General features: G+C 40.7%; 2 protein-coding genes across 8 annotated transcripts; both read left to right on the top strand.

Annotated features, from left to right (window-relative positions):
- Nucleotides 1–35560: 35560 nt before the first annotated feature.
- RRS1 (ribosome biogenesis regulator 1 homolog) lies at nucleotides 35561–37230 on the top strand. The gene is given in 2 exon segments (XM_032469856.1): nucleotides 35561–36448; nucleotides 36450–37230. Coding segments are annotated over 2 exon segments (1098 nt in total). The 5' UTR covers nucleotides 35561–35683; the 3' UTR covers nucleotides 36783–37230.
- A 1497-nt stretch (nucleotides 37231–38727) lies between these two features.
- ADHFE1 (alcohol dehydrogenase iron containing 1) lies at nucleotides 38728–69159 on the top strand. 7 transcript variants are annotated; one of them, XR_004315932.1, is made up of 15 exons: nucleotides 39569–41837; nucleotides 43498–43535; nucleotides 45482–45528; nucleotides 46906–46959; nucleotides 47137–47291; nucleotides 47438–47634; nucleotides 49175–49252; nucleotides 50472–50577; nucleotides 52513–52665; nucleotides 54409–54507; nucleotides 57152–57230; nucleotides 57400–57496; nucleotides 60069–60226; nucleotides 66724–66905; nucleotides 67778–69159. XR_004315932.1 is itself a non-coding variant. In XM_032469887.1 (14 exons), exons 1-14 carry the CDS (start codon nucleotides 38762–38764, stop codon nucleotides 67859–67861), a joined length of 1404 nt encoding a protein of 467 aa, XP_032325778.1. In that variant the 5' UTR covers nucleotides 38728–38761; the 3' UTR covers nucleotides 67862–68305. The 7 variants fall into 7 exon arrangements, 6 of the variants coding, with proteins under 6 accessions (XP_032325778.1, XP_006193808.1, XP_032325779.1 ...); XM_032469887.1 differs by lacking the exons at nucleotides 39569–41837; nucleotides 66724–66905 and adding an exon at nucleotides 38728–38820 and having other exon boundaries at nucleotides 67778–68305; XM_006193746.3 differs by lacking the exons at nucleotides 39569–41837; nucleotides 66724–66905 and adding an exon at nucleotides 38857–39442 and having other exon boundaries at nucleotides 67778–67861.
- The last annotated feature ends 2930 nt before the right edge of the window (nucleotides 69160–72089 follow it).

The following is a 72089-nucleotide window of genomic DNA, read 5'->3' as shown; positions in this document are numbered from 1 at the left end:
AACTTCAAGAGCTGTTCATTCTCCAGGCCATTTTGCCTTAGGAAGCTTTGATTTGAAAAATGAGACAAGTAGTTTCAGTGCTGTCATCAATAGGAAATTAGGGGATAAAAAGAAATCTATTTAAATGGCTTTTAAATATTCACGAGGAGAGCCGTAGGGTCTCAGCCATGTTCCTCTTCTCTGTCCCTCGTGCCCAGACAACCTGTCACATCAGAAAAATGAACACAAACTGTGCCACTGTCAGCAGATGCTGAAGACAGACAGTAAAGACAGTGCGGCCAACGTGGCCTGAGCACTTGCCCCTCAGGAACTTGGGTCTTTAGGGACATGCTTCCCACAAGGGTCTTTTACATAGTTTCTCTCAAGCAGGATACAAGACAAGACGGCTGGAGAGTTACAGGGAGATAAAAATCTGATTCAAAAGAAGCCTTTTAAGATTAGTTCTATATAATTATTTCCCTGTCTTTCTAGCATCCAAGAAGATCAGAAGCAAATTTGAGGATCAAGCATAATGCTTGAGACCCCTTCGGTCAACAAATTTGTGGTCCATCGTTCCTTGGAGAGGCAGGACAGGACAGTGCTTAGGGGCACGAGTTCCAGTATCAACCTGGTCTCAATACTGGCTCTACTGCTTACTACCAATGTGACTCTAGGTATCATATTTAATCTGAGTCTCAGTTCTCCATCCCCCAAAGTGGAGATAATAACACCTGCCTTGAAGGACTCTTTTAAGGATTAAATGAGATAATGTACACAAATTCCTTTGCACACAGGAAGAACTCAATAAAAATCAGCTGTAATTACTGGGAAAGAAGAAACCTTTAAGGGGGTATAAGCTGGTACAATCTTTTTGGGTAAAATTTGTCAAATGCATCAAAATTTAAAATACAGATTCCCTTTGACTCAGTGAGTCCACTTCCAGCACACTTATCAGAACAAGTGTATAGACCCATGGAAGGATGTTTGCTAGCACACTCTAATTCGAAAAAACAGCAAAGTAAACACATATGGAGGAATGATTAAATGAATTATAATAATTCATAATTCACCCATATAAAGGTATATAGTATGCAGTGAGGTCCACAAGATATTGTTCTGTGCACAGAAGTAGGATGCAAGGCGGTATATTCAGTATGAACTCATTTATAGAAAATATACAGATACATACTTTTATCTGCATTTAAAAGACAGAACAATTCACACTAAACGCTAGCAGTCAGGAGCTCTGGGGAGCAGGTGGGCTGGGGCCTGGGGAGAGGAGCCTTTCTTTAACTCTTCACTGTATGTGGTTCTCCATTAGTTGAATTTTGACAAGCAAGAGATACTTTATATACTTTTAAAGGTATTTTAAAAAGATATTTTAAAAGATGTGTTTTTTAAAGATCTCATAATTTTGAGCTTAGTCACTCACAGAAAGAAAAAAATTAAGCAAATCAGGTACAGACACACTAACAAATGAAGCTTTAAGCATATAATTATGTGGTTCATTTCAGCCATTCCAATTGAATAAAATTTAACATAACAAATACAGTTATAAAATTTCACTTGGGGTACACAGTGTACATTAGACTTTTAAACTGTTTAATTGAATATATATTTTTTTCCATCTTTATCAATGTAACCTTAGTTTTATTTTTTCTGACCCATGAATTCCCTTATAGGCCTATAAACCTGCCTGATAGGTATTTCCCCCTGGATGTTTCAATGTACTTAAAACAAACATTTCTGAAAACAAATCTATCCTCTTCCCCAAATATCCTATTTTTTTCTAAGGATAGTCCCATTCTCCACACCACTGGGCTGGAAACTCTTAACTCTAGTTGACTAGTCCTCTGCCTTATTCCCTCAGCAGACTGATGGTCAAGTACTTCTTGTTCTTCATCTAGGGTATCTCTGACATCACTTCCTTCTTTGCCATTCCCAAGGCGAGTCCCTAAATGCCAGCCTCCCTCCTCCGTCACCTTGTATCTTTTCGGTATCTATAATATTGTGTCTATCTCCCTGCCACACCCGCACCACAAACACACCCCTAGTAGACCATAAACTCCTCAAAAGATGGATTCGTGTTCTATTCATCCTAGCACCCAGCTTCCTGCCTAGGGCCCAGTGAGTGCCAGATTAATGCTTTTTTTCAGTGAACAAATAGATAGAAGGAAGTAATTGGTCTTTATTTCCAGCAGATTCTTTCTTTCCCGACTCCTCATCCCTCACCCATTTTATTCAGTAGTTCTCCCTGGTTGATAATTCAATAGCACCATCATCACTGGTAATTTGCCACTTCTCAGATGAGAGCCCAACCCTTTCAAATTCAGTCATGAATGGGATTTAAAGGGCTTTATTTGGTATATTCAGTGGTTTTCAAAGAAAACTTGAAAAATTCAAAGCTATAGAAACTGAAAAACTCCCATAGGCCTTAAACTTCCATTGAGACTCTTACAAAACAGAAGAAAAGAACATTTCTGAATCATTAGAGGGTTAAAGACCAAGTTCCTTAATAATAGTAAGGCCAATCCTTAAATATTGTTTTATGAGGGGGTTGCACACTCCTAAGAACAGAATCATGTAATTTATAAATCACTTCTAAATAGCTCTCTGACTGCGATGTTCAGCTTATTAGGAGTTGTTAATATTCTATTACTCAGGGGTCATTAGCACATTCTGCTGGCAATATAGATCACATAATACCAAGTGACAAGGGGAGAACATGAAGTAGCCCAATTAGGATTTCTTTTAAGGTCTGTCATGACCTTCTCCCCAGGGTGTGAACTATATCTTGCAAAAGTTTGAAAATGCTACAACTTTTCTCCATTGAATGGGCTACTACGGGGGGGCGGAGGGAGGAGAGGAGATGACCTAAAGAGAAAAATAGCTAACATTTCTTATATGCCTTCTATACGCCATGCACAGTTCTAAATTCTCACAAAAACTTTGTGAGGTAAGTACTGTTATTATCCTCCTTTACAGATAAGGAGACTGAGTGCCCACTTAAGGTTAAGTCCAAGGTTACATAGCTTCGCCTTCCTCCCTCCTCTCCTGCCCATGGGGCTCCATCTCTATAACTACCCTGAATATCAAACTCCGTCGTGACACCAGTATTGGAACCAAGTAGTCTGACTCCAGAGTCCTCACTCTTTTAACTCTCTGCTGTCTTCCCAGCTAGAATTGCAGACAGAAAGAAACGTGCGAATCATTCTATAGCCTCATCTTTGCTGTTGATTTCTGCCCCCGATTACACCAAACGTTTGTTAGAATTGTTAAGTGTAAGCAACATTTGTCATACTTTGGCCCAAATTCTGGAAAGGGGAAAAAACTGAGATCTTGGCTAATATCTACACCATTATCAGGCCCAAAATACAGTATTCTGTACTTTGAATACCCTAATATATATGCATTCATTATTCTTAATTCCATAATCAGTTCATCAATCCATATGATTGTCTCTCCTTCTGCTCATCATATACTACTCACTGTTTAAAATGTGAACCAAGTGTAGGCACACTGACAAATTTTAAGGTTTCCATTAACTCTAAATGGTTGATTGCACACTCACTCAGTGTCCTTACTCAAGTAACTTTAAACTTTCAACTTTTCTGTGGGGAAATGCTAACACTCAAAGGAAAGAACAAAGAATTTCTCTCTCTCTCCTTCCCTCCCTCCCTCTCTCTTCTTTCTTGCAATATATCAGTGGGACAACTTAGAAACAAAAGCCAAAAGGACAAGTGCAGACCCAGAAGTTCCCAGAAAGTTTCCCCAATATCACAAGCTCCCAGGTGGAACGCCAGGGCCTCCCAAAATCTAATGGACTGCCAGCTGGGCACCGATTCACGTCTAAGGTGCAGCATATTGGTGAGAGCTTCAAAAACACTTATCCTTTAATACACATGAGTTTTTTGGCTTCCACGTTTCTAACATTTACACTAATAATTCAAATAGGGAAATAACTGCTTGTAGTATCTATTCTTGATGGTTCACCAGGAGAGTTTAAACAAGGCACTTATGATTCCTGTCTCATCACTGACACGGGGCCCAGAGCTGGCTTGGCTCACGAACAGAGAAGAAGGAGTCCATGTCCACAGAAATGCTTTGATGAAAGATGAACCAATGTTTCATGTCTTGACCTCAAGAGTCACGAATAAAATATTAGCACTACAGAAAATGCACCAAGACACATGCAAGGATAACACACAGTTTTTGACTTTGCTAGAATTTTATCATTGGTTTTAGGAGATATTCTGGAAAAGGAAAGAGGAACTAGAAATGCAACCTAAAGAGTGTACAGAATCATTCCTTTGTTGAGATGGTCAAATTCATGCCAAAACCATGAGGTAAGAAAACCAGCAAAAAAAAAAAAAAAAAAAAAAAAAAAAGTGAAAATAATAATTTCTTTAAGTAGTAAGTGACATGGAGACCATTCTCTTCTTCTTCTAAACTCATCGTGCATCTTGGGTTTTCTCCCACTTGATTTGGCCCTTTTTGTGTTTCCTTACCACAGAGGTGTTAAAGAACAAAGTTTAACTGATTTTAAAGATCTTATTTTAAAGATCTTACTGGCTTGATTCAGTGATTCATGAATCAGGCAGCATCCAATCTAGCAGATAGAAAGGAGCTCTGAAGAACTGCACAAGGCAAGAGATTTTACAGGAGGAAGGGAGCAGGAACAAGGTAGTTACACTGGGAGTTTGCTGACTGGTTATTGCAAGGTTACTTTCCTTGCATGGAATAAAGGGAAGTTAGAGCCAGGCCAGGTAACTTGCGCTGAGCTGGCAAGCACTGAATAGTTGACCTAGGCCTGCCTTTTCTGGGAGGGCTGAGCATAGAAACTTAAGTTTTGGTTTGCTGACATGGGGCTTAGTATGAGTGATTCTGTCTTGGGCCCAATCGGGTTCTTTAACAGGGAGCTGAATGAAGCCACAGCTATGGGAGCAAATGTAAACAGAACAAGAAGTGAAAAGCATCCCACTCACCTTGGCTTTTTCCCAACAGGACTCTGACTTCCTAATCCTGCCTGTCTTGCTCTGCCTCTCCAGGCGCTTCCATTCCCCAGCAGGCAGGAATTTTGAGTATTTAATTGAACCCCAGGGATTCCCTCCCAAGGAGAAACATCTTTGACCAACACTGGGTAAACCCTCCCAGGCAGATGCTCAGGATCTCCTCCAACCTCAGCCAGACCCCTGGAGTTCAAGGACTCAAAGCCACAACTGACTCCAGAGCCTGTGCCCTCCATCCACTGCAATGTGCACCTTTGAGGAAGTCCACCCACCTCCCAGAGTATCTCCTTCTCCCTCTGAAAAGTGAGGGAGTGGTAGACTTCCAAGCACAGAGGACTGCCATTTATCTCTGCTCCCTCCCAAACCTGTAAGTAAATTAAAAAAGTAAATAAAATAAAATGGTATCCAACCAGAAGGAAAGAGAGAATGGGAGAGAAGACAAGAACAGGTATCTTTAAAAGATGGAAACCAGGTGGAAAGTAACTGTCTTAAAAGAGTGGATGGTATTTCAACCGTAGAGCCTAGAGAAAGAGACCATGGCCAGAGAAGAGCCATGCAGCTTCACAGCCCCTGAGAAGCATAGCGCTCGAAAGCAAGAGTAGAGAGTGAGGCTAAAAACAGGTAAGTACCTTAAAAATCTATACCAACTGGTTGATCTCCAGCCTCCCTTACTGCACAGTCAATGAACAGCCAGATCATAGATTATCCTTTCCCTACAGGAAACTGGAGGATTATTCTCTAGAGAAATTGAGCCAGAGAACCTCTAATTTTAGGGTCACCAGACACACAGAAGAAAACAGGATAAAAGGGAAAGCAGACAATGAAAGTCTTCCCTCATCCCACTCCCGTAGTACCTACAGACAGGTACACACACACGCACCCTCCAGAGAGGAAGAGGTCGTGGTATTCTTCTAACATACTGGCATTTGGAGATTTGGACAAGTCTTCCACAAGTACCCGGAGCTTCTGACCAACATTTCATTGCCTCCCTTTATAGTAAAAATGAACAGCCAGAAATTAAAACACTTAAGAAAAGTGAAGGAAAATGTAAAACATGCAAAAGGGAAAAGGAGACTGGAGAAAAAATGGAATTATAGAAAATGAATCAGATGAGTATGATTATTTTAAAATCATAATCATCTTCAAAAGAATAAGAGAATCCATCACATTCATAACGCAAAACTGGGATGCTATGAAAAAGGAAGCATCAGAGAATAAGAAAGTCCTGGAAGTTAAAATTATAACCAAATGAAAAATTTAACTGAAGTGTTGAAAGAAAAAAATCTCCAAGAAAATTAAAAATGGGACCAAAAGAGAATGAGTTGGAAATGAAGAGCAAAAAATAAGAATTACAGGGTCAGTCCAGAAAGTCTATGATTTAAACATTTTTAAGTTCAGTGAAGGACCCAGGATAATAAATTTTCTTTGAATTCACTTCAGATAAAAACTATTAATAAAACTGGGAAGATTTAGCTGGGAGAAGAATCATCTTGAAAAGAACTTGGGGCTGTTAGGGGCAAATTAGTGAAGGTTGTCACACAGATGAAAGAACTAGGACCAATGAGCCCAAGTTACAGGGAAACAAATGGTGTTTAACCCAACACAAGAAGAACTATTCAATGAGCAGTTCAAAAGTTAAGCTGCTCACAGGAAGTGGTGAGTTTCACAGTAGTGGGAAGTTCCATAACTATCCTGAGAGTCCATGAATCTGTGAAATTCCTCTCTCTAATGCTCCTAAACTCTGTGGAGTCTCTCTCCAAATACCTCAACAACTTAGATTCACTTCAAGGTTGCAAAAGTCTAAAGACCAAAATCCTATATCTCCAAGTTCCGGAAACATCTCAGCTTTGAACCTCTGCCCTATGTTCCCTGAGCCAACTGCTCTTCTCTCCTGTAACAAAACTAAAATATGTGTATAATTTTGGGAAAGACTGAGAGGAAGGCATAAGTAAAAACAAGGTTATCACCTCCTTCGATGTCTAGCCCAAGCAAGGTCCAATTTCCCTCCAGATGAGTCTCACCCCATTCTGCACAAGCCTTTAACCTCTGGCCTAGTGGCACTTAAATAATCCATTGGAGAATCCATTGCTGGCATACTGTACTTTCATTTATCCAGAGAGAAAAGCAAAGATCAGTGGATGGATGTTTTCAGGTATCAAGTTTTAGTTTAATAAAAGAAAGAATTGTTTAACCATTATTGCTGTCCAGTCAATGATAGCATTAGAACTGAGGCTAGGTGGATTACTATTAAAGTACCTTCCAACCAGAAGACTGTATACTTCTAAGCATATAATGGTGTGGTAATTTCAAATAGAATCAAGGAAGAAAAATCACCTGGGTCTATAATTATATGAATTTGGGTTGAAATACTTTTGGGGGGGTGGTAATTAGGTTTGTTTGTTTGTTTATATTATTTTTTACTGGGGGTACTGGGGATTGAACCCAAGACCTCTCTACCACTGAGCTATACCCTCCTCCCGTGGGTTGAAATTTTAAAAATAAAACAAAAACTTCCATTTCAAATAGCTTTGTTGCTATTTTCTTCACCAAAGGTTAGTGTGTTTTGGTGATAAATGCTTGCAGTACATTTCAAAGAAACAAGGAGTTTTCTAAGAAGACATACATAGATGACAAACAAAAAACCTAGTCTATAAAACTTGAAGCGAAATCCCAGAGTGGCAATTATATAACATCCTCTGAAAATGTGTAACAAGGCTTGACCTTGGTTCCTGCTGGCACTTTCAAATCATGAAGAAAAAAAAAGAATCACCCAGGAGGGTATTAAATTCAGCACATAGGTGAACATAAAACACAAATGGTGAACATAAGTGAACACAAAACTGTATGTGGAAAAGAAGCCACCACCAGATCATCCCAATGCTGCTTCCATAGTTAAAACTGCCTGTCTGACTTTCCTGCAGGGAGCAATGGTGTCCCACTGAACAACTTCATCCTTTCAATGTCATCAGGCACTTATGTGAAGATTAATGTAGAGGCTTTTGCCAGCCTTCCTGCATATAGCTAAGAGTACACATCTCCTCCAGAAATTTTTCATTCTCTTCTTTAACAAAGAGCATGATGGTCTCAACCCCTGCCATTTCCTCCTTGATAAACAGAGAACTTGCACACAGGCTGAAAAACGTCATTAGACACGCTTTCTTTAGTCATGCGATAATCTAGTTGCCATGGTAATCCTTGGTAAACTTGAAAAGTACTTTGGAGGGGTCATTTCTAATGCTTGTTTTTAAAATTCTAGAACTTTTAAAAGTCATAGTGGATAAAGAGGCTGCAAATGCTTTTATCTTCAATACCTAACCATGGCCTCGCTGAATGGAGCACAGCTATTCACAATATGACATCCATTACACCTCTGACAATGATCACTTCATCATTTCCCACCTCAAGATCATTGTTACAGACTGCCCATATCTTCCCAACTGCGTGAAAGCATTAACTCGGGGCTCTGTGGTGGTGAAGGGTATTAATTCATGACATAAGCACTTTCCCTAATAGTCCCCAAAGCTCACAATTGAGCACTGTCACTTTAGCCTTCCATTAATTAAAGGCTGACAAAGTGCACTCTGAAGCTGTTTAACAAAGGAACATCAGATAACTCGGGACTTGAACACATGCAGGCTGCTACTGCCGGACAGGAGACTCGATGAGTCACAGCTCTAACCCACTCTGTTCATCAACCATGTCAAGGCTCAAAGAGTTTCAGGAAACACTGTCTGAAAGACTTTTTGGCTAATAGCCACATTTGACAACTGACCTTTAATCTTTATTTCACATTATCATCATATCATTAGCCAAGGGTAATACATGAGCATTTTTCAAATATAATTTCATGGACTGAAGTTGTTCTAAAGACTTTTTGTCCCAAGAAATACACTATTATTAGCTTTACCAGACTCTGACTCTACTTTGGATTTTTCTAAAAAGAACTTAATTAAGTAAAATGAATGGTTTCACTAGAGCTGAATAAGCAGTCACACACTATTTGTTTCCTTATTTTCTGCGGGGCTCTCTTGGTCACATTAGAATAGGATAACACGCATGAATGAAAGGGCAGGCTACATGGCAGAAGGAGCCCTGACCTGGAAGACAAGAGTCTGCTTTGACCTTAAGCAAACCATTTAATATCCCTTTGTTGCCTCATCAGTGTAGATGAGGATTGAACTAAATTGGATAGCATGTGGCTCCAGTCAGTGTAGCTGAAACACAAAGGGAGAAGTAAAATATATTCTTAACAAGTACTTTTCCGTACCCTCTACCACCAAATCCTGTTGATTTGACCTCCTAAGTATCTCTCAAATCCATCCCCTTACTTCCATCTTCATTGCCATCACTCCAGTCTAAACACTTACCATCTGTCACCTGGACTTCTGAAGCTGTTTACTGACTGGTTTCCATGTCTCTGCTGTGATCTCCAATCTAAATTCCACAATCAGTTTTCCAAAATCCATTTCTGATCACATCACCTCCTTGCTTAAATAGGCTAGTGAATTACATCCTATTGCTCTTAAGGTAAATGTCAGAATCTTTGAGGAAACCTGGCCCCTGCCTCCCTGGCCAAACCTCATTTTGCCTTAAAGTATTTATTTCTTGCAGGGAGAGTTCAAAATTGAATTTAGTGATTAGTGGTCACTGATGATCTTATGAAACTGTTATGAGCTCAAAAGCAAGGTTAGAATGAGGAGTCTAAGTCTTTAAAACTTTATTTACACATAACAATTTACCCCAAAAGAATGTTAAAGAAGAAGCACAAAAGAATACTTGAATGAACCATGTTTAAAAAGAAAAAAAAAAAACTGGCAGGGTTCTGTTAAAGACCCAAACTACTTTTCAAATAAAGCTTCAGTGCCTGTCTGCCCACCCTCCACCCCCAGGCACAGGGCCCCTTGGTGAAGAATGTATATTCCGTTGGAGAACAGGACAAGCTTTCATGATTCACAATCCCAACAAACCACCGGAGCCTTATTATTCCTCAGAGTCTAGGCAAGGAAGCCACTAGCTGCATGAAACTGTCTTACTGCCAGGACTTTTGGTGATTAGTCACCATCATGAACATTTGCAGAACACGTTTTATGTCCAAGGGACCATGACACATGCTAGAGCACAAAGAAAAGTCTGGAGGTCAGTTTAAACCTATGGAGGGACTACCCTGAGGGGCCTATCGTAGGCATGATTGCACGATTCTCCTTCCCAATATGAGCCCCGATGCAGAACCAACCCTTTTATTTTTTTTATCAAAGTACAGTCAGTTTATAACGTTGTGTCAATTTCTGGTGTACCGTACGATGCTTCAGTCATACATGAATATACATATATTCATTTTCATATTATTTTTCACAGTAAGCTACTACAATCCTTTTAAAAAAGAGATAATCCCACCTTCAATGGACTGTTAAAAAGTGTCCAGCATAGTGCTTTATCAAACTGACTGCTGTCTTATTCCCCATTCTCTCTGCCTTGGCTCCAGGATCTTCTGATTATGAGACCCTGGGATGCTTACTCGCTACCAGGGGTCCTTCTACAGACTCCAGACCTATCGCCAAATCCTAGTTCCATAGCTGGGCCTCTGCTTCCTGCTGCTAGAGCGTCTCCCTCCCCCAAAGGCAGGACAATCGTCTGCACACCCATTAGAATGTCTACCTATTTGGTCATGGAGTCAGGATTCTTGAGTCCCAGTCCCCATTTTGACACTTCTTGGCTATGTGAGCTCAGGCAAGTTGATTACCATTTACAGCCTTGGGGTCCCCATCTGCAAAAAGTAGGGTAATAACCCTGTCTCGTAGTGGGATCAAGATGATCAAATGAGATTACCCGGCATCAGTCATACTACAGGCCCTGAACCTTCAAGCCTGTTCCACTGTGGATCATCCTCTTCAAACACATGTAACCATCATGTCATCATATCAGATGATGGCTCCACCTGAAGGTCCTCCTTTGTCCTCACTCCTATTTGGTAACACCCACTCTGAAATAACCCTTATTCCCTTAATGTCACTCTCTTACTATCATCTTTAGTTTTCGTCAGATTCCTCCCTTCCATCCTCCTCTACAACTTTCCGGTTAACATTACTAGTCTAGACTCTTCTAAGAGAAGTGAGGCTAGGAAGGTGAGAGGAAGGTGGGGAGCCCCATAAAAGTTCCTGGAACACATGCGTGAGTAGGGTGGCCGCTGTTTGAACAAACCTCATTAGTTTTCCACCTGCCTTTGTGTGTGTATCACTCTATTGACAGTGATTATGCAAATGTGGTATTTGTTTTAATGAGCACGTCAGGTGTGTTTTGCTGTAATGTTATATATGATTGACTGCGGTATTAAAGTAACAACTTGATGACAACTGCATAAGAATATGCAGAGCTGTGAAAAGAAAAAGAGGTCTGGAAAATATCTCTCTTCTAATAGTGGCACAATCTCTGCTGGACAAAAGGAGCCTACATAGTCTCATGACGTGAAGAAAATTCAGATGATGAGGATCCATACCTAGACATTAATTCTGGAAACTCCTTTGGAGGCACAAGAGGGGCCAGGGCTCCAGTTGGCCAGTTGATTAATCTTAGGGAGGCATCTTCAGACCATTTGTGGACTTTCTGTGGAGCTGTCCAGGATTGGGAAAGGGGCCTGCTTTATTCTGGAGATGCAGAATGGCACAGTGGTTTTAGGGTCAGACCATACCTGAGTTTGAATTCTCATTTCTGCTCCTTCTTGCTGCATAATCTTAGAAAAACTACTTTCTCTGTGGCTCTTGGCTTCCTTATGTGCAAAGTGTTGATAAAGGATAATGCCTACTTCATGGGGTGTTGTAAGAATTTAATGAGGTACTACCTGCCAAGCACTTAGCGCAGCACATGGGACCTCGATAAGCTGTATATGTTATTAGTGGCTAGAACTGCCAAGGCGTTAACTTTCTGTTCACTGTCACAGATGTTGGAGAGAATATTCAACCCGAAATTTGTCTTCCTATATTTTCCTCCTACCTCTAGCCTCAGTTCTCCCTATCCTGACTGCCTCTCTCCACCTGTATCACAAAATGTCAAACTCTCTTCTGAAAGGTACATGTAAGTGACCAAAAGGACAGGAACAACTGATCACTCCTCTCCTGGGCCCAGACAGTTGGCAAGATCAGGGGAGGAGCTTAATGACAAGGAGGCTCTCTCATGTCAGCTCCTGCTCTTTTATTACACGCATTGGGTAGGGAGCCAAGGTAGCCTGCTGGAGAAAGAGCCCCCATCATTCTCTGGGACACACACAGAGCAGCACCAAGGAAACCAACACATCAAAACTGAGTCAGTCACCAAGACAATCACTTTTGATAGAACTCCATTTTCATTTCTTTGATTTCACCATATGCACTCTGGTTATCAGGTTATCAGGTCAGATTTCCTATCACAACACACATTTGTACATATTTCACCCTAACACATAAGGTTCGTAGTAAGGACCAAACGTCACGGGCTACCACTTGGCCATTTTATCTTCCTTCTCCTGACTCTAGGAAAGTATGCTATGGGAAACGCACAAACAATAGCAACAACAAAATGATGGAACAGCTGCATTCTTATGACAAATTACAGTAAGTCTGCAGACATCTGAGCATTTCCTACTGACATAAAGGCAAAAACATATTTCATTGTCTAAAAAGTCTGAGCATTAACAAGGGCAATGAGTCTGAACTTTAGGCACACTTTTTCAAACAGTATCCAGGCCCCTCTCAACTTGGGGCCAGCACTGTGGCATTCTGTTCTCTTCAAGCTGTTCACTTCACTCTTCTTAAAATATCAAATGCTATATATGTATACACACAAAATGGTTTGCCTTGTGAGTTAAGGCCATCTATTCCCTGTACCATCAGTGGACCAGTGATGGTTTCAGGGTGTGATCAGCTGAGACTGGATATGAATATAGTCTATGCTCTCCTTGGGTTTCCAATCTGTGCTCTTCTTAGGTTTAATTAAAAAGTGGATTTACATATTTCAAATATTTGAGGATCTTTTGAAACTGAAATATCTAAAATTTTTAGGACAGCTTGGCTTTAAGATCCACAAGAAATTCAACAATGTTTTAATAATTAAAGGCCTCAACCTTCTACTTCATGAAAAATTTAGCCAGAATTCCTAATGAAATTAAGTGATTAGAACTTTAACTCATATAACATAGGATTAAATGTTTCCAAACCAGGTTGCTTGAAAAGATCCAAAAGGCCTAAATAATCTATTGACAGTCAAGAACTGAAAATCATTTCCAAGCCCCAAGAATGATGTTAAGCCGAATGAGCAGAGAAATAATATATAAAGTTAGACACAGGGTGCTGAGGCCTTCCCAAGCAGGCAGCACAGTAACACCTCACCCCTCACAGCAGAAATAGCAATTCATCATCATATGCTACTATCTTTGTTATTTAAGAATAGCATTTAACAAGCTTATTTTAGCACCTGATTCATTATCATTTTTAGGAACTTTAAAGGCCTTAAACCTTCTCCACGCTGTGTGTGATTACACTTAATTGAAGTTCACGTCTTTCGCAGAAAGGTGGAGCATCAGTTCTAATTGTGTGTGATCAAGAGCACAGTGCATCAGATTGCAGGTCAGGAGACCCAGGTTCTGTTTCTGACTGGGTCACTAATTTTCTGACTTTTCTTAAATGCCCAGTTTTTCCAACCATAATACATGGGGAGAGTTCATCAGAACTTGTCAGAGTTCATTACAAAAAATTATGTCACCAGCATTCATGAAGTTATCAAACCCAAACTGTGTGCTAGACACCATCCTATTGGCTAGAAACATAATAGTGAACAAGAAAGGCATGAGTCCTAACCTCACAGAGCTTACATTTGTTCGAGATATTTTTACTGCCATCCAATCACTGATATGACACTCTCAGGAACCACTGAGGACACACGAAGTCACTAAGTCAACCAAGTCAACAAACACTTGTGGAATATTGACAATGTGCAAAGCATTGTTCTAGATGAAATGAGAGGAAAAAAAGTGTCCCTCACTAGACCTATTGCAGCAAGAGGAGAGAGGTCATGCCATTGTGCGCTGTGTCCCCAAAGTCTAGCACAGTGCCCAGAACTCAGCAGGTGCTCAGTATATAATTGTTGAACGATCAAATGAGTGAGCTTGTGAGTGAAAAAAAAAAAAATTATAAGCCCTGCTCTCAAGGAATTAGAATCTAATAGGGACTTGAAAGTATCTGTGCATCAACTACAGAAAATCACAGTATATTCTAAAAAGGGTACAAAAGAATTAAAAGGATGAACTCAAACAGATACTTGTACACCAATGTTCACATTATTCACAATAGCCAAAAGGTGCAAACAAACCACATGTTTACTGAAAATGAATGGATAAACAAATGTGGTATATCCATACAACTGAATATTATTCAGCCTTAAAAAGGAAAGAAATTCTGACACATGATACAACATGGATGAACCTTGAAGAAATTATGTTACATGAAATAAGCCAGACACAAAAGGACAAGTATTGTATGACTGCCCCAATATGAGGTACCTAGAACAGGCAAATTTATAGAGACAGAAGGTAGAGTGGTGGCTGCCAGGGGATAGGGGGAGAAGGAATGAGGAATAGTGTTGAATGGGCACAGAGCTTCTGTTTGGGATGAAGAGAAAGTTCTGGAAATGGACAGTGGTGATGGTTATATAATAATGTGAATGCATTTAATGCCACTGATCTGTTCACTTAAAAATAATTTAAATGGCAAATTTTATATTATTTTATTTTGCCACCAAAAAATAATGATAGTTATAAAAAGACACGAAGGAGTCTGGGAGGCAGTGACAACGTCTGCCTGGCTTCATCAAGAAGAGGGTTCCTAGAGGTGGTATCATTTGAGCTTGCTCTTCCTTTTAATGCCTATGAATCAAAGTTTTCATTGTTAACAATAAGAAGCAAGCATTTATTTTCATATGGTTTCCCCAGGTTTATATGGCTCCTTCTTACACGAGAAGGTGGTAAGAGCGATTACTTCTGGGGACAGGCAATGGGAGTCTGGAGGGTTAGGGATCTGCCAGCTTGGGATAGGAAATGACTTACTTTTCACTATACATTTATTCCTTTTTTATCTTGTACATTTATTCCTTTTTTCTTTGAAAATACTAGTATTAAAATAAATTCTAAAACGAATGACTCCTGATCCTCTTTACAAAGATTCCCAGTTGGGAGAGAGGTGCAAGAAGAGATCAGAGAGATCTCAAACCTTACAGGTCAATCCCAGTTTTCCAGCTGTTACACTGAATGACATGGGGCTCGGGGCTGAAGAAGGACAGGATGCAGTTTTTATTTTAGAAGAACACTCTGACTGCTGTGTTGAGAACAGATTATAAGGCAACAAGAATGGAAGCAAGGAGACCAGTAGGGAAACCTGCAATAATTCAGGGAAGAGAAGCTTCAAAGCTAGGACCAGGAGGTAGCAAGGGGTGGGGAAGAATGATCAGATTCTAGATACATTTTGAAGGTAGAGGCAAAGGGATTTGTGAGCCAACTGGATATGGGATATGGAAAAAAGAAAATAATTTCCTAGATGACTCCAAGTTTTTTTAGTTGTTTGGCCTGAGCAGCTGAAAGAATGGTGTTGCCATTAATTGAAATAGGGAAAGCTATAGGTAGCCCAGGCTCAGAGGGAGGAGTTTAGTGGCTCTGTGAAGTGGGAGAAGTATACTTACTTGCATCCAAGCAGACGCATCCAACAGACAGCTGGATGTGCACACTTGGGGTTGAAAAAAGTTCTAGGTTAGGAGTATAAGTTTTGGAGTCATCATGACCACATGAGAATAGAGCTCTGAACAATGATAAAACATATTTTCCTTTCTTCACGGATGCTTAACATTTTGTAGCTGATGGAACTGCTTCCAAAGAGTATGAACAGGACCATTTACCAAGAAAACAAGTCAAAATCTCTATGCTTCCCATTCTTTCATTTTAAAGCAATGCATCTCAAAACATGTCTGCAGATCCCCTGAATCAGAATAAAACTGACTTTTGTATTTAGCGTACTTAGTGATTCTCATGCATACTCAAAACTGAAAACCACCCTGTGTGTGTAACTTTGCGATACAGAGTGTCATTTGGAAATTTCCACTTTCATACCTATAACAACAACTAAGTGTGGGTTACACGTGATGGGCACAGCCTAAGGACAGAGTCACTAGGAATTTCTGCCATTCAAATCACTTTATCATAGCCTGACCCATGCTGCATAGGACTTATCAATATTCAAGGAAATATATACCTGGGCAATATTCTGAATCATCTCCTACACCATCTCCATAGCAACCTTGATCATCCGCCTTTATGACGGATCTCTCTTGCTATGAGTTGTAACAACTTTGGATCAGATAAGCATGATGTTTCAGGACAGACGCCACTGTTTCTCAGCCATATCCGATTCTCTGGTGTCAACACTTAGAATTCTGTATTCCCGCAACAGTTTTTCAGCTCTTTGGAGTCTCAATTTTTTTTTCCTTTACTATTTTTCACTTGCTGATGAAGTTTCAGAGCATATGAGGGGGGAGGGTATAGCTCAGTGGTAGAGTGCATGCTTAGCAGGCATGAGGTCCTGGGTTCAATTCCCAGTACCTTAGTTAAAAATAAATAAATAAACCTAATTATCTCCCCCTAAAAAAAAATATATATATGTATATGTATGACTGAAACATTATGCTGTACACCAGAAATAATCGATGCATTGTAAACTGACTATACTTCAATAAATAAATAAATCAATGGTGAGCATATGAGATTATATTTCAGTCTGATGAACTGGAAAGTCCTTACAAAGAGAAACAAACATGGCAGACACTTGAAAGGATTATCCAGGGAACTTTCAGGGAAGTGTTAGTTTCAGGAGCTTGTGCAAACACACTTAACAGGTTTCTTGAGTAATCCTTTTGAGGCCCAGATTAACCTATAGTAACTAATATATTTGAAATGTCTGGACCAGGGGAGCCATAAACCCAAAGATCTCTTCAAACAGTCTGTCAGAATGTGTGGCAGCTATGGGCTTCACTCATGTACACGTAACTCCAATACCGAAAAGGAGTACTGGAGTTACCAATACGTAACCTAGATCAGTTGTTCTCATAGGTCCAAGATCCTGGAGCTACACTTTCAATCTCCTATATCAAAAAGAAAAGGAAAAAGCCACCTGACCCATTATGCTACAGAGAATCTGGTATTAGAGACTCTTTAGAAAATATTTAGGCCACTTTAAAATTATAAAACCTAAATTTGTGGTATCTCTAGGTTTTGTTTTCCAAAACTATGTATTTCTGACTTCAGCTCTGCTTGACAAAAGGTTTACGTTTCAAATTATAGTTGTCACTTTCATTTGTCTTAATTCTAAAGTATCTATCCTTATATCCTTATGTTATACAAAATACTATTAAGGTTTTTTTCACTCAATAAACATTTATTAGTAGTGTAAAGGTCAAAGATTGACTCAAAAACTGGTATATACAAAGGCAATAATTGAGGAACAATTCACTCCAGTTAACACAACTCTGCCCTCTTTCCCCCAGGACAGGAAGCAGAGAGGAGCTCTCTCCCTTGAGATTTGTTGGGAAGTAGAAGGCAGAGGGGGCAAACCGCTCCCTCAGGTACCAAACAACAAAAGGAACTCAGAGCTCCTAGAGTAAGTTTATTTTTTTAATTTTATTTTTTATTGAAGTGTAGATGATTTACAATCAGGTGTTAGTATCAGGTGTATAGCAAAATGACTCAGTTACACACACACACACACACACACACACACGAATATTTTTTCTTTCCAGATTTGTTTCTGCTATATGTTATTACAAGAAATTGAATATAGTTTCCTGTGCTGTCCAGTAGGTCTATTAAGCTTAATTGATAGGTTGCGCCTAAATTCAGCAATAGTGCACAGAGACTGTGAGTCTAGAACCAAAGTTAGAGATCACAAGGAAACACCTTATGTGGTTGTGAGAGAGCCCGGGTCCAAGGTCACTGGCCCTCAGCATCTCCAAAATGGGCACAGGCCTAATATTTGTAACCCAAAGAGGACAGGACCCAGCAGGCGGAAAGGCAAATGGTTCAGAGTCAGAAAGTACTGCCACCGATGACTCACTGGCCCAGCCTATTCAGCCACTCTGGCCTGTGCTCTGGTGCTGGTGGGAGGAGAGCACAGTGGGGGCCCCAGTAAGAGACAGAACTTGGGGAATAGGGTTCCCTGGACAAGTCACTCCTCTTCTCTGCATGTAAATGAGAAGCAGCAGCAGCAGCAGCAAATAAGGAAATACTCATTTTTCCTAATTAAATTCATGAGCTTATGACTCTTGGCAGGCAGCAAGTTTGTAAGTTATATCTTTTTAATTTTCCACTGGTTAATACTAAACAGGTCAACGAGGACTTCATAAATATTGAGCTACCCTTTCAAACTTTTATCCTTCACTTTATTTAGATGGTACTTCATTCAGGTCTTGTTTCCTCCTGGGAGGCGCTGGATCTTATTCCCAAACTTCTGAGGCAGATGATTCCCATTCTTTTCTACACATGATAAGCAGGAAGCACATGGTCACGAAGAGCGCTGGGGCCAGTATGGAGTACGATGGGAAGGGAGCAAACACCTGGGCCAGGGCACATTACAACGTCTGGGAAATCCTGCCACACCTCTTTATGTCTTCCATGATGGCAGTTTGTCTTTTCCGCTAGAGTAACAGTCCCTACCATGCAGGCATCCTGTTGTCTTTCTATGGCACTCGGTGTTCTGTTGCATTAGGCATTCATTAAGTATTTGTTGATTCATGATCTATGCAACCTAGAAAAGGATAAAAATAAAGATATCCTATCGTCTGTCCATTTCCAAGCCTGCAAGTAGCACGAGATGCCGTCCAGGAGGCTTGGGAGAAGAGCTGCAGTGTGCAGCTTACATACATGGCTAACCTGGGAGCTGTAAACAGGGAGAAAAGATATAATGTAATATAATGTTCTCAGCACTTATTTGCTTAGAAGAAATTATGATTTAGAAGGTATCGATAGTGTCTGCTAAATTGTCTGTTATTAAATATGCTGTCAAGGAGATAAATCTTTTTTGTTGCATATTATGAGAAAACAGCTTTAAATAAGGTACCAACGGTAAGGAAAGAAAAGGGAAAGGATGTTTGGTAAAACATCCCTCGTTAAAATGGCAATTGCCATGTCCCCTTTATTTTTATAAAAGACAATATTTTGTTAAAAGACAATAAAGAAAACAAAAACTAATGGTCTCTAAATATTTCAAACTATACATATTTATACATAGAATTATACAATATTGCCTTATTTAGCTATTCTTTTTACAACAGCTATGTAAGATAATTCACAGAATTGCCTCAAAGGGATCTCTAACTGCTCTAGTAAAAACTAAGAAAATAATTGAATTTCTCCACAGGAACATTTCCAATAAGTCAATTATAATGAACCAGTTGAGTGTAAACTCTAACCTGGCTAACAACATCCTGTGTTTACTGGAAATACAGATGCAATGTTTTAAGCCATGGGGAGCAAGATGGGCAGTTAGACTCCCCCTCTCTTCAAGAACCCTTGAGAAGAAGAAACAAGAGCTGAGATGCAGCAACATCTCCACCACCTTTAGGCCAGAGAAGGACGGATGCAGTGGGATGCTACTGGCACACATCTTTCTCCAGTCCTGCCTCCATGACCTTCTCCCTGTCCCACGCACATCTTTCTGTTACATCTACTCTACCAACTGCCACCATTCTCCAAAGTCCAGGCTCACCTCATTTCTTCCTTGAACTAAGGCACCTGTTTCCTATCTATCTGGACCCCCTGCTTCCATGATTCTGAACTTTCCATCAATCCACAGGCTTAAACTACTTCATTCTATTAGCTCCTTAATGCCTGTAGCTCCTGGAGAACAGGAACACTGTCTTTCTCACTCCTCTATCCCCTGTGCTGGCATGGCTCCTGACACACAGTGGGTCTTCAGTAAATGACAGCTGGGTATAGAACAAAGTGTGATATGCTAACTCCTTCACAACCCGGCCCCACCTGACCTTCCCAGCCTCGTTTCCTGCTCTCCCTCCAAATGTTTCAGCAGTTCTGAATTGTTCTGTTCTCCGAAGCACATCACGCACTGTCACATTTCTGATCATTGATAAAGCTGCTCTCTATTTAAAATATTCTTTCTCATGTCTAATCTGTCACCTCCTAATTCATCTGGTGATGTTCAGACTGCTGACATATTAAATGAGCAAATGAACTCACAGCTCGCTGAAGTACCTTGCCTCTCCTCCCACTTCTCACTGGCAGGACCTTCCTGTCATCATGTTCTCCCCGTCTCACTCCTTCCTGTCAAGAGTCATATCCCACCATATCCTAATATTAACTAAAGCAAGCTATGTGATCCCAAGCAAGATTCTGTTTCCTTATTTGTGTTTTTAAGAATGTGGTTGGGAGATGGCTCTGGCGTGATGTCAGCCTGGTCTATGTTTCTAATATTTTCACTCTTGTTTTTCCCACTTTCTGATAGAAGATCTGGAAATGAGAAAGTATTTCATGTGTTCAGGAAACAAAAGAAAAATTCAGCACTTACGAAACACTTTGTGTATGGAGAAGCAGCAGGTAGAGGCCAGAAAGGTAGGTTGGGGCCTGGATTATGAACATGTACATGAGTCATACTTCATTCACTATCATTTAACAAGCAAAAGAAACAGCTAATGCGGCAAGAGGGGTGTGTGTGTGTGCGTGTGTGTGTGTGGTGGGTGACCCACTGTTAAAGACAGAGGCAGTCCCATACCTATCTGAGACATTTAGTTCTCAAGGAAATGGAGCAGAGCCACCAGTGGAGGACACATACCTCTGGAATTTTGTTTGCATCACCAGGAAGACTAGCCACCGCAGAGCAAACTGGCTTCACTGACCAACCCTGGGACAACGCTGAGATTGCCTGAGGGAGAACCAGACCTAGAGACCCTGAACCTCCCAGAACTGAGGACCAGGCTGCTTTAAAGAGACCTTAAATCCTGCTCCATTTGGGATCCAACCCCACCAGATGACATGAGCAGGCCAGAACTGAACAGGCAGCTCCTACTGAGGCAGATCTAATGGGGAAGAAAACCTAGGCAGAACTTAAAAATGTAACGACAATTCTTTTTTTTTTTTTTTTGTAACGACAATTCTTGAGTAATTTATTTAAAAGGTAGAAATATGTTTTGGCAAATTAAAAGATAAACATTATTTCTGAATTTAAAAGCTAAGAGAAAATGAAAAACTACTACTGCTGAAAAACAGAGCAGCAATCAGGAGCAAGCCAGAAGATCTGTAAGATCAAATGGAGAAAATATCGTATGGTGGAGAGGAAAATACAAATGAAAGGATATCATCAGTGAAAAGAAATGAAAGCAAATGAAAATAAAGGCATCCCAGAAGGAAGAAAAGCAACAGAGGAGAATCACAATTAAATAAAAAGGAAAAAAATTGTTTTAAGTTTTCCTGAGTTGAAAAAAAAAGACTCAATATTTCAAACAGCAGGGCGCAATAAGTACTAGACAGGATTAATGAAAATGACACATATTTAGGCACATTCTCATGACATTTCTGAACTCCAAAGATAAAGAGAAATTCATACAAATCTCCAGAGAGAGACAAGGCTATTTAAAAAGGAAAGAGAATCAGAACTGGTACCACATTTCTCATTGATGCTAGTAGAATCCAAAAAAAAAAAAAAAAAAAAAGAGGGGTTTATTAGTTAGTGACTTTTGAAAGAAGAGGATTGTGACCCAAAAATTCTATGCCTGGCCAGAACATCATTTATAAGGAAGTTGGAGAGTCCTCTCATCGTTGGGTCCCCTCCCTCTGAGACTTCCTTGACTTTGCTTGTACCTGAGTGAGTAATAAGCCTGTGAATTACTTGCCCTCACGGCTCTGGCGTGCTATGTCTTGACATGAATATCTCTAAAGGAGGGAAGAGCAGGCCCAGCAGTAAGCAGGGTCAGACCACTAAAGGGGCCAAAGAAGAGCAATTTCAAACATAACAAGGACTCAAAATTTGTATTACCCGTGCACTTTTCTGAGTAAATCATTCAAGGCAGAACATTTCAATCAAAAGAAAATTAAACCTAAACAATAAACTCATTGTAGGAGAAGATAAAGTATAAGAAACAATGGTGATCCATGAGTTTAGTAAAATATACAGTCATATCAAAACACACGGTAGTAGTATGCTTCTCTGAGAAAGACAGCACACTTCTCAAGAGCAGGAACATGAACCGAAAGGGTGTCTAGGACCTTCAAAGTGCAGAGAGAGAGTGGCTATCAATCTAGACCTGCATGTTCAACTAAACTATCTTTCATTAACTAGGACATTTGCAGATAAACCAAATCCGTAAGAGTTTGCCTCCAGGAAAACTTAACGAAGGAATTTTGTAAGAATATGCTTCAGGAAGAGAGAAAATGACCCGAAAAGAATACTAAGAGACAAGAAGGGAAAATGAGCAAAGATATTGGCAGACAGCAACATAAATTGGTCAATTTAAATATATTACCTATAACTATAATAATGTCTAATTTAGGAGTTTTAAAAAGATACAAATAAAATATTGGCCAAGAATAGTAATAATTTAATGGAGGAGGATCAAAGTTCACAACCTTCTACTATTCAGCAGGGAGTGTAAAGATACTGATTAACCTTGGACTTCATTAAGTTAAATATAAATGGAAAAAATCCAGATGAAACTTTGAAAAGGAAAGAAAAACAGTGTTGAATTTCTAAACAATTTGAGAGAAAAAAAGAATGAAAGAATAAAAACAAACTACCCTTCAAAGAGAGAGAGAGAGAAGAAAAGAAAAGAGAACAGGACAAATAAAAAGCATGAAGACAGTTAAAACAAATCCAAATACATTCTAAATTCCATTGAATATTAATAGATTAAGCTTCCCAGTACAAGATAGATACAGTCAGTGGATTTTTTAAGACCCAGCTATATACTATTCACAAGTAACATACCTACATCATGAAGACACAGAAAAGTTAAATTTAGAAGGAAAAATATATTTATTCCAGGAAAACACAGAGAACTGAGTGAAAATCAAAGTACTTTAAGTTTTGTGAGAAGTGGTGAAAATATTACTTGAAGGGAAAGGCTTAGCTTTAAATACTTACATATTAAAAAACAAAATCTGAAAATTAGTGAACCAAGGTTGAACTATAGAAAAAAATTTTAAAAAAAGAATGATAATGTCTAAGTTGAAGGAAGATGAATAAAAAAGCAGAAATTAATAAGATGGAAAATAAAGATACAACGGAGAGTATTAACCAAGTCAAGAAATAAATCTGTGCAAAAATTAATTAAAGAGAAAATCCTCTGGCAAGACTGATCAAGAAAAAAAGTGAGTAGACAAAATAATACTAGGACTGAAGTGAGGGACATAACTTCAGATAAAGAGGAGAATTTTTTAAAGAGACTATTCTGAAATTCTATGCCAATAAATTTGAAACATTAGAAAAAACAGACAAATTTCTAGAAATATATATCTTACCAATATATCTTATTGTTTTGAGAAGTCATATGACTCCATCTCATAAAATGGAATTAGAACTTTAAAATCTCCTCACTAAGAAAATACTAAGCCTAGAGGACTGCGCACACGAATTCTACAAAACTCTCAAGTAATCAGATGTTCCAATCTTACACAAACTCTACCAGAAATGACAAAAAGAAGAATACTCCCCAATTTAGCCAATGATGTTACTATAACATTAATATCCAAACCAGATAAGGATAGTGCAAAGAGGAAAATTACAGGCCCACCCACCCATGAACACGGATGCAGGAATGTAAACGAAACGTTAGCAAACCAAATCCAGCATTATAAAAAAAGATAACACATTACAACCAAGCAGGTTTATCCCAAAATGTGAAATGTATGAAATTTATAAATATAATTTACCATATTTACATACTAAAAGAGAAAAAATTTCATGGTAATTTTGACTGATACAGAAAAGTTCTAATAATATTCAGCACTAACTCATTAGAAAAGGTATCTTCAATTTAGGAGTTGAGTAGAGTTTCCTCACCCTATATAGGGCATCATTCTTATGATAAAACATTATCAAAGGATTCTTCTGAAAATTAGGAATAAGACAAGGATATCTACAATTACCCATCTACTCAGAATTTTACTGGAGGTTCTAACAAATGCAGTAAGATAAGAAAAAATTAAAAGTTTAGGGTCTTGAAAGGAAGAAACAAAAAATTATTTTATACATAATAAATAAAAATAAATTATTAGAATTAATAAAAAGTTCAGCAAGGTGGCCAGATATAAAATCAATATTCAAAAATCAATTGTATTACTATACAGCAGCAACAATTAAAAACATATTTTATTAATATATTTCATAATAGAAACAAATATATATGGTACCAAAAAATAAATCTAAGAAAAGCTGTGCAAGACATTCATGGAGAATTATTGAGACATTAAAGAAAGCCTAAATAAATGAGAGATGTATCATGTCAATATATAAAAAGATGCAATACTGTTGAGATGTCATGACTTCTCTCCAAAGTGAAGCAGATATTCAAAGAAAAAGCTCAACAGTGCTTTTTCAGGAACTTAAACCAATTCTAAAACACATATCAGAGAGCAAAAGCTCAAGACTAGACAAGGCATTTCTAATAGGAAGACTGAAACAGGGAACTTTCTGTATTGAATAGCAAAATTTTTTGGAAGTTATAGTAATCAAGACATAGGGATGGAACAAATAAATAATGAAACATTAGAAAACAAAGGAACATAACTTTGTATACATTAAAATGATATATAGCAGATGGCATTGCAGGTTATTGGGGGAAAGATGGAACTTTAAATAAGCAGTGCTAGAATCCCTGATTATAAGGAAATAATAAAATTGGATTCTTAGCTTACATCAAACACAAAAATCACTTCTAGATATACTCAAATGTAAAAGCCAAAACTTTAAACATTTTCAAAGAAAACATGGGATAATGTATCTATAACCTCAGAGCAGATTTATTGTACAAGACATAAAAATCACTAACAAAAGCATAAAGAATGATAAATGTGACTATATTATAATTAAGAATGGCTGTCCATAAAAGTTTACTATAGCAAAGTTAAAACATAATCCACAAACTGGAAATACACACACACACATATATACACATATACATGTACATGTACATATAAACACATACATATTTACTAAAAGTCGCTATGAATTAATAGGAAAAAAGAAAAAAAATCCATAGAAAGATAGTCAAAGGATACAAAGAGATAGATCACAAGATGTTAATCTCATTACTAATAAAAAATGCAAATTAAAAACAAATGTTATTATAGTTTATCCACAACACAAGCAAAAGATAAAAATATTGATACTATCCAAAGCTGGTGAGAATACAGATTGATACAGTCCTTTTGGAGAGTAATTTTGGAGTATGCATCAAAACCAAATATTTAATTACCCTTTGATCCAGATCCAAGTGATCTATTTACTCAGAATCTGTCCCAATTATGTATAAAGATAAATATGCAAATATGTCCATTGCAACAGTGTAAGGATGAGAATGACTGTAGCATCCATCCCTAGGGATAGTTAACTGAATTATAATACAGTCACACTATGGATTGCTATGCAGTTATTTAAAATATATATACTACATATGGCATAATGATATTGCAGTAGCCCCCCTACCAATCCACAAATATGAATGAAAAATAGATTTTGAGGAGTTAAACTACTAAAATTTCAGCCTTAATTTGTTCCTGCAAGACAACCTAGCCAATTCTAATCAATATTTACTATTAAGAGGGAAAAAAGGCAAATCACAGGACAAAACTTAAAGAGTATTATCCTATATGTGTTTTTTAAATTATAGATGTGTGTATTTACTTATACATGAATGTAAACTTATCAAAGGTTAACAATTTCTATCTCTGTAGAGAGAAAGTAAGAATTTCAGAAAGAAGAGAGAGGATGACAAAGGATTCTATGCCTCTACATTGTCTGAATTTTTCAAAAGCATATATTCATGTATTACTTTGTGTAAATATTTTCTTGAAAAATAAAGCCGTTCCTTAAATATAATCTAGGATTGCTTTTAAATCTTCCAACATTTGACATGTACCACTCCCATTAGCACTTTCTTCCCAGTCTCCTCCTTCACACTACCACCTGCATGAGTGGAAAGGCTCCACACGAAGAGAATGACCCTTACAAACAACCTGAGAACCTATACTGGCAGCCTTTCCAAAAGTGCTGTGTGGGGAGCAACATGCTAGTACCTTTACCTGACAGCAAGTTTACTATTTCTATCACTTTTCTGATAATGCCTGAGATGGGCAAACTAATTAGACTGAGATTTAGAATCCACAATAATATTCAAGATTCCTTGTTAAAAACAAAATTATATCCCACTATCAAAAAAGATTCTTCTAGGCCAACTTCCAACATTCATGATTAAAGAAAATTCCAATGAGCCTTTACTGAAGGATGCCTTGTACAACTAGAACAAATTGGGAGAAAGCAAGTGTGATTCTTCCCTAAAGCATTCATTTCTAGAGATGCTGATCCTCCCCACTGATCCTTTTAACACTTTTCTAATGTACCTTTTTTTTTGCTACCTTTTTCAAAGATCAAGAGGTCTGTGACATTACCAACTATTACCAAAAAAAGCTCTGGGCAAAGTAAACGGAGCCCTTTTATCTTCAAAAATATATCTCACTAAGCAGGTTTATTATTTTGCCTACACATGAATATAGTATATTTTATTGTGGGGTTTGTAATTTACCAATGTATTTGATGCAAATCACCTATAACTTCTTTATCTCTTTTTAAGTTCCTCCTGTAAGACCAAAAAAAAAAAAACTAACATTCTATTTGAGGTGTTTTTCTGTACATGGACTTCTGTAGCTTTAAGCTAATGGTCTTAACTATTTTTAAACATCACACTTTGGTTGGGATAATTTGCATATGAGGTATTTTTAGAGGATAGTTTGGACCATAAATTTTAATCTCCAATTCTATTAAGCTGAGATTTGATAACTCAAAATGAACGGAAATGTGAATGCCTACAGACACCTCCAAAATAGTAAGAGATAAACCAATCTGCTACTTAAAGGATGTAACAACCACACTGAATACTGCTTTCAGTACCAGTAATAAAAGCTAACATGCACTTTGTATGTTTCAGACACTGTGCATGCATTAACACACAAACCTCACAATAGTAGGAGAGAGATACTGTAATTTTTCTTCATTTTACAGATGAAAAAAATGAAGTCAATACTTAAGTTGGTCGGCGTGATTTGTTTTCCAGGCCCTGCCCTGACAAAGCACCATGGGCTGTGGCTCCAATAACAGACACACATCTCCTCGCAGTTGTGGAGGCTGGAGCCCAGAGACCAAGGCGCCTGTGGGCGGGCTCCTTCTGAGGGCTGTGCGGGAAGGACCTGCCCTCGCCTCTCTTTCTGGCTTGGAGATGGCCATCTTCTCCATGTCTTCATGTCATTTTCTCTCTGTGTGTCGTGTGTCCTAATTTCCTCTTATTATAAGGACACTAGTCATATTGGATGAGGGCAACCCCAAATGTTCTCATTTTAACTTAATTACATTTATAGAAAGCCTATCTCCAAATAAGATCACATTGTGAGGTACTGGAGGTTAGTGCTCATTGTATAAATGGGGAGTCAGGGCACAATTCAGCCCATAACACTCAGTGGCAGGACGAGGACTTGAACCAAGGTCTGTGACTTCAAAGCCTAAATTCATTCTATTTTACTATCTTGTAATGGCTTGATTCCTCGTATGTTTACAGTCTGAAATATTTTTATTTTCCATTCCTTACTAGACCATCAAGTTCTTGAGAGCAAGGACTATATCTTATTCCTTCAACAGGTATTTATTGAGCATTAGTCAACAAATATTTGTCACTATTCTAGAATGTTCAAGGCACTGTTCTAGGCACCACAGCTACAGCAGTGAACATGACAAAGTATCTTGTTCTCAAAGTTTACTCTGGGAAAGCGAAAGAGGCCAGACAACAAAAAATTTTTAGGTAAGTAAATAAGTGCTACAAAGACAATGAAACAGGATAATGTGATGAAGGTGGGTGGTTTTCTTAGGTAGTAGACTAACACAAAGGAGCAAAATTTCTAACTGGATTACCATAAGTCATACAACTCAACATCAAAAAATACTCAATTAAAAAATGGGCAGCAGACCTGAATAGGTATTTTTCCAAAGAAGACATATGGAAAGCAAAAAGGCACATGAAAAGATGCTCAACACTGTTAATCATCATAGAAATGGAAATTAAAACTGAATGAGGTATCACCTCACACCTGTCAAAATGGCTATCATCGAAAAGACCACAAATAACAAACATTGGCAGGGATGTGTAGAAAAGGAAACGCTTGTACACTGTTGGTGGGAATGTAAATTGGTGCAGCCAATGTGGAAAACAGTATGCTGGTTTCTCAAAAAACTAAAAACAGAACTACCGTATGACTCAGTAATCTTACTCCTGGGTATATATCCAAAAAAAAAAAATGAAAACACCAGTTCAAAAAGGTACATGCACCCCAATGTTTATAACAGAATTATTTACAATCACCAAGATATGAAGCAACCTAAGTGTTCACCAACTGATGGATGAATAAAAAAGATGTGGTGTATCTATATACAATGGAATACTACTCAGCCATAAAAAATGAAAATTTGCCATTTACAACAATATGGATGGACGTGAGGGTATTATGCTAAGTGAAATAAGTCAGAGAAAGCTAAATAATGCATAATATCATGTATATATGGAATCTAAAAAATAAAACAAACTAGTGAATATAACAAAAAGAAAACAGACTCACAGATAGAAAGAACAAACTAGTGGTTACTAGTAGGAAGAATGACCAGGGGAGGGACAAGATAGGAGTATGGGATTAAAAGGTACAAACTATTATGTACAAAATAAATAAGCAACAAGGATATATTGTATAACACAGGGAAGATAGCCAATAGTTAAGAACAACTGTAAATTTAGTATAACCTTTAAAAATTGTGAACCACTATGTTGTATACCTATAACTCATATTGTACATCAACTATATCACAACTAAAAAAATTAATTTAAAAAAATCCAAATTCTTCTTCTTGATCCTAAAAGTGCTCCATGTTTGGTACTGCCCTACTTATCTAGCCATGCTTATTTCTTACCTGTCATCTATTCTAACACAAATCATCTATTCTAGGCAAACAAACTGCTAATGGACCACAGAAAGGAAGCTCTATAGTGCAGTGCTTATGTACCTGGGTTGAAATTAAACTGCAAAGATTCAGATCCTGGTTCCACCACCTAAGAATTGATTGACTTGGGCAAGTTACTTAACCCTTATGATCCTCAGTCTTCTCATCTATAAAATGAGGATACCGATAGTAGCTACCTCCTAGGCCCATTGTGAACATTTATAAAGATAAGCATTGCTGGATACATTGTACTTGCTCCATAAACACTGGCTCCATGTGTTCATTCATATTGCTACCATCTACTGGAATGCCCATCGATTCAAACTCTATCCAGGCTCAAAGGCCAACTCAAGTTTTTCTTCTTCCATGAAACCTTCACCAATTACTTCCTCTAGCCTTAATTTATATCCCTCTTCTATAGTACACTAGTTCTCAACCTTGTAGCGGAGGGGTAGAGAGTCACAGAGGCCTTAGAAAGTCTGCTGGGGAAAAGAGATCTTCTATTCATCAAAATGCACATGCGTGCATACACGTTTGCATAAAACACCAGAGGATTCATGTCCCTCTGAAATTCACTCATGGAACCCCAGTTAAAAACGTCTGTCTTCAAGTCCATGTCTCCCCATCACCTGCTCTTTTCTGTTGAGGTCTCTTAACAAAAGTAGAATGCTACACAGAGCTAGAAGCAGCGTGGACAGAAACTAGTGAAGCTTACTTCATAGACAAGGAAACTGACAGGGAAGGGTGAAGTGACTTACTAAAGCACCCACAACTATGGAGTGTCAGAGATGGAGCCAGAACCTGTCTCCGGACTACCCCTCAAGGGTTCTTTGCAAAAGTATGTTTGAATAACAACTCCCACTCAGAGAACTCTAAAACCAAGAAATAATGTTATCCCATTTTTCACATGGGCTGGTGATCCCTTGAGGAATTTGTCCTCAAGCGATCGGGCCAGAAATCGCCAAGACTCATGCTCAGAATGATAATTACTAAACAAACCAGCAATGTTGTTGCACTTTATTCCACAGGAATACCTTGTTTTATTGTGCTTTACAGATATTGCCTTTTTTTTTTTTTTTAACCAATTGAAAGGTTTGTGGCAACCCTGCACTATCAGATGATGGCTAGCAATTTTTACCAATAAAGTGTTCTTAGTTAAGGTATGTACATTGTCTTTTTAGGCATAATGCTATTTGCACACTTAACAGACTACACTGTCATGTAAACATAACTTTTACATGCACTGGGATACCAAAAGATTCATGTGACTTGTTTCATTGCAATATTCACTTTATTGGGGTGTCTGGAATTGAACCTGCAATCTCTCTGAGGTATGCCTGTACTTTACCCTCCTTATATTGAAATTCTCTGACTAGCTTTCTCTGAAGCAACACCAAACTATGAAACAAAACTGCCCCAATTTTATTATCTGAGGGAGTTAACTCTGAAGCTTTCTTTAAAACTTTTCTATAATTGTAATAATCAAAGAACATCATCAGTCCTAGATCTTGGGCCGGGAAAGATACAGATAAAGCCAGTCCACCCTCATCTTTCATTCCCAGACTTGACTTTATAAATATAAATATTTTTACAAATATCTTTAGAACATATCTTCTATTCTTCTTCCCTATGAGATACTTTTCCAGAATAACCAACAAATAGTAAAATGGACTATACTCTGCTCATTCTCTACCCTACCTTTCAATGCTCAAAGAATTTTAACAGTAAGGGAAAAAAAGAAAAGAAAAGAGAAAAGCATCATGAATAACTTAGGAAACAACAATCATCCTCCACGTTATTAAAACCTGATTAGCACTTGAGTAGTCACGGTCTCCTTGTGAACACAGGAAGCTGTCTCACTATGTAGAGTCATACAACAGCCTAGGAAATGAGATAAATGACTCAGGAAGAGGGGGAGGTTTGTAAAGTGGATGTATCAGTCAAAAACTTTAATCAACAATCAGGAGAGAAAGCACTTTATAAGAAGTTAATATTGGAACATCTGAAGAAGAGCATAGCTTTTTATCAAAAGGATCATAGAGATGAATTGTAAAGGCCACCCAGTTAAAAATCTTCATTTTCCAGATGAATAAACTGAAGCCTGAAACCTAAACTACATCTCCTTTGAAAGCCACAGGCTTTCCAGAGAAGGGAATCCGGGACCCACCACAAGAAGGCAGCTTCCGCATCTGAAATTCAAACTGTCTTGGATAATAAGGCAATTGAAATAAATACTGGAAAATGCCAGGAACATTATTTATACATTCTAAATTGTAAGTCCTAGTTAGGCCTTGGGGAAGAGTACACACACCACAAGCAACTGGATCTTCTGCGTTACCAAGTGCTCAGGGAGCCAGATGAGTCCGCAGTGCACTCTTGGGATACTGACAAGGATGCAGTGACACACTTACTTGCCATTAAGAGTCTCTTTCCTTTGCTGTCTTCCTTTGGCAAACAAAGACACCTAGAAAAAGAGAAGTGTAGGCTACAGAATTTATCATGTATTTGGTCATACTTTTTAGTTTTTCTGTCTGTTTTCATTTTTCACAGATACGTTCTAAAAATAATGGGTTAATAATGTTGAGGAACAATTTTTTGGTTAAGAGGAGCCAAGAATTAATGTCTGCTTGGCATAGGAATAACTTCCCTGTGCATTCTTGATACTGCTCATGCAGGAAATTTAGAAGAAAAATTTGATGGGCGGATCAATATGTGTTCACACAGGGTCTAGGATTGCAAAGACAAATTGGCAATGCAAGTGCTTTCTTCAGGAGAAAGGAATTTAGAGCTCAGCTGACTAATCTGGAATAAATCTACTCTCATTATTTACAAAAACGTTCAAATTTTATTGATTTAAAAACAGAAAGATTCCTTACTGATTGCAATTTTATTTTCATAAGTGAAAATATAATAGAAAATGATAGTTTAATAAATGTATCTAAATGTTCTGTTATTGGATTCTTTAAGTGCAAATATCCCTAAAATTCTGGAACTTCAGTTTTCCTTTTTATATCAAACTTTCATTCTTATGTTGCACTCTTTATAGAAGTAAAATCTAAAGCCTAACACCAATCTCATTCCCTTGGGCTGTGGTGACGAAATCCTATGAATGAAAACCATCAGCCAGTGGTGCTTACACGTCTTACAAGTGATGATAAAATTTTGGCAAATGCAGTTCTCTAAAACAAAAGCTGCTGTGTATTTTACAGAGAACAAAACAACTTAAATCAACTCTAAAATGCTATCATCATTTTTCCTATCCTAAACTCCAAAGTTCCTTTTAGGCAAATGTAGAATGTTTGGTAGTTATTCTATCTGCTTCTACACTAACTACACAAAACCTTAAGCTATATCTTCTTCCTTTTAAAAACAACAAAATAGATTTTGTGTATCAGTTTCTGACTAAACTGAAGCATGTGATTACACAAGCATTTTGTTCAGGATAAAGAAATTTTCAAAATTAAATTTTCCCTTTAAGTACTTCCAAGTTAAATTATAAATCAGTAAAAATTAACCATGTGGAAATAATGTAAGCATTTTAAGGGCCCTTCTCTGCTATTTTATCAAATTACTGGAACATTGAATTTTCTAGACAAAAATACTCAAAATAACTATGTTCACAGCGGGAACATAAAGAATGGTTGAATCATCCCTAACAATTTCCGCTACCAAAAAGGGGCAACTGAGAAGTGTTTAGAAAGTAAATCTAAGTGAATGCAGGATCCAGCAGAAAAGACTATGTACGACCCTTTCCTATACCATGAAAGTATATTCACATATACCTGCACATCCCTGCTACGCTTTCTTTTACTTAACACTGCACAGTCTTGTCTAACATAACGATGATGCAAATGCAAGCTGGAGATCACGACATAGCTACTTGCCTCAATAAGATATTTTTTAAAGCCCCAAATCCCAGTCTTACCAGTTTTGCTCACCTTGAATCTAACAGCCAAGACTAATCCCTTTGTAATTTAGAAAAGTCTATGTATTAGGCTTATTCTTTAAAGCAATCATGTATTGAACACCTATTATGTATTCAGCCCTATGCGCAGCAAAGTGGAAATAAGAAGTCAGTCTCCAGTCATCAAGGAAATTAAAATCGACTTGGATTATTAAAAAAGTTGAACATAAAACAAAGTTAAGAGCTGACCTATATGAATCAAACCAAATAGCATTTCATCCAGTGAAAATTCATACTACTCAACACCTAGCAACATCTGCTTTTTCCCCCCTAACTCAGAAGACTGAGAGAGGAGCTAAATCCTACCTCGTTGTACTTCCTATTTAAGGCCCAACTGTGATCATATGGTTTTTATTCTTTAATTTGTTAATGTTGTGTACCACATGGATTGACAAATCGTAAATTTCTCTTAACCTTTCTTTCTTCTCCACTGTTCCATAAGGTCTCAATAATGTCTGGAACATGGTAGTGATTCAAATGTTCATTAAATGAATGAATAAATCAGAAGCTAAGCCAAGCCCAGAGCAGCCTTACCAATGAACTTAACGGTCTCCTACAGCAAATCCCAAAAGCAGTTAAGGTTCTAAGCAGTTACCTAATATGACCTTTGACCTAGCCTTGGCCCCATGGGATAACTGGTATTAAAGACTTAGTGCTGAGTGTTAAGGCAAAGGCTCAGAAAAAACCCAGCAAATCCTAAAATGCTTTTTTTTTAAATGAAGAAAGAATATTATAGCACAATGCCTGACCCATAAAATGTGCTCACTATATGTCCGATGAGTGAATGAACAAATGCAGAGCTGAGGAAAGGTAGCAGCTCCAAAAGAGAACAAACTTGGGGCAGGTGTCATAGATGGGGCTGTATGTAAAGCCCTCTCTGGCTGAAACTCAAATCTATTTCCTTACAGCTACTACGTCCATTTCTTTTTTTTTTTTTTTTATTGATTTGTAATGATTTTACAATGTTGTGTCAAATTCTACTATGTCCATTTCTATGGGTGAAATCTCCAGCTACCCCTTCTTCACTCCTCCCAACATCCCATTAAAGGAAAACAAAACCTGTAAACCACACAATTAGCAGTGCCTCCCAAACTTGAATGTACACACTTATCACTTAGTTAAAATGAAGGTTCTGAATCATGACATCTGCGGTGAGGCCAGTGATTCTGCATTTCTAACGAGCCCCCAGGTGATGCTATGCGGCTGATCAACAAACCACACTTTTCGAGTATCAAGAGCCTGGACACACTGCAGAGAATATGTATGCTGTCTTAAAGCCAGAGTTAAGATACCTCCTGCTCCCGTATTTCCTAGTTGTATAAACTTGGACAAGCCATTTTACCCCTCTGAGCCTTCCTTTGTCATCAGTGGAACATGGAGAAAAACAACACCTTACACTTACTAACTGCTTACTATTTACCAGAAACTAATGCTTCACATTTATCAACTTATGAATAGGACTTAGGTTAAACAACCTGTCCGACACAGGTACAATAAACCTAGATCTTATTCTAGGTACTTTGATTCAAGAACCTGGTGTTTAACCTCTTCAGCAGAGGCATTATGAAGATTAAATAATAATTGGTATTTAGCTCACATTTATTGAACACGATATGCTCCAGACCCCAGGATAAGCTCCCTTGGGAGCGTATTAACTCATTTACCTTTATAACAGCCCCAAGAGATAGATACTATTAGTATCCTCATCTTACAGGTTTTAAAATAGGCCCAGAGAAGTTAAACAGAGGAAGGTCACACACTAGCACAGTCAAGGTTGCAACCCAGGCAGTCTAACTGCAGAGCCCCGCGCTCTTTCGCCACAAGCCCTGAGAGGGTGAGGCCGCGGGGCTCTGAGCCACCAGACATCAGCTTGCTGGAATGCGCCCACCACCGCGCCCACCCGGGGCGTTCTAACTGCCAGGCCCGCTCGCTTCGAAGCAAACCAGGTCTTCCTCCACACTCGGCTTTAGGCCTATCTGTGGGAAGGGTCCTTCTCGGGCCACACCAAGGACCCCCATGAACGTGTCAGGGCTCTGGTGAAATACAGTGTCTAGTCCCAAGACGAGCTGATTAGCTAAACATCGTGGGAACCGACTTACACTAAAACTGTAACACAGTCACAGTGGGACCCTCACCCTGAATCTGCGGCCCCCGAAAGCTCGGGCCGCTTCCTTACGCTGCTGCATCCTGGAATTTGTAGTCGGGGCTCCTTTCCTGCTCCGCCTACACCGAGGCCGGGGCCAAAGCGGGCCGCCTCTAATCCCATCTGCTCTCCAACACCGCCCTCTGCCGGCCTCTCCTCGGGTCGCCCGCATTGTGAGCCCCTTCCGGGTGCTCCGGAAGGGAAGCTTTCTCTTCCGGGACGAGCGTCTGGGTGGCCGCACGTGGTTGTATTGCCGGGTTTGAGCTGGCGCTGGCAGAGAAGTAATTGAAAGTGTCTCCCGGAGCGAGTGAGCCGGGCCGGAGCCATGGAGGGCCAGAACGTGGAGGAGCTGCTGGCAAAGGCGGAGCGAGACGAAGCAGAGAAGCTGCAGCGCATCACGGTGCACAAGGAGCTGGAGCTCGAGTTCGACCTGGGTAACCTGCTGGCCTTGGACCGGAACCCCCCGACAGGGCTGCGGCACGCGGGACCCACGCAGGAGGCCGAGCTGCGGGCCCTGGCGCGGGACAACACGCAGCTGCTCATCAACCAGCTGTGGCAGCTGCCCACCGAGCGCGTGGAGGAGGCGCTGGTGGCGCGGCTGCCGGAGCCCACCACTCGTCTGCCGCGCGAGAAGCCGGTGCCCCGGCCGCGGCCGCTCACACGCTGGCAGCAGTTTGCGCGCCTTAAGGGCATCCGTCCCAAGAAGAAGACCAATCTGGTGTGGGATGAGGTGAGCGGCCAGTGGCGCCGCCGCTGGGGCTACCAGCGCGCCCGCGACGACACCAAGGAATGGTTGATCGAGGTGCCCGGCAGTGCTGACCCCATGGAGGACCAGTTCGCCAAGCGGATTCAGGCTAAGAAGGAACGGGTGGCTAAGAACGAGCTGAACCGGCTGCGTAACCTGGCCCGCGCACACAAGATACAGCTGCCCAGCGCGACCGGCATGCACCCCACCGGACACCAGAGTAAGGAGGAGCTGGGCCGCGCCATGCAGGTGGCCAGGGTCTCCACCGCCTCTGTGGGACGCTTCCAGGAGCGCCTGCCCAAGGAGAAGGCGCCCCGGGGCTCCGGCAAGAAGAGGAAGTTTCAGCCCGCTTTTCGGGGACTTTGCTGCCGAGAAAAAGAGCCAGCTGGAAATGCTGCGAGTGATGAACAGCAAAAAGCCTCAAATGGACGTGACGAGGGCCACCAATAAGCAGATGAGGGAGGAGGACCAGGAAGAGGCGGCGAAAAGGAGGAAAATGAGTCAGAAGGGCAAGAGAAAGGGAGGCCGACAGGGTCCTGGGGGTAAGAGGAAAGGGGGCCCGCCCAGCCAGGGAGGGAAGAGGAAAGGTGGCTTGGGAGGCAAGATGAATTCCGCGCCGCCTGGCTTGGGTGGCAGGAGAAAAGGAGGGCAACACCACGGAGGAAAGAGGAGGAAGTAAATTTCACCCTTGGACCCGCTTGTAAAACCGAGAACTGTACTAAGAACTGTTACTAAGCTCTAGGTACTGTAAGGGGATGCGGAAGATGTGGCCGCTGCCTTCATTGGCTTGAGATTGAAGGGACAGGACTGCCTTCCTCTCAAGATAGTATGTAAATACTGAACTCGACACATTAATGTATTTCCCACAACCAAACTTGGGCTGGAAATTAAAGGCTGTATTTAAGGGCATAAGAATTAGGTGGAAGCTGGAGTGAGTTCTGTTTTTTAAACAACCAATTTTTTCTTTTAAACTTTGGAGTGGTGTGAGGGGGAGCTGGTCATATTTCAGAGACTTAGATTGATTTTTGCATTATTTTGGTAAACTTCTGTATCAAAGAGGGGAACAGAAAGATTACATTTGCAGAACTGTTGTAAAGGTTATTTAATAAAAGTTTGTCTGTATCTAATGTTGCTTTTAACTTTTTGGCTCTTGGTACAAATCTTAAGTAAAGCCGGTGACCTGGATATCTGGTACAGATTATTTTCATTTACTTTCTAAAAAACACGTAGCAGCTAAATTTTGTTTTCAGCGAGACCACTTTTATTAGACAAACTCATACTTGTTTGGGTATCAGATAAAATACTGGAAGTGTAGTACAACTGGTGTCTCTTTCAAAAAAGATTTAATGCTTTTCAACACTGAAAACATTAATTTACTGTACATGGTGATTTGGGGCTTTGCTAAATAATGGTAATCATCTCTCATTAATCCTAATTTTTATACTTAAATTAAATCTTTATCAACACTTATGTCCCCAGTTTTTTAAAGCTTCAAGTAGGGTCTGTTTGGGGAAGAAAGAAACCCACATGATACATTTGTCAAATTGACCTGAGCTAGTTTGATTAGGAGGTGAAATGTCTACAACTATCCTGAGTCTCCTTCCCTAATTGATTTCAGTAACTCATCTTTGTTAAAATAACTGTCTCCTGAAGAGGGTTCATAGTACATGGAGGGGGTGAGGGTTTGCTGCTGCTATACTCTGGGGAGCCACTCTACTCTTGCTTTTCGGTCTGACAATTGATAGGAAATTAAAATTGGGAGTTCATTTTGTCTTCCTTTTTTTTTTCAGTATTGTCTCATTTTTATATTTTTAGAAACTGCTATGAAAGAAGATTAATTCAGATTTCATAATAGGTTACTAAAAACGCAAATGTTCATTTGTTACTGTCTGAAAATACTTTCTGATAAAGTTGAATTTTGCCATCATTGATCAGCGTTTCCATGGGACATGGGGCACTTGACGCCAGTCCCCCGGGTCCCCTTGTAACCATGGAAAGTATTAACTACTGATGAAACCATTTAATGGTATCCTGAACAACTTCATTAAAAGCCAAGCCATTCGTAAAGCATTTAACACCTTTTAAGTTGTCAACTATCCAGGGTTGTTGTTGTTGTTGTTGTTGTTGTTGTTGTTGTTATTTTGTTTGGGAATTTTTCTGCCTTTGGTTTTGTGAATTGATTTAACATTGGACACAGCACTGGCCTTGTAAAAAGAAAAAGTATCCTCGGGCTTTTTGCAAGGTTCTTGTTTACTATTAACATAAAGTTAAATACACTGTCTTAATTTATTCTGAAAATACTCTGAAAAGGCAAAATAGCATTTTAAAGAAGTTAGAGTGGAAAAAGAATGCCCCAGTTTCTCCCTTTCCCCACGTCCCCGACATGAGAAGTAGAGGGTTTTAAACAGAGACCTGTACTCAAAACCCTACGGAGCAGTTTCCTTCACGGCAATTTCGAAGGTGGACGGTGAGACTTTGCACCGGGTAAGTCGTAGTTTTGACCGTAGGGAAACTGTCCGGAGCCAGGGGGGCCGAAGCGGGGGCGGGTGACCCCACGGAGCCGGGGGGCGGGCACGGGCGGGGGGGCGGGGCGGGAGGCGGCGGCCGGGATTGGCCGGCGGCGGGGGCGGGGCCGCGAGGAGGACACCACGCGCAGCCATGGCCGCTGCCGCTCGCGCCCGGGTAGCGCACTTGCTGAGGCAACTGGAGCGCGCAGCGTGAGTGCGGGGTCGGCCGGGCGGGCGGGCGGGCGGGCAGGCAGGGGACCGGAGGGTGCCGCCGTGCCCACGCAGCCCGCGGGGAGCGACCCGCCCAGGCCCCGCGCATTCTTCCTCCGGTCACTTTCAAGATCTCGGGGACGGGGTGCCGCAGGGCGCGTCCGCTGCGCGCGAGCCGGGCCGGCGCTGTCCGTGTGCCAAGCAGCCAAGCGCTGCGCGGTGAGGCCGCTTTTACTCTGCATGTTCTCCGGTTGAGAAAACTAAGGCCCAGAGAGGAGGCTGCTTAGTCCCAGATCGAAGCAGGCAGTGGAGAGCCTGGCACAGTGACCAAAACAAATGCATGTATCCGATCAGCATATACCTATTGGCTGTACGTAATGTGACTAAAACTATTCTTGGTGCTGGGGATACAAAGACGAAGGACTGGAGCAGTTTACAGTCTAACGGGAATTGCATGAGGGGACAGGGCAAAATGGGCCTGTGCAGAACAGAACGGACAGAGGGTGTAGAAGAGAGATGGATGTGAGAAATCACCAAGAGCTTGACGCCCCTGGCACGTACGGGAGTCACGGTATTAAAATAAACATTATGACACGTCTGACTTCCCCTCCAAAAATGCCAGGTACGTAGTAGCTGCCTGTTAAATGCCTGTTGAATGTGCAGGTGCACAAGTCGGCCTGGGAAAACATGGGGGTGGGGGGTGGGAATGTACTACAAGGTGGAGCTAAAGAGGGAGAAAGGAGGGAGACTAGAGAGGAATTTTAGGCAAAAAGGAAAAGCAGCACCAGAGGCAAAAGTCGCAGTTCCAGGATCTAAAAGTAGTTAAAGTCTGGACTTACCTTCACATGAGAAGGTGAAGATAGAAGACAGATGGTGAAAGGCCATGAATTAGATAACAGCTAACATTTACCATGCACTTACCATGTGCCAGGCACTGTCCTACACACTTTACATGTTCTAATCCTTACAACAACCCTATGCAATACTGTATTATCATCATATTACAGGTAAAGAAATAAAGTCATGGAGAAAAATAATTTGCCCAGTGTCATACACTAAGCAAATGGCACATCCATCATTTGAACTCAGATACTCCGGCTTCATAGTCCTTGTTATACTAAGGAATTTTAATTGTGTCCTATAGATATTCGAAAGCTATTGAAGCAGTAGTCCTCACTGTGAAACACATACTTTAAGATGCCTCGTGGGAAAAAGAATGCCTTGGCCAATTAAGGAGGGAGAGAGGTCAGAGATGGGATAGGGAAGAAGCTTGAGAGAAGGCAGTTGATTCTGCAGTTCAGCAGAGAGGTCTAAACAGGAAGATTAAAGTAGAAGTCATCAGCATAGAGGGTCTTCAGGGCCATGGGACCAGGTGAGATCACTAAGGGAGTGAGCGCGGAGGGAAGAGACGCATCCACAGGCTGAACACTGGGACCCGCCAGCATTTAGAGTCAAGAGCATGAAAAGAAAGCCAGTGCAGTAAGAAGAAAACCAGAGAGTTGTCTCCTGAAAACCAAGGGAAGAAAGTATTTCCAGGGAGGAGGGAGTGAAAGGGAGGATGCCACTGACAGGTCTGAACTGAGACCTGAGTGGTATATTAGTACTGGGTGGAGGTTATGAGTGACCGTGTAAGTTTCTCAGTGGAGTCACAGGACAAAGCTCATTGGAAAAGGTTCTGGAGAGGATGAGAGAAGAGAAATTAGAGAGAGCAGGTGTAGTCAGCTGGAGGGAAGGAGAGGCGTGGGGGCGGCAGTGGGAGAGGGAAGAGGGACAAGAGAAAGTTGTTGCTGGATTGTTTGTTGATATAACCTGGGGGAAATAACATTTTCATGCTGATGAAGATCTTTGGGGAGGGAATTTTGAAGAGGCACGAGAGAAAAGGAAGAAGTGTTGTTAGTGATGTTTGGAGGAGCTGAGCAAGGCTGAGGTTTAGTGCACAAGGGAGAGGTTTGGCCTTTGCCAAGAGCATGGCCAGGTTATCAGTGACACTAGGAGGGAAGCCAGAATAAACGAGCCAGAGCCAGAGCCAGAAGTGGGTAGATGAGAGGCTTGCACTAACCATGGTTTGCTCTGCTTCTTGGGGGGAGCACAAGAAGCCTGTCAGTGGTTTCCGACCATCCTAAGAAGGTGGGGGAGCCCACAGCACATTCTCCCGGCCCCAGGTCAGGCTCTGAGTCTTGGCACACCAGAAAAAGAGGGAAGGTCAAGGGATTTTAAATGTCTACATTTGTTCATTTACTCATTCATTCATTTAGTATTAAAGATTTATTTTGTGCCTGCCTGGCACTATGCCAGCCACTGCCAATAAAGTTGGGAAAAAGGACAGATCTTGCTTTGTCGTCACAAAATTTATAATCCAGAGGCGGATAGAAACAGAGCACCAGCAATACAGTGTGATCACAGTTTTAATGTGGAGGGAGACTTGGGTACAATGGACTACAGAGAAAGGGTGTCCCCCAGGGCCTCAGGCCTTGGGGAGGACTGCCCAGAGGAAATGACATCTGACTGACATGAGAAAGAACACTAGTTCCCTGGGAGAAGAGAGGGGAAAGTATGTTCCAAGCAGAGGAAATAACAAGGACAAAGTTCTGGAGGCAAGAGAGAGAGTTTGTGGCCCATGCAATGAAAAGAACAAAGTTGATTTTCTAGGAGCTCAACATCAGAGATGGAGCAAGAAGAGGGCCAAGCTGGAGAAGTGAGCAGGGCCAGGGAAACAGGGCCAAGTCTGAATTTTTATGGGGAGCCATCGAAGTACTTCCAAACTAGCAAGTGACATCACTGGAAATATGCCCCTGACCACAGTGTGGGGGAAAGAGGTGGCAAAGGTGGAGCCGAGAGAAGTCAATTAAGAACTCCATAGTAATCCACAGAACCAGATTGGGGCATTGATGCATCGTCGACTATGAAGGGTGATGGAGGGTCAGAATGACTGACAGCAGCCCAGGACAGAACCCAACATTTAAGGAATGGGCAGAGTGGAAAAGGAGCTGGAGAAAGAACAATCAGAGGACACCCAGGTGAGTAGGGAGTCTTGGGAGCCAGAAGAGTGTTTCACCTACCCAAGGAGAGGGTGCCCAGTTCAGTGCTGTGAGAGCAAGGCGCTAGGAGGTCTGGGAAGAGAGGGGACAGCTGGAGAGCAGGGACTTGTAGAGACAGGTGCCAGATTTCAGGGGGTAAAAGAATGTGTGGGAGGCAAGGAAATGGAGTCAACAGATGGAGGCCAGGAGGAGAAAACTAGAAGGTGGGCAAATGGGAGGGGACAGGAGGTTGTGAGTTTTAAGCATGAAAGTCTTGTTTAAATATGATGACAAGGATCAAGTAGGGGGAGGCTAGGACAGATGGAGGTCCCAGGAAGGCAAGAGTGGGTGGGATTCAAACCACAAATAAGTATAAATGATGGACTAAGGTAGCAAGAGCTTGAAAAATATAAGAGAAGGGGTGATGAGTGGAAGGAAGTGTGTGCTCCCATGGCCCTTCATTGGAAAGCTTCGAGTTTGGATTTATCCCTCCTTTGGGTCTCTTTTCTTGTCCTTGGAGGGCTGGGAAAGACCTCGAAAGTAATGCCTTGTTAAGAACGGCGCCGGGGCCTCGCCTACTTTTTCCCTGCGGAAGCTACGGGTGCTCAGGCCCTCCGGGATGCTCCCGGGAACTCTTCCACGCGGCGTTTCCAGCCGTGCCCACGAGATGGCAGCCTCGACTCACGGTGGCGCTCACACCGGCCCGCGCCGGTTTTGACTTAATTCACCATTTTTGAGATCTTGACCATCATTGAGTTAACGCCCTTCCTTCCTTCCTTCCTTCTCCCTTTTCCCTCTCAGATGTTTTCATTCCAGATTTGAAGGCAGGGCTGGGGAGGGAGGGGGTGGTGTGCACGCACGTACCTACTGGACCCCACTACGACAGGGTCCCCAGAGCAATAGAGAGAAACGTAAATCTATTGCGAGGCTCCAAGGGACAGCGAGCCGCAGAAAGAGAAGCCGGAGAAGGGACTGTTTAATAAATAGGAGGACGCCAGGACAGGGAAGGGATGCAGAAGCCAAGGGAGGGACCGTCTAGAAACAGGAGGACGTGGAAAATCTGAAGATATGGATGTGATGGCAATTCAGGCGGCTGGTGAGGGCGGACACCGAGGGTGGGGCTGCGGAGGGGACACGGCGGAGCCGAGGAAGGACGGGGGCGCGAGGCAGTGACCTGGCAAGCCCGCTGAGGGCTTCCGGAGCACCCGGCCCAGAGCCCGTTTGAAGAAAAGCCAAACACCCTGAAGACAATCGGAAACTACAAGGAAAGTTCCAGGAGAAGGGTGAGGGGGATGAGATGCGAGTAGTTAACACTTGGGTCAAAGCCCCAAGCCTAGTAAGAGCTGAGTCCCCATCAAACTTACTTGCAGCCCCAGAGTGCTTATCTCAGCTCCCCGCAGGCATCGACTATTGATTGCTTAAGTGTAAAAGAATGAGCCTACAACGCTGGAGAGCCTCTGAGTCAACTTAGTGTCCATGGTGATTTCTGGCTTTTTCTATGGTGCAGTGTTTACCAGTAGCTACTACTTTGGTAGCATCTTAAGACTAGGATGCAATGTGAGTTCCTTTAAGGTTTCTTATCGTTTGGTGTTCTGGTTTCACAATACATTTTTTTCTTTCTTTCTTTCTTATTTTTTTTCCCCCTCTTTGTTTTCCCTAGATGCCAATGCCCAGGTCATTCTCATACTTACTCCCAAGGTAATAATACATTTTGTGTTTAGCCACAATTTCATTTCCCACTGTTGCCAGTAAATTTGGGCAAAGTGTAAAGCAAGAAAATCAAGGCATGTGAGAGGAAGATGGATGAAAATAGTTGCCTTTTTACTTGAAATTGGTAATATGTAGTTCTAATTATATTATGTATAATTATATGTATTATACCATATTTATATTATGTATAATTATGAATCTGTTACTGATTATGTGTTTGGCTCAAATGTATATTTAATGCTATTTATAATGCCTTTCTATTTTAAATAGAATTACTTACCAAAGCTAAAAATGGTGATACGAATAGGATTTTAGGATTGTCTGAATTCAAACAGAATTAATCAAGATGAGATCTCTGGAAAGTCCTAGTACATCTCAGAAAAGAAGCTAAAGAACAATGTGGTTCCCAGAAGGAAAAAATTTGCTTGTATCAATTTTTAAAACAACATTCTATTTCTTAATAATTATAAATAAGGGGGTGTGTATAGCTCAGTGGTAGAGCACAGGCTTAACATGCATGAGGTCCTGGGTTCAATCCCCAGTACCTCCATGAATAAAATATGTATTTTTAAATGACAAAGTTTTCAGTTCCTACAAATGTCTTAATCCTTACCAACTCTATTGTCCACAGAGCAGCAGGAAGCTCACTGTAGCTTCAGCATGTCCTCAGAATGTCACATGAATTATACTGACACAAAAACTGATTTCACCTCTTAGGAGAAAAGGTCAAATCTAAACAGAGCAGTAAGGGATGGAAAGGAGGGACCTGCACAGACAGGATCCTAAGCAGAAACCCATAAAGAAGCCTGCTGGGGAGCAGAACAGATAGAATAACTAACTGAGGACTTTTTCCTGCCCAGAGAGTGACTCATCCATCAGGACCAGCCAGGGGACTTCCTGGTCCTTGACAGCCATCACTAAGCAGAAGCTTGCCCTGCCTCTTAGGCCCTCAGGGACACGTGCAGAATTTTGTCTTCAGCGGATTTTCTGCAATTCTTAATTGGTTTCAACAAAGATACATAATTTTCCTATTTGGGGCAATAAAATTCATCATTTAGAGACATAATCTCAGTGTTTTCCAGTATCCAATTTATGTCTTTTCCTAAACTTTAGTAACAGGAGTAATAGATTATTTCTTTAAAGCCTATAGATATCAAAGAAATTCAAATTATGATTAAGGATACTTCTACTGAAGGTAGATTTTTGTCTGATAGTTGTGATCTCTTCTTCTTTAAAAAAAAAAAAAAAAGGTCGTGAAAATTGTTCTGTAGACTTTTTTCAATCTTATGACTGACCAAGACTGATAAAAATAAGTGGATGAAAACAAAGATAAAATCCATTAAGTACAGCCTTCTTGTGTTGTCCCAATATGACAAATCATTTCTGCCATAACTAAACCTGATACTTTGCAAAGAAATGTCAGTTTATAAAAATTTGTATTAAATTACCCAAAGAAAACTAATTAGTTGATATGTAAGCTTGAGAAATATAAATATCTTACTGTGATAATTAACCTCCATGGAAAAAAATCTTAATTTAAACAAATTATCACAGTTGCTATAAGAAGTGTAAGCAGGACTGTAATTTATGAGTTTACTAATAGCTCTTCTCTAACAATAACTGAACTCAAGTCTAGATTTTTTTCTAGTGGATTTTTACACATCATGTTTTCAAAAGTATAGTTTAATTTCAACGGCGAAAAGGTTTTAAGTAACTATTTTCACACAATCTGCATCAAGTTAGCATTACATTCTCTTAAAATGCAGGTTTTAATTTTAATCTGGTAGGCAACAAGGAAACCTGAAAAATGTATTTCAGGTAAGGCTTCAAGGGAAATATTTATGTTCACTGCTGAAATACCAGTTTACTCTCAAATAACAATATTTTTGCTTTGTTTTTGAGGTCTACTCTGATGCTTATTTTTACATTTCCAGCTCCTGGACTTTCACCTTCTGGGAAAACAACAGATTATGCCTTTGAGGTAGGTTGACTCAATTCATTCTTTGTTTTACAAATGACTTGAAAAAGTACAACCAGAGTATTTTGCTAATGCATTATTATCTCATTTGAAATCTGCTACTAATTGATGTTCCCTAGTCTCAGTATTTGATCAGCACCTGTTAAACAAAGTACCTTGTTAGGATTTAATAGGTTGTTAAGATAATAGTACCTAATAGAATAATGGAATGTAAATTTTCTGGTATGTTATCAGTAATGAGAAATGTCTAGAATCCTGTCCTCTATTAAAATAAAGCCAATAAGCCATTAAAATTGGGCAAATTCCCAGTTCTACAAACTCTACAATTTATAAGTTGTGTGATATATCTTCTTTAGTTTTATAATTATAACAATCCCCAAAGGCGTCCAAGAAATCTGTTGAAGCCAGTATAAGGGAACAATTAATTCTGATGAATTTTTATCGTAGTGTAATTACATAACCATTTGCTTAAATCCCCGTCTCCTTCTAGTTCAAGAGTCATAAATTAAAATGTGACCAGAAGCCTGAGTTAATCATTCTAGGAGCAGTCCAAGTGAGGGCAGTGCTGAGTTCACTGCGAGCACAGGCCTATGTGAAGGGTGCAGCCTGTACCCAGCCCCACGTGGCTGCTGCCACTTCAGAACACAGGCTCTGTGCTGCCCAATTATGCAAGAGAGAGAAATCCAGATGGTCACGCTGGCTTTTTTTTTTATTTGGATAATAAGAGTTATTATCCAAACCAAAGAAAAAAAAAGGAAGAAAAGAAACTTAAACATAACATGGACCAAGCAAAACTTGTCTTCAGGCCAAAAGCAACCCAACATCCATCAGTGTAAAAGCTCTCTCTCAGCTGTAAACTTTATGAGGCCATGTTTCTCTTGTTGATAGTTGTATTACCAGAGCTTTGCACAGTGCCTGGTACATAGCAGACACTCAGTAGTGTAGGTTGGACAGGAGGATGGATGGATGGTTGAATGGATGGATGCATACCTACATGCAAGGGTGGCTGGATAGATGAACATTTGGATGAGTGAATGAAGGGGGAAAAAATAAAAATAAAGAATAAATTCCAACAACAATTAAATTGGAAAATAAGAAGATATTTGAAAGTTAATTTGGATGTGGAGGCAAGAAAAGACAGGCATTTCAAGCCGAGAGAACAATTGAGAGATTATGATGTATTGGGGAAAATTCCAGTGTGACTGGAACCAGCATTTGCTTAAAGAAGTATGATGAGTGTGAGGCCAGATGGTGGTGACGTGAAGGCCATGCTGGGGAATATGCACTTCGTTTTCTAGACAATGGGAACTATTTTGAGGGTTTTAGAAATGAAATGACCAACTCTAAACACCCCTCACCTAAATCTTTTTTTGTTTTCAGATGGCTGTTTCAAATATTAGATACGGAGCAGGAGTTACAAAGGAAGTGGGCATGGCAAGTGTTTAAGATTTCTACAGGCTTCTACTATAAATGTTACATATATTTAAAAACAAGCACAAATGGAAAACAGTTGAGTCCTTTGTTTTGGACTCAATGTTAAGTTTGCCAGAAGTGTCTATGACATTTTTAGCGCAATCAAACCCAACTTATAAACTCTTTTTGTTATTGTAGGACCTACAGAACATGGGTGCTAAAAACGTTTGTCTGATGACAGACAAGAACCTCTCCCAGCTCCCTCCTGTGAAGACAGTTATGGATTCCCTCGTGAAGAATGGCATCAACTTTAAGCTGTATGATAGTGTGAGGGTGGAACCAACCGACAGAAGGTATTCTTTTATTGCTGTTCTTTACTTCAAGTGGAAACCAAAACATTTCAGGGTTGCTTAAAACTTGCCCCAGGCCTTATTGAATGGCGTGGCAATTTAATCCTGAAAAACCTGACATTAACGGCTTTTCTTTTCCCTTTTCCAAGCTTCATGGAAGCTGTTGAATTTGCCAAAAAGGGAGCTTTTGATGCCTACGTTGCTGTGGGTGGTGGCTCCACCATGGACACCTGTAAAGCCGCTAACCTGTATGCATCCAGCCCGCACTCCGATTTCCTAGATTATGTCAACGCCCCCATTGGGAAGGGAAAGCCTGTGACTGTGCCTCTTAGGCCTCTGATTGCAGGTAAAGACTTTTGGATCTCTCTGTTTCATTTTGCAGTGGGCAAAGGCCTTAGGAAAATGCATGCCAGTTATTTTAGGGTGTACGTTTGCAAAGCTTTCTGAGTTCTTCATTTCAGTATAATGCCTTATTTAGAGATCAGAAGAGATAGCAGATCACTCATGTTTAAAATCCTGATCTTCATTATTGCACAGACAGAGACACTTTGGGTCACTGGTAGGAAAGTTTGCAGAGGTTACCGTTTACATTTATTAGGTCCCTCTGTCAGCAGGTTTGTCTTCTGAGCCCCTCTCTGTTTTGTCCCATTTTGCCAGAAGTTTAAGAGGAACATTCGCTATGATTTTTCTGGTGCCGACTCAACCCTTTCTTCCTCATAATGGCTCTTCAGCTGACCTGGGGCTTTGTCTCTGCCCAGGGACGTGTGGCTAGCATGGCCTCCTCACTCTGGGTGACATCTGCTCTGTGGCCGCCCAGGGCACAGACACGCAAATCCAAGCCAGGGCAGCTCGTCTCTTCCGCACTGACCCTGGGATCTTTCGGTCTTTTCTTCCCTCCCATTTCATGGCTGTCAGCATATTACTGTTTAAAGCCTTATAGCTAAAATGCACTAACTGAAAAATATCAGTTTAAAGTCTTGTCCTCTCTTTCCTTCCCGCTCCTGCCCCCACTGTGAATGGGCCTTGTGCTGGGACAGGAGTAAGTGGATGGGAGATGAACTGCTTTGACATGAATGAGTAATCAGCAGGGAGCAGCATAATTGATGTCTGGCAAATGGGACCCTCTGGTGAAACCGTGTCAGCATCACACAGAGGGGTGATTAGTAAAGTTTAGAAACTTGACAGAACCACAAAACCGCAGAGCCCAGCAAAGGCAAGGCGTTACTGTGATTGCTGCCAAGAGGGAATAAAGATGTCTTTTAGAGACGGCGAATGTGAGTTTTCTTACCAGAGATGCCGAGAGGACTGCATTTGAATACCCAGCTGCAGCTGCTTAAGTTCTGGCGCTGGAGGAACCCAAGGCTCCCAGAGCTCCTCCTGTTAATACAGAAGTAGACATCACACATGCATGTTAAACACATATGTGTAATACAGATAACGGGTGTCATACATACATGTTAAGTATCCATGCATGTTAGTGCTGCTACGGACTTTACATACATGGTAACACAGATACAGACCTCCATACACATCAAGCACACATACATGTTAGGTATATATGCATGTTAATGTAGCTAGGGACATCATACATGCTAAACATGCATGTGTATTAATGCAGCCACTACCATCACGCACACACATTAGACATGGATGCCAGCACATTAAATGCAGACACAGGCATCAGACCTGGTACACGCATGTTAATGCAGACACAGCCATACACGTTAAGCATACATGCATGTTAATACAAACACAGACATCAGGTGAGCAAATGGGGCAGCAAAGCTTTCTGCTCTAACTCTGCTCCTTATTTCCTGAGGCTGATTAAGAATCTCCACTGACCTTTATTTAGATGCTTTGCTAAAATTAATATTTTTTTGTTCAAGTCCCAACTACCTCAGGAACGGGGAGTGAAACTACCGGAGTTGCCATTTTTGACTACGAACACTTGAAAGTAAAAACTGGTAAGAACTCTGTCCATAATTTTTTTTTTTAATTCTCTCTCTTACCATTCAACTCCACCCTCTTTTCTTTAATCCTAATGTTTAAAATTCAATGAGTTACAGAGTTAAGGAAAGGGTAGACACACTTTCTTTTCCCAAATACATACAAAAATATAAAGCAGTCCAATATACTTCTTTTCAAGAATTACCTACAAAAGCAAACTGAAATGCCATGAATCTTGATTGGCCATTTTTCTGCCTGGGTCAGTGACTGTATATCAATGATGAACGGTTAGTCCCTTTCTCAGACATCTTGTTAACATTTTAACTCAATTTTATTGAAATGAGTTTTTATACAATAAAGTGCATACACATTGAGAGTCTGGTTTGATGAGTTTTGACAGATACACACACCCATGTACCCACCACCCCAATCAAGATACAGAACATTCCCACAGCTCCAGAACGTTCCCTCATGGCCCTTCCCAGTCAACCCCTCCAGCCCCATTCGCAAGGAAGCACTATTCTGCTTTCTCCCTTCTTTGTCATCTTTACTCCATCTTCTTGTGTGACTCTCAGCTATGGTGAGAAACGTCCCTCCTCTTGAGTCTCCTTCTTCCAGGCCTTTGTAGCACAATAAATTGACACCAAACTGCACATTCATAGTAACTTCTCTTTTTAAATTAAATTACTTGACCCTTTGACATTGTTAAAGATGATAAAAATAGTAACCAACACTTAAATTCTCCCTTACATTTTTTTAGAGACTTTTCCCATCATGTTATCCATTATGATCCTTACAACAGCTCTGGTAGGGATGGAGGCCCTGTGTTCTAGTCTAATCTTAGAACCCAGAAAGGCTCAGAGACACGCAGTAAGTCACAGAGCAAGGACCCAGACCAGTGGTGTGCTAGTAAACCAGATCTCTGAACTTTAGTGAGTAAATAAGCCCTGATTTGTAGCATTTGTGTAGGGTAAATACTCCACCATAGTCAGTGACATCACTCCACCTGGAACTGGGAAGAGACAGGCTCCTGTAAACTGCAAGAACCCAGGTTCTTGAAAAACCCAGGTCTCTGACTCCAGATCTCTTTCCACTGCTCCTTGCTGCCTCCCTACATGAGAATGAATCTTATCTCATATTTTTACTTTTTTAGGATAATTTGTTACCCTAAAGTTATTTAATTTTTGACAAAACTGTACCCATACCTCTAGCCTCTGTTGAAAATCCCTGTCTTAGGTATTGCCTCGCGAGCCATCAAACCCACACTGGGCCTGATTGATCCTCTGCACACCCTGCACATGCCCGAGCGGGTGGTCGCCAACAGCGGCTTCGATGTGCTTTGGTAGGTACCACTGCCATCTGGAGGGCTTTTTCAGCACCCAGGCCGATGGACAGTATCTTACTGCTGAATGCACTTGCTAGTCAGTCATGATTAGCACTGCACAGCAACCCCAGCTTTGGTTGTCATTATCCCCGTTGCTGGATGAAAATGCTGAAGCTGTCGAGGTGAGGTGAGGTCCTGGGTGAGCCACAGACCTGCTGTTCAGGATGGACCAGCCCAGCCACAGCTGCGCCCACAGAGATGTCGTGAGGAGCAGTGGAAGCTGGCATGCAGCGTCTCAGACCCACACCCCTGCCTCTACTGCCCTCACCAGGGAACGCTCAGGGCTGCAGCCACACGAAGAGGGCAGGGGAGGGAGCCAGCCCTTCCTGAGCTGGATAGGCTCACTGCATAATAAATATATAATAGACCAAAGCAAAGTGAATGACTCACAGACCCAAAGACTTTGCTGTCAGTGACGGAGGAGTGGGCTCAGAAGAAAGGAGAGTGATAGCAGTGGCCCCGCCAAGGACTGACCACGGGAGAGAACACCTTGCCTGAGGAGCCTGGCCTGAGGCCCAGTGGTCTGCTCTGAAGATGGACACACCCACATATTAAACCTTAGAAGCAGTTCCCCTTGTTAGGGCTCTGGGGTCCTTCTGATCGTAAATTGGCATCCAGTGGACTTGCCAATGGGGAGAAGAGATGCAGTCTAGAAGACTCAGGTGTCTGTCCCCCTCAGCGGTTTTATTTCTGGTTGTTAATCAATATCATCAGATTTCCAGGTTTTACACAGATTCTTTGTGTTCAGCTCGGTGACTCTGCCCCTGAAAGACAAATCTGCTCTTGGGCCCAGAATCAAGATGCACAGCAGGACAGAGCTTCAACTCTGCACCTTGGAGAACTCATCACCACCCCGTACGCCCCACGTGGACACCTCCTTCTTGCCTTGCCCAGGTTTCCTGTTTAGAACACAAACCCATAGCTTTCGTCCACCAACTAATTCTTGAAGTTGTAATGCTTTGTTCAAAAGGTGTTATCTGCTTCTTATATGTAAAAGAGAGTAAATTCTCCTTTCTAAGACTGATAACTGTATCTCATCCACAAAATAGTTCATGTTATATTGTGTTCCCAGTGAATCGTTCATCTAGATGGTTGTGTTTATCCTCACTTCCTGCAGTTGAATAGCTAGAATTCATGGCAGGCCAGCAGGTGGAGGAAAGTCTGAAGCTTCTTGAAATAGCCCACCTTGAAATTAGGGCATGTAAGAAAAAATAATTAAATTTTTTTTCAGACTAAGAATTAATAATAATGGTGAATAGTAAGTCTTACAAAATGCTGGTACCACGCTAAGTACGTTACATATGTCAACTTCATTTTCACAGCAGCACCATGAAGATGACTATTAGTTACCCGCATCTTAGAATCACAGGGAGGATGGTGGCTCCCCCCTAGACCCGCAGTGAGAAGGTCTGGTGCCAGAATTTACAGCTGGGGGGCGAACCCCTGCACTGTCCTCTTATAGGAGGTTAGTGTAACTGTGACCCTTCTTGGATGGGTAATACAGTGTTTGATCAATGCAAGGTATAAAATGGTAAATATGCTTTACAAGGAAGTCATTGTTTAGATTCAGTGCTTTTCTTCATGACTTTAATGTTTAAAAACTCAATATCATAAAGATGCATTGGCACTACAAAGGGACCGTATGTAACTTCATGCATAATGGTCAAAAATGCTGTAGTGCTGTTAACACCAACTTCACTGTGTTAATTTCTGTAATAAGCGATAATTGTCATGGACAAGAGGTGGATTCCTGGAACGTATTGTGATTATCAGTGCTACACAGCATATCCACAGTGGAGTGAGTCCAAGTTTTCTGAGACAGTTTGTGATCTGAATGGAGGGAAGGAGGAATAGAATGCTTTCAACTTGTGTGTTTTAAATATTCTTTGTTAGCCATGCCCTGGAGTCCTACACTGCCCTCCCCTACCACATGCGGAGCCCCTGCCCTTCAAATCCCATCACTCGGCCAGCCTACCAAGGCAGCAACCCAATCAGTGACATTTGGGCAGTCCACGCGCTGCAGATCGTTGCCAAGTATCTGAAGAGGTACGTCACCCAGAGGGGACAGAAACAGAACAGAAAAACCACTTTTTGCCCTTGTGTAAAATGTGGCACACTACATCCTAAAATGTCCTGAGCCTGTTCACCTACAAAATCAGTCACTGTACATAGAGAAGCACCAGAGACCAGCAGCCTCTGGAGGGAGCCCTGTGGGGACAGATGAAAGTCGGATCCTTCGATCTGAAAAGGTAAAAGCCACGAGAGACAACATAAGAGCACCTAATCTATGAAGGATGCAGGTAGAAGGTTTAGTCTTCAAAGCCTCAAAACCAAAGCTAGGGCACAGGGAGATGTCCTCTGAGGTATGGCTACCAAGGGCAGAAATGAGAACTACGGGACAGATGTTGGCCGTTCCCATCAGGCTCTGTCCAGAGGCACTCGGGATCCACCCGTGAGCAAATGGACATCAACTAAATTTAAGACATAAATGTGTAGAGTTGTCTATCCCTAAAAGGTTTTGAAAGATTCATGCATGACATAGCCACAAGAGGCTCCTGAGAGAGCAAAGACAGAACTAGAGATGAAAGCTGAACCCTGAGACATTAAGACTGATGCAGAGTGGAAGTCATACGGGAGGGAGGGAAGGAACATGGCGGGTTAGGCTATATGTGCACACGGTGCCGGCCCGAAGCAGGAAGCTGCCCTGGGAAGGGCAGCTTGGACCACACTTTGTAGTAGCGCTGCAGGGGGCTCGGAACCACCTCAGGCTCGCAGAGCCCATCAGGGAACACTTGACTGGGTAGAAGCGGATATAGATAATGGTCAGCCAGTGTGTTTGACGGGCAAAGAAGGCAGAGCAGCCATGGAAGGTGAGGGGCAAATGGACAGAGGAAAGGCTGAAGCTTTATCATCTGCTATTTCATCTGGCTGGATAAGGAACTAATGCTGGGTTTTGGAAAAACACACAAACGCCTACCTATTCCAGATGAAAAGAGGGAAAAGGCTGTGGCACTTTTATTACATAGCAGGAACCCTTAGTCCAGGCAGAATCACAAAGAAACAAGTGAGCAGTGGCTCTCTTGGCCATCTTAGGCATCCTCCTTGGGGCAGGGTTTCCAAGCGGACGGTGAGCTGGAGGGCTGAGCTGTATCTGAAAGGGGCCTTTGAGAATTTGCTTTTCTGAAGTGGCATTAGGGTCCGACTGAGCAAGCTCGTCCTATAATAACATCCAACTTCCAAAGTAATAAATATAAAATAACATGTGGAGTTTCCACGGATACCAAGAGAGGTCTCCAGTGGGTCCAGCTTGAGGAGGTGTCACATTAAGAAAGATGGCTGGGCGGCTCATTTGGCCTGCAGGTAGCCCCAGGCGACAGGGACTCACTTCCACGAATCAGTCTGGGCCCTGTGCATTCTGTGTGTTTACTCTAAGTCCACTCCCAGCCGTAGTCAAGGTCATTGACAAATGAAAAAGAAGAATGAGTCTCGGGGCACTTTTCTAGAGCAGCTTTCACAGTCCAAGGGTCAGTGCTTTCTTCCCCTGGCACTTTTATCACATGAGCAGCCTGACAGCGTATTTATTATGCCTTTGCTCAAACCGTTGATGAGAAAATATGTTTCCCTCTGGATTTTGTCTAGAAGACAAGGTGCCATTGGAATAACTTGCCTAATTTTTCTTCCTGTTGAGTAGCATTTCTTTTTTTCCAGATCTTTCCCTAAGGCGGCTCTTTATTCAGTAGGAAATGCCAGTGCTGATGTGTTATTGTTAGGTATTTATGTCATCCACAGGGCTGTCAGAAATCCTGATGATCTTGAAGCAAGGTCTAATATGCACTTGGCAAGTGCTTTTGCTGGCATTGGCTTTGGAAATGCTGGTGTTCATCTGTGGTGAGCCAACTTGAGATTTTTATTACTTCACCTAAGCTTAAATTTTTAAAATGTGTATATTTTGGGACATGTGGTAAGATTTAAATATGCTACAGAAAGAAGAAATTTAACTTTTGGTCCCAGAACATTTTCCTAATTCAGATCCAGTTTATTGGGTCATAGATTTTTTTTTCTTTTTGGTAACCAGTTTATTGAGATATTATTCACATACTATATATCATTCACCCATTTAAAATTTACAATTCAATGGGTTTTCATATATTCGCAGAGTTGTGCTACCATGACCACAATAAATTTAGAACATTTTATCATCCTAAAAAGAAATTCCATACCCCTTAGCTGTCACCCACCAATCCTCCTATACCCTAGAGTCTTAAACAACTACCAATCTATTTTTTGTCTCTTTGGATTTGCCTATTCCAGACATTTCACATAAATGGAATCATATAAGATGTGATTTTTGGGGGGGGTCTGATTTCTTTAGCTTAGCATAATGCTTCATGGTTCATCCATGCATGATCAGTACTTCTTCCCTTTTTATTGCCAAGTAACATTCTATTGCATGGATATACCACATTTTATTTATTCATTCACCAGATAATGGACATTTCGGTTGTTTCAACTTTTTTGGCTATTACGAATAATGCTGCTATGAATAATCATGTATAAGTTTTTGTGTAGACATATGTCTTCATTTCTATTGAGTATATACCTAGGAGTGGAATGGCTGGGTCATATGGTAACTCTTATGTTTAAATTCTGAGGAACTGCCAGGCTGTTTTCCACAGTGGCTGCACAACTGTACATTCCTACCAACAGTGGATGAGGGTTTTGATTTTTCCACATCCTCACCATGTGTCATGGATTTTTAAAACCTCAAACAGAATTTTTTTCTCCCAATCTCTCAAAAAGAGGGGGGTTGGAATATTTGTCAATAGCCCAGAATTAATCTGTTTGAGCAGAACTTTATTGGTATGTTGCTTCAAAACTGAAAACTAGTGAGCCCAAAGAATTAAGACTTGGTCTTTGCTAGGGCGAGTACAATGAAATGGTCACCTTCAAGCTCTGCTGCTGACAGGAGCACAGACGGGCACCACCTTTCTAATAGGCAACTGAGCAAAATCTCCCCAGAGCTTGGAAAATGTTTATACCCTTTGACCCACTGATTTTACTTCTAGGAATATAGCCTAATTAAACAATCATGATATGACCAAAGAATTTCCTTATAAGGATATCACCTAAATGTTATTTATAATTGAAAAATTTAAGAACAACCTAAATTCCCAACAGTTTGGGAGTGGTTAGCTAAAGTGCAATACTCAAAGAATAAAATAAGTCCATTAAAAGTAATGTTCTAGAAGAATGGAAAATGTTTATAAAGAATATTAAGTAATACAAGCAATGTTTAAAACTGAATGCACAATATGATCATCAGTTAAAGATACGCATAAGAAGCCTAGAAGGAAATATTCTATAATGTTTATCTTGAGGAAATAGGATTATATATCATTTTTCTTTTCTATAAAGAATATATATAACATTAAAAGAAATCAAACTAAAATATTGGATATCATTAGAAAGGTACTTTGAAAGCTACATGAACGCTTTCACGTCATGAAAGCACACTGAAAAAAAAAGAGAAAGCACACTGAGCAATAACTTTCTGAATACTGTGGAGCCAAAAAAGGTAAAGCACTTTCCTAAGTATCCAACAACAACTCAGGGAACCAATGGCTTCTGATCTGGCTCGAGAAAGATGACACACACCAGGCATCTTTTTTGGATACGTTAATCATACAGTCCACCAAAATACTTCATCTTTCTATGAAATGTAAATCTTTTAGAAAATAAAAAACAAAGTCATCCAATAACCCACATGAATAGACTTAATAGACCATTTTATTATTATAAAGTATTTCATTTCAATATATTAATTGTAAACATATTAACTTCTCACAATGTGTATCCTCTGGGTCATCTAGTAAACTGTTATATTGTCCTGTGTGTTCACTAAGAACTTTAGAGGATATAAAGAGTTTTCCCATTAAAACAAACCAAAAAAAAAAAACCCCACAAATAAAAAACAACGTGCCTTTTCTTGCAGGCTGGAATAATCATGTATGATTCACCTCCCATTAGTACGTAGCATTTAAAAGGACGTATCAGTCATTGGCAAGACAGATCACTGGCAGATCTAGCTTGCAGTATGTCTTGGCTCATAAAACACCCACCGATATCTTCAGTTTGTGAAGGAACACACTGCGAAGGCAGTGCAGAGCAAGATAGAAAATGCATACCCTGAAGTTTATTATAGAAACTTTAAGGTGAATTCTTGATTTCTTCAAGGTAATGAGGTTAACCAGTCTACTTGGGGAGCAACTTCTGCATCAATATTTTTTAAAGGCATACAATTCTGTGAGCATTTGAATTTGAACATCTTGGAGGTTTTGTCCATGAATACACCAGATACCAATTGAGTAATAATATATCCTCATAGGAATCAAGGAAAACAGAATGTCTAACTTTGTGGGTTAATAATATTGTCAGGAGACTGTGAAGGGGTCTCCCACAGGAGTATCTTTGTGCTGTTAACTTGGATTTCTGGTATCTGTATGTCAACATAAGGAATTTCTTTCTTTCCTAGCCATGGAATGTCTTACCCAATTTCGGGCTTAGTGAAGAAATATAAAGCCAAGGACTACAAAGTGGATCACCCACTGGTGGTAAAGTCATAATAAATTCTTTAATTAAGTCTTAGATTCCTTGCAGTTGCCATACATGTATTTGTCAATTCTTGATTGCTGGGACTACAGGGTGAATATTTAATATTTAGAATACGCAGGTGGAAGACCAGCTTTGCCCTATCAGTCACCATGTTTTGTTTCTCTCCAGCCTCATGGCCTTTCTGTGGTACTCACCTCCCCGGCGGTGTTCACATTCACAGCACAGATGTCTCCTGAGCGGCACCTGGAGATGGCAGAAATACTGGGTATGAACCATCACTCGTAAGTCTGTGATCCACATACGTGGAGCATTTCCTAGGATTGCTTCTGAAGGTAAACCATAAAGGATAATTCCAAAAAATATTGCTTTGAGATAATTTAATAATAAAATGTCAGTGACCTGCCCAAATTCCTACCTAGCACTAAAATTCTTTAATTTTATGTTTCTAAGAGTCTATTAACAGTGAAATGGAACCAAATATTGCTTAAGTTTATAGTAATAATATTTCCCCTATTTTTATCCCCAAGGAAAGTGAAACTGTTTATATACCATTAATATTATAAGTGATTTTTGCTTTGGTTAATAGGAAATAAAATGAATCTAAATCAGGAAGTAACAGTCAATTCCCAATTATAGAGAAATTAAAAAACTAGAAACTATAAAAAGATCCCCAAAGAAGAATTCGTTTGCTGTTCTGTAGAATAAATAATGTCTATAATAAGATACTCACAGTGTCTTTTGAATCTTACAAGAAATACAATTTTATCTAGGATCACTTCCATGCTATGTAAAATATTGGTATTCTTCTAATACAAGAGCTCTTTTAAGGAAACTTAAGTGTTTGACTAACTTTTAAAACATCTAGTCCCCTACTTGCGTTTAGGGAGGAAAGGGAAAAGCTAAAAAGAAAACTGCATTCTGCTCTTCTAGCAGCAGCATTTGGAGAGATTATTTGCAAGACGGTGGGAATGACCACAGACATCCTTCCCGAGGGGCCGCTGCACCCCCACTTCTCACACTCGGGAGTGTTCCTGAAAGAAGCCCTGGGCTCGGGTTCCCAGCACGTGCTGCCGGAAACACAGTGCCGACTTTTCCGAGGGCCTTGTGTCCCTTTCCCCTTTCAGACCGGGGCCGCTGCTGAGCCCTGTGTTGGGATCCAGGTCCTGTGTAACTACGCAAACAGTGTAAATAGGCAGGAGCCCAAATAGTAGGCTAGAGGTAGGGTAAGTGGGGAAATCTGGGAGAACCTAAACCTGACATTCCAGGCCACCCACAGAATCACTAAGAAAGCGAGTCCTCTGTTAGACAAAGCCCAGGCCAGACGGACCCCCGGTTCCTTCTCCTTGCATAGGAAATTCTGGTCCTACTTAGCCATTCAGTGTTTTGATTCCCTATGTAATCCTGGATTTTTCTTAGCTTTAGGCCAATGTATTCTCTTTCCTATCCTCTCTTTTTCTCTAAAACACTTCATAGGAAAGCCTGGAGGTTTTGACAGTGTGTCTTATGGCAGCAATCCCAGGAACATAAAACCCTCGTACACCCCACCGTGTGTCTCCTCACCACTTAACCCATATTCGAGCCGCTGCCGTGTAACACGGGCTGCTCTTGTCAGGCGAGGTTCACCTTCTGCCCAGCTGCCTTCGCAGCTACCTCTGTATCTGGTTCTACTTATGCCTTTTCCTGGATTAATTACACAGTTCTCTCTGTTGCAGAACAGAAAGGTTAGGACTGACTTCAGAATGATGAAGTCGGTATGGAGGTGAACTGAGCATTCCAGTCTCTTTTTGACCCATACAGAGAAAGTGGACTTGAGCTACGGTCATGAGCCATTTTGGATAATAGGTCAAAAATGCGCCAGTCCATTTACAGAGTGTTTCACTTCCTAGCAATGAATGTGTCCAATCAGAATGGATGGAGGCAGGAGTGCTAAGGGTTTGGAATCAGTTCCTTTCCTCTGGGAACTTTTCACTGCCACTCAGAGGGCAGAGCCCCCTGGCTCCTCCAAGTTGATGCCTCTATGATTTCGTGTATTAATTAGTAATTATGTCCAAATTCTGCCCTTACAAATCGCCCACCCTTGGCAACCCTCTCCCTTGTTCACAATATCATTATTATCTACATGTTAAATACTGCTTTCTGAGAGTCTCCATATTCTTAACTCTGCCTGACAGGTTCTGTAAAATATATTTAAAGGAACCTGCCCTTTGGCAACAGAGTACAAAAAAAAAGTTTTATAGCTACAGAGAGGAAATATTTCCTTCCCTGGCCACACCTACACATTTCTCTCATTTTCCTCCTTTTTGGCAGTTAACGTTTTTGCACTTCTGTAGGTCCTTGTCTCACAAGGTGTTTGCAAAGGGTTTGTCTTCGTTTCCTAAGATGTTGCTGTGAGGAAGGGCACTGAACATGGAGACCTCTAGATGTCAGCAAATTCCAAGCCTTGAAAGTTACGTAAGCTGTGCTTCCTCCCACGGATGCTCATTCCTCCTCATCCAAACACCAGCCATCTTTCTTGGTCCCCTTCCTGTGCCTCTGTTCCTGGCTTTGTTTCTCTTCTTCCCACCACACACGGGGCGAGCAGCCCATTGGAAATGTGAGAGCCAAGTCAGGCCCCCAGCTGACTTCTCTGTGGAGGTTCTTGGGGCTCCGGGCTGGCCTGGCCCATCTGTCTCCTGCAAGGCTGACCTCTGGGCCTGCCTCCACGTGGAGGCCCAGTGGTGCCTTGTCCTCCAGTGAGGGAGCCGGCAGAGGTTACGTATTCAGCTGTCTTGTGACTGAATCACACGCAGCGCCAGCTTCCTCCTCTCTGTCGACAGTCAGTGCTTTGTGTCTTCCAGGGGCTGACACCCGCACTGCCAGGATCCCAGATGCCGGGCCCATTCTGGCAGACACACTGAGGAAATTCTTATTCGATCTGGATGTTGACGATGGCTTAGCTGCCATTGGTTACTCCAAGGCTGATATCCCCGCGTTAGTGAAAGGAACGCTGCCCCAGGTAAGAGATGCGGCTCATCCTCACTCCCCTGTAGGGAGCACACAGCTATGGGAGAGAGACAGTCCATGTGGAGCATCTTAGGAGAGGAGATGAAAACCTCAGGGCCCTCCAGAAGCTCTGAGGTCTCCACACCAGGCAGCAGCTCTCCCTTTCCCCAGTGGGAGGGCACCAAGGCCCCCTCACCTTTATATTCTTCCATTAAACTGTGGCATGTGTGACACTTTGTCGCTGTAACAAAAGGATCCTTTATAAAACTTTAAGGCAGAAACAACTAAATTTATCTTGAGTATAGCAGAATTTCACTTTTCTCCATTTATGCTCTTTTAAGAGAACTCTATAAAGCTATGTAAAGCTATTCCAAAAAGGCCACTATTATTATTTTCCATTATAAAAAGTTACACTTTCTACTATTTTTTTAAAGAATAGACATGGCCTTTAAATTTTATTATTACCTTTTTAATGGAGTTAATGGGGATTGAACCCAGGACCTTGTTCATGCTAAGCATGCACTCTACCACTGAGCTATATCCACCCCCTGCCTTTAAATTAAGATGATTACAAAATCACTTTTTAACATATTTGGGAGACTGTGTTTTATACACAGACATCTTTACATAAGTCTATCACTTCGAGTCCTATTTCATTTATTTATATGTTCCTAAAGAATTTAAACTGAGCAACTATCCTTTATATGGGAGAATCATAATAGACGTAAAGTTTCCCCTCTCAAGGTTCTCATGAAGAGAGTTTATCCGACATTGGACCTCTCTTCCATTTAGGACCCGATACCCTTATGTTACAGTACCAGAGCCTAATGGGCTGACCCCGTTCACTGTAATTCACCATAAATCACAGAGTTCAGAGTCATGAGATGACACCATGCTTACTAGGCCTAGAGTGCTCACTTAGTCCTCTGTCCAAAATGGAAAAGGCAAGGATCACTTAAACACTGTAAGGATATACAGAAAAGATGAAAACTCTAATTCAAAAAGATACACGCACCCCAATGTTCATAGCTGCACTATTAACAATAGCCAAGATACAGAAAGAACCCAAGTGCCCATCAACAGATAATTGGTTAAGAAAATGTGGTGTGTACACACACACACACACACACACACACACACACACACACACAATGGACTACTACTCAGCCATAAAAAAGAATGAAATAATGCCATTTGCAGCAACATGGATGGAACAAGAGATTATCATACTAAGTGAAGTAAGTCAGAGAAAGACAATTATCACATGATATCACTTATAGTAGAATCTAAGAAAATAATATAAATGAATCTATATACAAACCAGCAATAGACTCAGAGACACAGAAAATAAACTTACGGTTACAAAAGGGGAAAGAAAGGGGGAGGGATAAATTAGGAGTATGGGATTAACAGGTACAAACTACTATACATAAAACACACAAGCAATAAGGATTTACTGTAAAGCACAGGGAACTATATTCAATATCTTGTAATAACCTATAATGGAAAATTATCTGTAAAAATCCGTATCTTTAAAACTGAATCACTTCGCTCTACACCGGAAACTAACACAATATTGTAAATCAACTATACTTCAATTAAAAAAAAAACCACTATGAGGATATGAGGATAAGGCACTTCTGCCCAAAGTTCCTGTATCCATCCCTGACCCTGGAGCAGAGTTGACAGTGAGAACATCCACTCACACAGCATCCTGCTCACCACCCATGGCAGTGCTTTTCCCTCAGTCCACTCCAGTTAAGCACAGGCCTCAAACTGGCTTCTTCTCCAGCAAGCAAGTGCTTGAGTGCTGAAGACCTCACCACTCACTTTAGATAATATTTGTATGGATTGGGTTCACAGCCTTATCTGTCCATATCTACCAGGTGGATCCTAGCAATGAACAAAGTAATTTAAGGCAACAGGGAGTGGTGGGGACTTTGATGAACTGGAAAGCACATGACCCATCTCATTGGGTGAGCAGCTTGTTAGCTACAGTTTATTATCACCAAGCATAAATTCAGGTCCCAGTGTTGGCAGAACTTGAGATTTTTAAGGAAAAACAGCAATCTGGATGTGTGTGTTGAACCCCCTGATTTTCCTATGTACAAACCAAACATGCCCCATGACCCACCGGTTTCCCTGACTTAGAGTCAGGCCCAGCGAACTCAGCTGCATTCAAAAATACAAGTGAGTGAGAAAAGGGGAGTCTCAAAGTATAGCAGACCCCCTAGTTCTAACTCATAGTCCTAACCCGTAAGTCCAAGGGTCCAAATAAAAAATATGACCATCACAGTTATTTTATCTAAGCCTACTAGATTTAAAGTTCCATGAAGGCAGGAGCCTGTCTGTTTTGCTCAACCATTTTCTACAGCACCTAGCGTGGGCTAGCCAACATCTTAAATAGGCACTACCTGTAACCCTCTCCCCCTAAATCTTCTGTCCATTTGAGCTTAATGGCTGAATATGGCCACTTTTTGAGCAATTTCCTTAGACTCAGTAGGACTCAGCCAATGATAAGGAGTCATGAAAACCTGTCCAGGGACACCAGAGACCAAGTGGTCACCACGATTTTGATGTAGCCTCTGGCTCTTATAGCATGGTCCCAGCAAAAGTGTCCACTCTTCAAGGGGTTTTCTGAAAAGTTCTTCTTGTTTAGCCCGGAAAACTATTCAGGGCTTTGTGTTGATCAGCCTCCAAGAATGGTATTCATGATTTTCATATGAAACTGGGTGACATTCTTGGCCATTTAGTTGCTGGTGGCAATGGATCTTCCAGCCATCAGCACAGACTGGCAGGTGCTGACGGTTTTAATTCTACTGTGCTCAGACTTCCACTTTCAAAAGCTGTTCCCAACAGCAAGAAATTCAGACTAACATTCAAGACCATCCACTAAAATAGCAAGTTAGTTAGGTATTACTCCGAATGCCTCAGTGCACATGTCATACTGGGAAATCACACATAACAGAACCTTAATTAGACAAAACCAATTTCTTAGTTTCACAAAAGATGCAAGGTGAATTGACTCTTTCGAATACAAGTCATGTCTATAAATAGGAAGCCAGGATTTCCTCAAGCTGTATTCATAAAGCGGCCCCAATGTGTATGTTGCCTTTTTTTCCCTCCCTTTGATCATGTTTTCATGATTAGGAGAAGAATAGTTAATTTTCATTAACTGGCACTAGTTCGACGTTGAAGTCAATTTGAGATACATATATACATAGAGAGAGAGAGAGACAGAGATGTGGGGGAAGGGGGATATTCAAAGGAATCTTAGAAATAAGCTTGCCTGTTTTGCAGTTGAAGAACTGGCTTTTTTTTAGGTGTTCGGTTTTCTTGTTTTGTTTTGTGTTTGGCAGCAGTGGACATTTTATAGGAATGCTATGGCAACTTCAGGATTTCACCAATGCAGCAGATTAATCGTCACTTATTAGTAGCTACAGGATTTAAGGTAGTGAGAGGGATATACTGGTTCCTGCAGAGAACATTGCCAGAAGGGTTACTGCATGTAGTCGACATTTGATAAAGCTTCTTTTATGTTCAGCAAGGAGGGATCGGCTTCCTCTGGAACGAACAACCGAGCCAGTATTCTCCACCAAACAGCACAGCCCAAACTGGTGGCGGCGAATAGCAGCCCTGTGTACAGGGGCTTCCAACTGCCGTGGCCAGGCTGCAGAGGGAGCAGGCGAGAATAAATTAATCTTCCAAGCTGGACTTCTGAAACCTCTGGAAAGAAACATTTACATTTCAAATCAAAACATTTCATTACCGAGGAGAGCTGTCTACCAAAATGAGCACTTCCACCCCCTGGCAGACAGGCCAGCTGAAATGTTGTTTTATGAATGTGCTCAAAGTAGTAGTCTGAATTTATTTCAGTGCCCATGTTAATCAGCTGTCCTTCAGTCTCATGTGTCTATAAATAGCACGTTTTGGAACACATCTCAGTTCTGAGTCGGTAGCTTTCATATGGCATAGCTGGTATTTGCCAGGATACAACACAAACTTTATGTCGCTGCCCCCATTTAACCCATCGTTGGGGGTTAGAAACGTGAAAGAGAATCTCTCAGCTTGGCCTGAGCTGAGAGTTCTGAACTACTTCCCCAAAGACGAGCAGGGTTGTTTTAAGGGCCTCTGAGCTCATCAGATAAGACTCTCTCCCGCTGTGAACAGAATAAAGTGGCAATCTTGGACCATGGCAAAACCGAACTTCAGTTCCGGTCTCTGCCGCAGACATATACAGACATAAGTCACCACGAACATGTCTCTGCCTTGCGGTGGATTTTCAGAATTCTTTAGGGTCTCTAAAAGATGCGCTGGGACATGAAATTTTACCTTGGCTTCAACCATACTCTTTAGCATTGCCCCCCGTCCTTCTCCCATCTGTCCATCCATTCTTTTTTTTTTAATTATGGTAAAACATACCTGACATAAAATTCACTATTTTAATCATTTTTAAATGTCCAATTCAGTGCCATTAAGTACATTTACAATGTTGTGCAACCATCACTACTATCCATGTCCAGAACTTTCTTCTAATTTATCTATTTTTATTGAAGGATAGTTGATTTATAATGTTGTGTTAGTTTCTGGTGTACAGCAAAATGATTCAGTTATTTATATATATACGTATATATATATATTCTTTTTCAGATTCTTTTTCATGATAGGTTATTACAAGATATTGAATATAGTTCCTGTGCTGTACAGTAGGTCCTTGTCATTTATCTATTTTCTATATAATAATGTGTATATGTTAATCCCAATCTCCTAATTTATCCCTTCTCAGAACTTTTTAATCATCCCAAACGGACGCTCTGCTCTGCTGCTAAATGGAAAACATTAAGTCCCTCTTCTCCCCTCTCCCAGCCTCTGGTAACCACTATTCTACTTTCTGTCTCTATGAATTTGCCTATTCTAGGTACTTCACATAAGTGGAATCATGCAATGTTTGTCCCTTCGTGTCTCCATCATGTCTTCACTTAGCACAGTGTCTTCAGTGTGTCAGAATTTCATTTCTTAATATGGCTGAGTAACATTTCATCGTGCGGGTATGCTGCGTTTTGTTTATCCTTTCATCTGCAGATGGACACTGGGCTGTTTCCACCCTTTGGCTATTGTGAATAGTGCTGTTATGAACACTGGTGTCCAAGTATCTCTTTTTGGCCCCTGCTTTCAATTCATTTGGGTATATTCCTGGGAACAGAATTGCTGGATCACAGGATAAGTCTATGTTTAACTTTTTCACGAAGTGTGAAACTATTTTCCACAGTAGCTGCACCGTTTTATACATTCCCATCAATGATGCACAAGGCTCCCAGTTTCTCCACATCTTCACCAACATTTGTTATTTTCCATTTTTTTTTGGCAGCCGATGTAATAGGTGTGAAGTGGTAACTCGAGGTTTTAACTTGCATTTTCCTAATGACTGAGGATATTGAGCATCTTTTCATGTGCTTATTGGCTATTTACATATCTTCTTTGAAGAAATATCTGTTCAAGTCCTTTACCTACTTTTGAGTTGAATTGGTTGGGTTGTTTGTTATTTAGTTGTAGCAATTATTTATAGATTCTTGATAGTGTCCTTTGATGCATAAAAGTTTTTACTTGTGATGATGTCCAATTTATCTGGTTTTTTTCTTTTGTTGCCTGTGTTTTAGTGTCATATCCAAGAAATCATTGCCAAATCCGCAGTCATGAATATTTTCCCATTTTCTTCTAAGAGTTTTCAGGCTTTAGCTCTTACATGTAGTTCTTTACATTTAGGTGCATTTAAAGTTAATTTTTGTATACATCCTTCCTTCTTTTTATTCTTCCTTTTACCCCACAAATACTTATTGAAGTCTTACACTATACCATGAATTGTCTGGGATACAGTGAAGAAGATAAAGTCCCTCCCCACCCTTGTGGAGTTTACATTCTGCTGAGGAAGATAGGCAATGGACAGCTAATCCAATGTATAAATCAGTACAAATGAAATTATTTCAGACAGTGATTAGTGGTATGGAGGAAACCTGGGTGATGAGACAGTGATTCCACGTGGGACAGTGTGGCGGGCACTCCAGTGAGGGTGGTCACAGGCGGCCTCTGATCGGTGGTGGAGCAACCACGGGAAGAGCTGGGAGCAGCACTGTAGGCTTGGGGGAAGGCCCGGGTGAAGATGAGCATCTTCTTGGGACTGGGGACGGTGGGTGTAACTGACATGAACGGAGGGAGAAGAGTCAGCGCTGGGTGAGAAGCAGGGCCAGGTCCAGCTGGGGCGAAGAGGACATGGTTTTGTTCTAACTGCAGTGGGCAGGTTTCAGAGAGTGTTAAGCCGAGGACCACATTTGTAAAGGGGAAGACTCGCTCTGGCGGCCGTGGGGAGAATGACCTCTAGGGGGCGATAGTGCAGCAAAAGTGGAAACAAAACTCCAAGAGGCCTTTCAAGTAGGGCAGGGGTGGACAGTGACGAAGACGGGTGGTGGAGGAACGGGAGGCGAGAAGTGGTCAGATTTGGGATTTATTTTGCAGGTAGATTGCACTTGTAGGAAAGGCAAGGAGGAACCAAGGATGACTCCTAGGTTTTTGCCTGAGTGACTGGGTGTCATTTCTGAGAGAAGGAAAAACGGGAGTCCGAGTCCTACCTTGTACGTGTGAATTTTGAGATGCCAGCATCTCCCTCCCATCATTTTTATTAATCCAGCCAATAACTGGTGAGCACCTGCATCTTGCGTGTCAAGCACTCTTGGGCGCTGAGCACGGCTCTGCCCCGAGCTTCCCTCTTCTACCACAATGCTTGCACACAGGGGCTTGTCATAAAAAAAAAAGAACAAAGAAACCTACAAAAATGGGACCAAAACACTGGCACATTTTTTAATTTCATTTAGGCCTAGAAATTTGGGCCTACATTTTCGTATCTTTTAATCCTCTGTCCCAGAGGGATTAAGGAGCCACTGACGGGAGTGTAGACAGCAGTAGGATGTGCTGGTGTCTTTGCCGACTCCACTCAATAATCATCAGAGAAATTCAGGAAATCACTGAATTCTTTTGGGAAGGTAGAGATAAAACCTTAGGTAATATTAAAAAAAAAAAAAAAAAAAGAGTCACTTGTGGCCCATAGCCTGAAAGCTAATGTCCTAGTGAAAGTCTTTTTGAATATACCTCAAATCCAAGTTACAAACACACAGTCTTTGAAGTCAAGGGTGACCAGATGTTTTCCTTGGCAGCACACGCTGCTCTCCGCGCACGGAGAATCTGGCAGAGGTGGCTGACCGACACAGGGCTGGTCACTGCTGGAGGTGTCTTTCCCGAGCTTGGCTGGGTTCTGTACATTTGAGCAGAAGGCTGTTCTCAGGACCTAAGGCAAGAGTAATGCCTTTTGAAAACTTTGCGGGAAAGAGGCATCACTTGATAAACTTCTGAGCTGAGGATCAGCTTGGTACGAAGCAAACAAGAAACAGGATTTTTGAAAATATGACTATTATCTAGTCACTGTTTCTAATGACCAAGTTCATTTACACACCTAGTTGCTTTTACGAACTGTCTCTTGATAGCCCTGGGTAACTCTCTTTGTTTACTGTTTCAGGAAAGGGTCACCAAGCTTGCACCACGCCCTCAGTCAGAAGAAGATCTGTCTGTTCTGTTTGAAGCGTCAATGAAACTGTACTAATTTTCATTTTCATGGAAAGAATTACCATTGGCCATCGTAGTTCTGAAAACAGAAGCTGATCTGGCAAGAACTGTGTCTTTTCATGTCCACATATAACTTAACCTGTTACTAATTTGAATGAGATGTAAATTTATCCTGCAGAAGATTCCTTGATGCTCCAAGTCCAGCTACTTCCATAAAATGGGCTGGACAAATGTCCAGTATGTGGGACCCCCAGCTCAACTTCACAGAACCTGCCCCAAACCTGCGGACTGCCCCTGGTCCATGTATCAAAAGAGCAAAAACTCAGTATCCATCAAAACTGTTAATGCATCTATCCTATGTCCAATAATCAATCCTTTGTCTAGAAATTTATCCTACATGAATACTGGCACAAGTGTGTAAAGAAATATGGCAAGGACATTTCTGGCAGCACATTTTCTAATAATGTAAAATTTGAAAGAATTTAAGTATTCATTAATAGTATATAGATAAGTAAATCATGGTGTATTAAATAATGGAGTTCTATTGAGCTACTAATAAGAATGAAGTAAACCTACTAGAAATACGTCCATGATAAACTGCTAAGTAGGGAAAAAGTAAGTTGTGGGACAGTTATATATTAGTAGTCTCATTTTTACTTTTCAAATTATATATAAAGATATGTCAATATCTACATAGAAAGGTTACACATCAAAATATTAAAAGTTATCACTGAAGAAATGGAATTTGGAGGCTAGATAATTAAAAGAAAATGTTCACTTTATATTATATACTTTCACTTTTTATTTTACAAACATCTGCATTGTTTAGATTTGTTACAATAAGCACATATTTTCTAATTTTTAAAAGGGGAAGAGAAAAGAAAGGTATCACTTTGCTGTTTTAGGGCAGATTCATATTATTTTATAAAAATACTAGTAACTAATATTAAAAAGGCAAAAACAAATCCGAAGGGCTGGAATATTACAGGTGGACCCTCTGGTGAATAAATTGTTCTTCTGAGAAAAACACGAATATCCTACATGGTAATTCCCTCTTTGGAAAATGGTTCTGGTGCTCAGAATAAATGAATTCAAAACCAGGCCACGTTGTGGTTTACAGACATCAGGACGCAAGTCAAGCCTGAGTAGCCTGATCGTCTGCCTCCAGTCATGTCCCGTCTACAGAAACTGTCCACGGCTGAGTTTTCCTCACAATGGTGACCACACTGGGGTTTGCCTGCTCGAGCTTTGGCAGTCTGGATCTCAGTGTACTTGCATATTTATTCGTATTTTAAATTGGATTAAAGTGTCAATCAAATAAGTATGTAATTACAACAGGGTGGTTGTTTTTTTTTTTAATAGATGAGTAGGGCATTACCATGCCATTCAGCCCTCCCAGGCCCACTTTATCTCTAGAAACATCTTCATTCCCTTGGGATTTAAAAAATAACATTTAAATATTGTTTATTTGGAGTTTCCTATTACAAACATAAAATATGTTCAGTACCAAAAACTATAATACAAAGAGAAACACAAGAAAATATTTGTTCATATTATACCATCCAAAGATAGCCACTGTTAAAAAAAATAACCAAATTTTAAAATATATGTTCTCCCAGTAACTTTGTATGCATATATAGATAATTATATATGTACTTTTTTTTTTTTTTTACTTAGAAACGGTATCATGAAGGTATAGTTTTAGTTCCTACAGAACGTTCAAATTTTTTATGCCAAGTGCCCAAAAAGGCAAGCACGAGACAGTTCCAAAAGAATTTCAGCCATACCTCGCAGGCTATATCTAGCTAAAATTCCCTCCAGCTTTTTAGGAGAATCTGAGAAAGAAGCTTTGTGAAAAAGGCAGAGAACAGCTAAACCCTCTGCCCATCTGAGATCCTTCGGGAAACTTAAGTAAAAGTTGTTAGTGAAGGTTTCAAAAATACATTTGGCACAGCAAAAACATATGTCCCCCACCCCCTCCCCAAAGAAAGTTCAGGTAAATTCTAGACATCTTATAATATGTTCTGCACGATGACGTGGCACCCTTAGGACAACAGAAGAGCAGACGTCCAGGAGGTGGGGAGGGTACAGCTCAAGTGTAGAGTGCATGCTTAGCATGTATGTTGTCCTGTCCCCAGTACTCCTCTAAAAATAGAGAAAGAAGTAAACCTAATTACCTTCTCTGACAAAAAAAAAAAAAAAAAAAAAAAAAAAAAGACTAGAAGTCCAGGGCCCTGGGCTCCACTCCAGTCCCTTGGTCTGACTAAGTCTTATTTTATTCAGTCAAGGCCTCTTCTAGCTTGAAAATACTACGACTAGATTTTATGTGCTACCTTGTCCTTAGTGGGAGGTTTTGAGTTTAGGAAATTCAATGTAAAATAATTTGAGATATGAAAATGCATTCTCTGTCTCTCTTAAATGTTCGATGCCATTTCTACCAGTAACCAGCTGTCTCAGTGTGACTCACCAGGAGTGTTTGGTATTCATACTGATGATGACTCTGTAGAGGAAGGATTTAAAGGTCAGGCATGAAGAAACAGATTTAGGAAGCCTCCGTGTTCCTTATCCTAATATTCTTCATTTTGGTCCCTACAATTTAAGAATATGGAAAAGATGTATTCCTTGATTTACCAGCTATTAAAAGAGTGTGACATAGGAGATTATGCCCATTTCTGTAAACCAAACACTCATGATTCACTGAGTGCATTTTTCCTAAGTCAAATTCTATTTATCTATTCATTTCCTTAAAAGATCAAAAAGTTCTTAGGGGGGTCATAGCTGCATTTATATGGATTAATTTACTTGCTAAGGAAACAAAAATTAGAAGAATAGTATTCAAAAGTTTGTATAATATCACTCTCATAAAATGATCATATGTGGTGACATTTTCACTTCATATACATCATCCCTACTTTATTTCTTGATACAAAATTGGTTTCAAGCCGGCCACATTTCTCAGGTTTTTGTCAGTTGCCACAATGAGTAGCTGCACTCCTGTGTCCCCGGTGCACAGGGAGCACTGTACTGGGCTTGGCATTGTTTGCATAGCTGTGGACACAGCCGTGGGGTGTTTTCTAGTGGTCAGTGAGGCAAGTCTGCTCTTATAAAATAGAGACAAGTACAGTATCCAAATAGGGAGTGCAAAAAATTGCTTTCCTGGCCTTTTAACCCTGAGAAAGATTAATGGTTGTTTGGATTAGAAACTGTACCCTAATGAGGGACTGTTGCCTCCGGGGAGTGGGAACGAGAAAGGGGACTGTTCACCTCCAGGTCAACACAACACAAGCGGCCGTGTCTCTGATGACCAGCAACCCCAAGTCGAGACAGCTGCCCGGGCTCCTCCGTTCAATGCCTGGTCCTCCGGGAGCTAGTGAGGAGGCCAGGCCACACGCCACCATCACCGTCACAATGGCCCGTGGAAGGCAGTCTCCAGGGGCAAGCCACGCTTTGAACGGGCAGCAATTGGTTCCTGAAGTCCTAGGTGGAATTACTGACAGCTGGGGGTGGGAGGGTCTAGTTTCTCACGCTATTATTCCACTGTCTTCCCAGTCACCCAACAACTCTCAGAATAAATGGGTACCCCACCCCATCCCACCCCACAAACTGCAATAACTGTTTGTAATGTTGTTCCTTCTGAAATCCCTCAATGAAACTGTGTGCAGGACAGCTAACTTTAAAGTAACTCCATTTCATTCTTTCCGGCTTTAAATACTGGCTTTTTTATTTGAGAGCTTTTAATTGGTTTTCTAACTTATAAAATTGGAAACTGATTAAAATAATCATGAGAGAAAAGGGAAAAAAATTATCATCATGCCATTACCCAAACACAGCTGTTATCATTTGCTGTATTTCCTTTTCATCTTTTTCCTTTGGGTGGTGAAATCTTCAGCTCTTTTCCCTTGAGGCATGACATTTTAAGTATTTTCTATGTTGCCACATAATCTTCATAACCATTATTTTAAAAGGTTACACAATAGTTTATTAAATAGAAATTTAATAACTTATTATAGGGCATCAAAACTGCTTTCAAATTTTTACTCCTGCCAACACCATAGCAATGAAGAAATGAATAATGCGTCTGTCCTTTCTCATATTCTAAATTAACCCCTGAGGTTAATTAATCCCCAAATGGAATTTTTACATTAACGTATGGACCTTTTCTTGGCTCCTGGCTCTTACTGTCAGATTATATATACCTCACTATTGTTTTCAATATTGATTCCACTTTCCTTCAATCTTAGTTCTCTTCAAAATAAATACTAGTA

Source organism: Camelus ferus, chromosome 29, assembly GCF_009834535.1.
Source record: "Camelus ferus isolate YT-003-E chromosome 29, BCGSAC_Cfer_1.0, whole genome shotgun sequence".
Lineage (NCBI taxonomy): Eukaryota > Metazoa > Chordata > Mammalia > Artiodactyla > Camelidae > Camelus > Camelus ferus.
This window is presented reverse-complemented; position numbering and strand designations above follow the sequence as displayed.

Bases quoted from the DNA above. Each gene is read 5' to 3' on its own strand.
- ADHFE1 (XM_032469886.1), top strand. From the start codon at position 41,746: ATGACTGACAGCAGCCCAGGACAGAACCCAACATTTAAGGAATGGGCA. The intron at 41,838-43,497 runs GTGAGTAGGGAG...TGTTTTCCCTAG, and splicing joins AACAATCAGAGGACACCCAG to ATGCCAATGCCCAGGTCATT. The intron at 47,292-47,437 runs GTATTCTTTTAT...CCCTTTTCCAAG, and splicing joins GTGGAACCAACCGACAGAAG to CTTCATGGAAGCTGTTGAAT.